The sequence below is a fragment of the Aythya marila genome (genome assembly GCF_965140915.1).
Source record: "Aythya marila genome assembly, chromosome: 15".
In the NCBI taxonomy this organism is placed as follows: domain Eukaryota; kingdom Metazoa; phylum Chordata; class Aves; order Anseriformes; family Anatidae; genus Aythya; species Aythya marila.
Window position 1 is genome coordinate 13,859,668 of NC_139056.1, and position 68,505 is coordinate 13,928,172.

The 68,505-nt window shown below is 51.1% G+C and overlaps 4 protein-coding genes across 11 annotated transcripts in view; 2 read left to right on the forward strand and 2 right to left on the reverse strand.

The window, feature by feature from the left end:
* Window positions 1–999: 999 nt before the first annotated feature.
* Window positions 1,000–12,539, reverse strand: MMD2 (monocyte to macrophage differentiation associated 2; the record flags this gene model as incomplete). Its single annotated transcript, XM_082772927.1, has 7 exons — window positions 12,303–12,539; window positions 3,408–3,489; window positions 2,812–2,972; window positions 2,401–2,475; window positions 2,077–2,178; window positions 1,534–1,603; window positions 1,000–1,203 (listed from the first exon to the last, which is right to left on the reverse strand). The coding sequence occupies exons 1-7, from the start codon at window positions 12,347–12,349 to the stop codon at window positions 1,000–1,002; spliced, it is 741 nt and encodes a 246-aa protein (XP_082629053.1). The 5' UTR covers window positions 12,350–12,539.
* Window positions 12,540–15,800: 3,261 nt separating this feature from the next.
* WIPI2 (WD repeat domain, phosphoinositide interacting 2) lies at window positions 15,801–43,572 on the forward strand. Of its 2 annotated transcripts, none has more exons than XM_082772411.1 (12): window positions 15,801–16,090; window positions 25,456–25,538; window positions 29,709–29,878; window positions 31,147–31,243; window positions 31,863–31,960; window positions 32,439–32,531; window positions 33,307–33,377; window positions 34,299–34,406; window positions 35,202–35,366; window positions 36,349–36,456; window positions 37,727–37,857; window positions 38,685–43,572. In XM_082772411.1, the coding sequence occupies exons 1-12, from the start codon at window positions 16,017–16,019 to the stop codon at window positions 38,795–38,797; spliced, it is 1,311 nt and encodes a 436-aa protein (XP_082628537.1). In that variant the 5' UTR covers window positions 15,801–16,016; the 3' UTR covers window positions 38,798–43,572. The 2 variants fall into 2 exon arrangements, with proteins under 2 accessions (XP_082628537.1, XP_082628538.1); XM_082772412.1 differs by having other exon boundaries at window positions 37,727–37,824.
* Window positions 43,573–53,432: 9,860 nt separating this feature from the next.
* Window positions 53,433–56,765, forward strand: SLC29A4 (solute carrier family 29 member 4; the record flags this gene model as incomplete). Of its 2 annotated transcripts, none has more annotated exons than XM_082772205.1 (10): window positions 53,433–53,613; window positions 54,082–54,213; window positions 54,305–54,418; window positions 54,500–54,628; window positions 54,738–54,812; window positions 55,195–55,466; window positions 55,551–55,686; window positions 55,902–56,089; window positions 56,290–56,530; window positions 56,623–56,765. In XM_082772205.1, 10 exons carry the CDS (start codon window positions 53,433–53,435, stop codon window positions 56,763–56,765), a joined length of 1,611 nt encoding a protein of 536 aa, XP_082628331.1. The 2 variants fall into 2 exon arrangements, with proteins under 2 accessions (XP_082628331.1, XP_082628332.1); XM_082772206.1 differs by having other exon boundaries at window positions 53,433–53,592.
* Window positions 56,766–60,290: 3,525 nt separating this feature from the next.
* TNRC18 (trinucleotide repeat containing 18) overlaps window positions 60,291–68,505 on the reverse strand; it is a 50,195-nt gene continuing 41,980 nt past the window's right edge. For 4 of the 6 annotated variants that reach the window (XM_082772521.1, XM_082772523.1, XM_082772518.1 and 1 more), the window contains 12 exons: window positions 67,871–68,313; window positions 67,363–67,521; window positions 66,441–66,582; window positions 65,882–65,999; window positions 65,537–65,612; window positions 65,098–65,206; window positions 64,063–64,179; window positions 63,620–63,784; window positions 61,974–63,268; window positions 61,606–61,842; window positions 61,067–61,141; window positions 60,291–60,589 (listed from right to left, as the gene is read on the reverse strand). In XM_082772521.1, coding sequence (XP_082628647.1) covers window positions 60,383–60,589; window positions 61,067–61,141; window positions 61,606–61,842; window positions 61,974–63,268; window positions 63,620–63,784; window positions 64,063–64,179; window positions 65,098–65,206; window positions 65,537–65,612; window positions 65,882–65,999; window positions 66,441–66,582; window positions 67,363–67,521; window positions 67,871–68,313 — 3,143 coding nt within the window. In that variant the 3' untranslated portion in view covers window positions 60,291–60,382. The remainder of the gene's footprint in view (window positions 60,590–61,066; window positions 61,142–61,605; window positions 61,843–61,973; window positions 63,269–63,619; window positions 63,785–64,062; window positions 64,180–65,097; window positions 65,207–65,536; window positions 65,613–65,881; window positions 66,000–66,440; window positions 66,583–67,362; window positions 67,522–67,870; window positions 68,314–68,505) is intronic. The other 2 variants (XM_082772522.1, XM_082772520.1) reach the window with 1 other exon arrangement.

Genomic DNA, 68,505 nt, shown 5'->3' on the forward strand with positions numbered 1-68,505 from the left:
CCCCATCACAGCTCACCTCTGAGCATCACCCAGGTGCCTCCCTTCCTTGTGGTGTTCCTGGGAATGCCAGAAACCCTCCCCAAAGTGGATTTAATTCTGATGACAAGCAAGAGGCTGGCACAAGCCTGGAAACCATAAAATAGGACCAGAGGCAGCAGGCAGCCAGGCCTGTGATCCTAATTCAAGGAGTTTCCCATCCCTCCTCAAGAAGAAAGAAAATACCCTGACAGAGATGGACTGAATGGACCTTGAGAACCTCCTCCCCGACAGGCAGAGGCCCACATGTGGCAGAGGCTGAGCGGGGCCATGCTTTGGGGTGCCACCAGCACTGAGACCAGTGGGGAAAACCGAGAGCCCCACGGAGAAAACGTCAGGGGGTGAGGGGCTCCGAGGGCCTGTCTAGGAGCAGTGCACTGGGTTGTGCGCTTAACACTGGCTCAGAGGAAGGGTTCTGCAGTGCCCTGGGAGGAAGAAATTCAAGTTTTAATCACTTGTAAGGCTTTGATGACTCTGGACCTTCCCATCGAGAAGGCCACAGGGACCTGGAGTACCTCTGGGTACTGCCAGCTCTGCCCCACCACTGTGGGTTATGGGTGGCCCACACCAAGGGCTCCAGTAGCCAAACCCAGGTTGTCACCAGCCAAGTGTGGGGTGTGGGGTCAGGGCCCCTGCTCCCATGGGATGCTCGGGGTCAGCAGGGTGGGCAAAGCCTCCCCTAACCCCCTGCAAGTGGTTGTTCCCCTGTCACCCCTCGGTTGGTCGCTGTGTTACAAAAACTTTGCCTAAAAACAAAAAATAAACCATTCGCATGGTTAAAAAAAAAAAAAATCTGTTTAAAATCAACCTTCAGGCTCTTCTGTCTGTGTGGGAAGGCTCTTCTGTCTGTACCCACAGGGACAGCGGGTGGCTTCGGGGTGAGCCCACAACCCGGGCTCCCTTCCCCGTCCCCCTTTCCATGTCCCCATGTCCACGCTGAGGCGAGCAGCGTCCTTAAGGCACCTATCGGGGCCTTTTGGCCTCCAGCGTGCTGGGCCGGTAGAGGTACCTCCAGATGGCGTAGTAATGGATGCCGGCCCCGATGGCCACGAAGAGGTGCCAGATGGCGTGGGCGAAGGGGATGCGACCGTCGCTTTTGAAGAAGACCATGCCCAGGCAGTAGGAGAGCCCGCCGGCCACCAGCTCCGGGAGGCCGTCCCTGTTGGGCTGTGAAAAAAAATAAAAGCACAGAAACAGCCTGGTCACAACCAGGAAACGGCTGTGAGGAGCCCTGCGCTGCCTTTCTCCTCGTCCTCCCATCCTGCAGGGAAGCCCTGGACTTTGCTGCGATTCTCCCAACACGATGGAGACCCCGTAGGATGTCTTCTGGAGGTGCCCACTGGTACATACTGGGGTGTGCTGGGCACCTAAATTGCATGTGAACCAAGCCACAGCACATCTGGAGATCCCCTCACCCACCTCCGGGCCACACCGCGCCAACCCCCTTGGGGACAACCCAGCCCCGCTGGACCCGTGAGCTTCCCGGTGGTGGCTTACCATGGAGAGGATGACCACGGCGGGGAAGAAGCCCATGATAACGTAGCACACCAGCTCCACCAGCTTGTACCTGCGACCGACAGAGGAGGCAGGGCTGAATTTTACGCTTATCAAGCCCAAATGCTGCTATAGGGAAAGGGGTGGCGGTGCCACCATGGTGGGACCCATGTCCCACCTGTGGGAGCCCACAGTGGGTTGCCCTGCACAGAACTGGCTCTGGAGCTTGAAGCTTGAAGGCAGGGCTCCAGGAGGGCTTTGGGAACTGTTTTCTTTCTATTTGGTGCCACCCCGTGGAAGAACCCGCTCATGGCACAACATCTTTGCTCCCAAATCCCTGCCACCAGGGCTGTGGCCTCCCAAAAATAAGATGTGGGTGGGAAAGGACGCGGTTCAAGGGAGCCCTCCTGCTGGCCTGGGGGCTGCCCAGGACCCCCACATCTGTCTGTCTGTCTGTCTGTGTCCATCCTTCCTGCTGTCCCATCAGGGCACTAAGGGGAAGGAGCAGCAGGGACGGGCTCTGCAGGGCCAGGCACGGGTACTGACCGCTCATGGAAGAAGAAGACGTAGACGGTGCCGACTGATGCCATGATCCAGATGATCCAGCGCATGTGGGAGGCCCAGGGCCCCAGCTCCCGCAGGTTCAGCCTGCAAGACCCAGGGCTGGGGTGAGCACAGCGGCACCCCAAGGATGGCGGCACGGGGAAATGTGGCCCTCACCCCACATGTGTCCCAGAACAGCCCTCCCAACCCATAACATCAACAGACAGGGGTTGGAATACGGAGAATAGGAAGGTTTTTGTGAAAAGTGGGAAGCTTTTATTGCTGGGGTGCTTTTCTCCCCTCTGGCCCTGCATGCTGGGCACTCACCAGGGAGCGTAGGAGGCAGCGATGAAGAAGTAGATCACCATCCTGTCGAACATGTGCAAGCAGTGCTCCACGGTCCTGCGGGACAGACAGACAGACAGACACGTCAGAGCCTGTGGCACCACAGATCCAAGGTGTGCTGTCAAACCAGAAACTTAAAAAAAAAATAAAAAATTATGCACTTGAAAATATCTGATATAAATCATAAAATAAATGATATAAAATAAAATAAATTATGTAAATAATAAAACAAATGATAAAAAATAAAATAAATGATATAAATAATAAAATAAAAGATGCATTGGAATGCTGTTTTCTATTGACATAGATCAGAAAAACCTCTGACCAAGGGGCTGCCAGGGCTCTCGGACTGTTGTCCCCCCCTCCTGAGCCACGAGCAGGCAGGGCTGGTACCTGAGGTGCCTCTTCTTCCAGGAGATGGTGTGGAAGATGGTGGAGACGATGAAGAGGCTGGACAAGCCAAAGCCATAGATCCAGGCCGAGATGGTCTCCCACTGGTCATCGGAGAGGATGTAGAGGATGGAGCTGCCGAGGATGCTGGGCAGGATCCAGAACTGGAAGGGAGAAGCAAGCCGGTTGCTCACAACCTACATTTCCACCGAGCAGCTACAGTGAGGTCCCTGCTTTTCCTTTCAGGTGTCTATTTTTTTTTTTTGCTTCTGGCCAAAGCAAAAGCCAGAACCTGTAAGGGGCAGGCTGGGTTTCTCCAAAAGAGCTTCTCCAGGTGGAAGAAGGCCCAAGGAGGATGTGTGCGTGTTCCACTAGGGGTCATCCCACAGCACCACACCAGCTCCCCGTGACAGCTAGAGGAGGAAGAGCATCCCTGGAGCACCAGGCCCACCTGCTCATCCCACCCCTGGGACCCTCAGGAGGTGCAGGGCTGAATGCTGGCATTTTTAGGTGGCCCTTGGGGTGTCCCAGGTGGCCTCACAGGGCTGAGTGCTGTCCTTCACATGGGGACGGGGACAGGGACAGGGACAGGGACTCACGGCGTGGGTGGCACAGTTGGCTGCGTGCTCGTACTCCGTCGGCTGGTACCTGCGGTTGGAGGGGACGCGGTGATTCATGAACCTGCAGCGAGGAGCGAAACGCAGTTAGGGGACAGCACACGGGGGAAGGGTTTTTGGAAGGCTCTGAGCAAAGTGACCCCATGGCAGCAGTGGGCAGGAGGCAGGGGAAAGCCACAAGGACGGATGGATGAGGTGTGGAGCATCCCCCAGGGCCGGGTGTGGGTGACAACCAGCTTCTGTAACACTGGCACCTCTCCCCGTCTCCATTTCACAGGTGGAAAAACAAGCAGCGTGCAGCAACCCGATCTGATTACCCTGCTGGAAACACCCCAGAGCTTCTGGGCAGAGCCCGGCACAGCCCCATAGAGGAGAATAGGGCGCATGGGGCTGGGGGGGGACCTGCTGTGGGGCTGTGACCACCCTGCGATGCCACCCCACGTCACAGCAGCCTGAGTGCCACCAGGGCATCCCCAGCGATGCTTTGGCTGCTGGGTCCCACCTGCGCCCCCCTGGGGCCCCCCTCATTTGGCCCAGCACTGATTGCTGCTGGGGGAAGCCCCGCTGTGCTCCCTAGGAAACTTTTATCTTTTTTTTTCTTTTTTTTTTTTTTTCCTATTGCTCTGAGGCTGCAGCATCAGATTGCTCTCGGCGCGTGGAGGAACGTATCGATTGCTGCCGTCGGATCAATGGGCACACGCAGAGCAATAAAAGCAGTGCCAGCGGGAGGCTCAGGACAGCAGGGTTTGGGGACTGCCCTGCAGGAGATGGTCTCATTACTTCCTGACTGCTTTTGCTCCCAGTTCCAGCACGATTTGGAGCACGTTTCTGCACCCAGCCAGCGGCTCGGGGGGGTGACAGGACCTTGCTGCGGGGTTGGGGTGACCCTGGGGTGCTGGGAAGGTGCTGGAAGCCCCCCAAAAACCCATCTCTGAGCCATCCATGGGCATCTCCTCTGAGCATTTCACTGGTGTCCATGCAAAGAAAGCCAGCTTATGTTAAAAAACTCAGATAGTGAGGCTTGAGCATGCACGAGGGTTTGGCTGCAGCATGCCCAGGTGTGCGAGGTGGTGCCCAGCAGGCGGCGGTGACAGCCCACGAGGGAACCCTGTCCCCAGCCCTGCACTCACAGCAGGACCCAGGCACAGTGCACGCCACGTCCCCTCCCAAATACCTCGAGTTAAGATGGACAAACAGGGGCTCAGCTCCCCATGCGCTGCAAATAGAGGGAACGGCACTCACAAGGCATGAACAGGATTAGGCCCTGGGTAAACCGAGGGTGGCTGTGGCTGGGAAGCAGCTGAGAGTCCCTGGGGCTGCCACCTCCACCCTGGGGCTGCCACCTCCGTCCCAGGGGACACCAGGGACCCGTCCCCATCCTGACACCCCCTGGCTGGAGTCCCTGTGCCCCAGCCATGTCCCCCCTGCCGGAGGCCACTGCTGTCCCCACGTTGCCAGGAGACTGTCCCCAGCTCCCCTTCGCTTTCTGCTTCTCTTTCTTTTCCCTTTTAACAAGAAGAAGAAGAAGGGGGGGGGGGGGGGGGGGTGGAGGACAAAGGCCCAGACGTCCCGCGTGACGTCGCAGTTGCTGGGGAAACACGCGCAAGGCCTTTTCCTTGAATGTATTTGTTTTAACAAAGCCCTGTGCCATCTGCCCCTCCATCCCCAACCCACAGTGGTTGCTGTTAGGGGCAGGAACGGGGAGCTGGGGGTGTGGGGTGGTTCCCACAAACCCCCCCCCCGGGACCTTTGGGCAGGGTAGGGGCTGAATTCCCTCCCTCACACACGCTGCACGGGGCACCCCGCTGTCCCCATGGGCAGCCTGTTTTTGTTGGGGGTGAAATGGCCTTAAAGAGCTTGGGGTTTTGGGGGTCTCTGAGGAGATTGCCCCTATTTTCCTGTCCTGCTTTCTAAGGAGCATCATCGGCCCCAAGGCTCCCAGCACTTTTTTCTCCCAGTGCTGGAGGGGGACGAGCACCGGTTGTTCATCGCTGCCCCCGGGTTTTTGCCTGCCCTCCTTGTGCCTGCTTCCCCCTGGCCCCTTGCCCGGGGAAAGAGACTGAAAAGGGCCAATGCACCCAGCTCCAGCCCGAGGAACAAAGAGCCCCTTGTCCCAGGCAGCCGGGGCAAAGTGCAGAGCCGGCTTCCCAGGCTTGTCCTTTTCTCCTTCTCTTTCTCCCACTCCGTTTTTCTGTGGGTTTGGGTTGGTTTTATGTTTTGTTTGTTGTTTTTTTTTTTAAAGACTTCTCTCCAAGAACAGAGTTCTGACCTCAAAAAATCACGCAGATCCGCCCGGCTCTTGCTTTGCCAGGCTTGGGGGAGAAGAAGGTAGAAATGGCATTAAATTGAATTATTTCTCGGGGCGGCTCATGTGGGAAGCACTGGAGAGCCTGAGCACTCCTGGGGGCACCTGGGGACCCCGACTGGGAGTCAGAGCTGTGGGACACCATACAGAAAAGATGACCCATGTGGGAGGCACAGAGATGCTTAATGTCCAGCAAGACGTGTGTCACATCCGTGCATCAAGGCCATGGCTGTGACAAGGGCCCCATGAAGCAGGTGATGCTGGCCAGGAGCTCACAGGTGATGGGAATCTCCCCAAGCACCTCATGGCCACAGGTTTCACCTGTGGATGGTGTAGAAAAGGGCCAGGTTGGCTCAGGCCTTGGTTTAATGTCCTCAGAGGAAGGAGCTGGTTTGCTGTGTGTCTGCGCCCCCCTGTCCAAGGAGCTGGAGTGTCTCTAGGCTGGGTGAACCAGAAGGTTTTCCCCTTCTTGTGACTGTCACAGCTGCTTTTCAAATAGCTGAGGGATTGTATCCTGATGGTGGCATCCTGCCAGGAAGGATGGAGGAAGCAACAGGCGATGCTGGTGGTGGGGTAAGTCCTGCTGTGGTCTGGTTGTCCCTTGGTGGAGTGAAGATGAAGCTCAGGATCATCTGTGTGTTGTGATGCCTGTGGTGACAGTGATGGAGCATACGTGGTCCTGTAGGGCACAGCAGCCCCTGAACCCTCTCAGTTCATGGTCTGGATTTGCCTTGATGAGCCTGGAGGCAGCATGCCTGGTGCAAAAGCCAGGGCTTGATCCTTGGGGTTGTGCCTGTGCGTGAGCTGCTGTGGCATCCCCATAAGCTGGGGCTTGGTGTGTGCTCTGCTGCTGCCCTGTAATCTGGTAATGCTCCAGCTGCGGTCCCTGTAAGAGGCTTCATCCCTTCAAGCTCCTCTGAGGCTTGTAATTAGCTCCTGAAGGTGCAGAGCAGGGCCCTGCAAGCTGCTGATGCTTTCCACGGGGAAACACAGAGGCTGCTGCTGCCTGGCCATCTGCGGAGCCACCCACACGGGTGCTGCGTGGTGCCCTGATACCAAGCTGAGCCCCTGTTCCTGAGCCCGTTTCTTGGTGCCTGCCTGCTCCCACATGAACATATGGTGCTCCTGGTTTGGGAAGCTGAGCTGCATGTGCTATGAGCTCTCAGGCTGGCTCCCAGGCTGGGGGAGAGGGGTCAGGCACTACGAGCCTCTCCACGGGCTTCTCCTTTTCCTTCTGCTTTGACCCCAACCTGTCCCATTGTGAGCAGGGGCAGGAGGGCTGATGCCACAAGCTGGCACAGCGTTTTCTTTATGTATAGCTTCCTGGCAGCATGCAGAGAGCTGACAATTTGCACAGGGAGCATCCGAGCATCCCAGCTAGAGCAGCTTTTGGGCAGACCACCAGCAGATGACCAGGTTCCTGCAGCACCCAGCCCCTGGTGCGAGCCCTGTTTCCCCAAAGCAAGGTGGATTAGGCTGCAGGTCAAACACTCCCTCACCACCTCTGATTGTCCCATCCCCATTTCATTCATTCCCAGAGCTCTGACACCTGGGAGTGTGCTGGGCTGGCACCAAACAGTCCTCATGCTGCAGGCTGAGAGATGCTGAGTATGTCCCTCTGCTGCCTTAGAGATACCCCCGATGGCCACAACCATCCACCTTCCCAACCTCTACATATAGCTATCTATTTTTCTCTCTGGCAGGCTTTCTGCTCTCTCTACAGACAGCCTCTAACTCTTCCAAGGCAATTCACAACCCTGCAACTCCAGCAGAGCTGCTTGTTTATTCGCGACAGATGGGATCGGGGAGTGTTTCCCAAATTACTTCCCAAGCTGGGACTTCTTGTTTCACTTGGTGCTCATGAGACCTCAGACAACAGCTGATTAGTCACAAAATGACGTCCCAGGTGCCTGGTGAATGTTAGCAGGGCTGCTTCCAGAGCTGAAACCTCTCTGTTATTCCCTATTTGCTTGTTTGGGAAGCTGTTGTGCATGATCCTCACCTGCATTACCCTGCGCACAGGGGACAGTGGGACAGGTCCTGAGCAGGCTCAGTTTGGCTGAGCCCTGCAGCAGCCAGGAGTGAGCACAGTGGCCCCATGGTGCAGAGGCATGGGGCAGGCTCCAGCCTTCATCTCTGGCTCTTTCCTTCTCCATCCTGGCCTCTACCATGCCGTGGGATTAGTGTGTGGGTTGCTGTTCCTCAGGTCTGTTCCTCAGGTGTCCCCGTAGCATCCCCAGGGAAACGTGGCCTTGGTCTCCCTGGGGACTCCAGGGTGCTACAGAGCAGATATCTGTAAATAATTCAGCAAATGCCTCTGGGGGATGGTGCATTTCAGCAGGCAGGGACTGTGGTTTCAGTCAGTATTATTTGCATCAAAGAGCAGGGCCCTGATGCACCTGTACCAGCTTGTGCTGCTGAGCACAGAGGGAGGCACTGCCCCATTACTGAGCTCCCTCTGCGTAAATATAAAATCCTCCCCTCACCAGCAGCAAGCCTGGACTCCAAACTTCAGCAGGAGCACAGCCTTGGACCCAAACTTCCCTGAAGCTCAACTAATTGGTGTCTGAAGCGAGCAGCAGGACTGTGATGCTCATGGTACTTGGCCTCACCATCAGAAGGTGCCGTGCATCACATCAAGTCCCCCTGACTGTGGATTGTGAGAGCTATATGGAAATAACGAGCACTATGGAAACAAATGCTGAGGTTTGGGGTTTGATTTCACCTGGAAAGCTTCAAGGGGAGGCCTGGCAGAGCCCTGCACCCTGCTGTGCCATATGAGGCAGCGGCTTGTGTTTTCCACGTGCCTCGCTGACTGCTATCTCCTGAAACGGGCCGGGGCGAGCCGTGCCAAGGAATCACACCAGGCTGACACCCAACACCCACTGAAGGATGGAAAAGCCTGTCCTTCCCAGGGGCACGAGGCTCAGCTCAGCCACTGCTGCCCATCTCTGCCTGGCCCTGACCCTCGCAGGGGAGAGGAGTGGGGGGCTTGGGGAGTGCCCCCACCTCCAGCCAGCCATGCAGGTGATGCTCTGAGCACTTGTTGCCTTCCAAACACCTGGACATAATAAGAGCTGCCCTCTGTGTGCTGAGAACTGCCAGCAATTAATCCCATTGGTGCTGTCTTATGTGGGTATCTGAGTCAAACTGCCTCCAAAGGGTGGCTGATAGCTGATTTCTGGTGAGATGGGCTGATCCTGTTTTCATTAGGTATTTCCAGGGGCCTTCCATCTCCTGGGGAAGCACCTCGGTAGCTGAGGAGGGTGTTGGGGGTCCTGCTGGGCACAGTGGGGACCCCGAGCAGCTCGGAGCTGCCACACGGATGCTGGAAGCATTTCCCCTCTCCCCGCTCCATCCCACGCAGGCTGCGGGGGAAGCAGAGCTCTTGGAAAGCATCTCTGTGAGCGTGGGAGCAGGCAAGGGCTGTTCATGCTTTCTTTGCAAAGGAGAATGGGGATCAAATCCTCCCTGTGCAGTAGCTCTGCCTGGGCTGTGAGTGTTTTCTTTGCATGTCTGGGGACTGAGCACCCCGATGTCCCCTCTCCCTCCTATTCCTGCTGGTTTTCCCCTCCCTCCCTTCTCCTGAGATGCTGAAGGATAAGGTCAGTGATCATCTCCTTGCTCATTACACAAGGAAGCTCTTCCCAGATGACTTTTTGGGCAAATACAGAGCTCAGCTCTCCATCCCCTCGTGCTGGTGAGGAGGTGGCAGTGTCCTCGCTGCGGGCACCAGGCAGGTGAGGACAAGCCTGGAGCCACCTGCAGGGGCTCCTGCTGCTCCTGGGCTCTGAATCCACGTGGATTTTCCTTGGCTTGCAAGGCAAGACAAGCAAATGCGGTAAGACCTGGAGCTTTTTACGTGGGCAAATCAAATCCTGAACTGCTATCAGTTAATTACAATGATTCAGTGCCCCGTGCAGCCTCCAGCTCCCCGCACAGCCCCTGCCCTGGCTGCTCCAGAGCTGCAGGAGCTGCCCAGATGCAGCAGCTCCCTCCGTAATCGTGTTTCCTTTCAATTATGGCTCTCGCTGGCCCAAGCCTGGGAAGCATTTCGAGTGTCTGTGGGCAGACTGGCTCAGCTCCGCTTGCTGCCTGCATGGCTGGCGGGCAGGCACCCGGCCACGACTGAATCCAGGGTGAAAAGCGAGCCAAGCGGTGATGTGCAGGGGGTATCGCTTACTGGCCCGGGCTGACCCGGCCGGGGAGCTTCAGGGATGATGTGACTGGCACCCATCTGTTGCTCTGTGGGGGAACCAGCACGATCAGCTGGGAGAAAGGAGGAGAAATATGGGGGAATAACCATCAGGTGGCTGATAAAACGGGAGGAATTATGGCTACGTGCATTCTGTAACTACGTGCTGGTGCCATGGCTGAAGTCACATCAGGCAGGGAATGATGGAGATCCGGGAACACCCTGGTGCCCTCCAGCCCTGAATTTTCTCCCCGTGGTTCTCCAATCATTCCTGCATTGATCCCGCTGCCTTTCATCTCCTCATTCAAAGCCCGGTGCCTTTGCTGCAGCTCTCACACCACCGCTCTTTCATCGTGACGCCGTATTTTATTTATCCCTGTTGGCAGGTGTATTGATGGCCAAGTTCCTAATTTCTTGGTTCTCTCTCAAAATTAGATAAAAGACATTAAAAATAAATCTGTTCCAGGCTTTTCCATCACAAGGAAAACTTTTGGTGTATTTCTTTTTTTCCAAAGGGCTGAGGAGACAAGAGTTTCTCATCCTTTGAAAAGATAAGCAAGATGCTTTGATGCCTTGAAGGGCACGTGCCTCCTTCATGTTTTGTGCTGCTGTGAGCTTGTGGCTCCTGCTCACACCAGTCCCCATGCCAGAGCCTGGTCCCCAGTATGTGTAGAGGAGCTGAGAGTGCATCTCTGGCACAAAGGGAGGGGGGAGATTTGGGGTATTTCTTGAGATATGGCACAGCAAAGCATCTGTGCAATGAGGAGGGTGGGTGCGAGGAGCCTGGAGGGACAGGGATTAGCCACTGGTTATTTTTAAGCACCAGGATAAGAGGATCTCTGTGGTGATGTAGGAATCTCCAGGCAAACATCACGTGCTGGTTACCACATCAGTGTGTCTTGGGGTGAAAGCCAAGGAATGCCCCATCCCTGTCCCCACCTGGCAGCCCTGGTTCTGTGCGTGGGCTCCTGCGATGCCCTAACACCTGATGCCTCTTTGATAAATTGTCTCCATAAAGGACCACGGTGAGGTTTGAGGATGCTGGTTTGGGAGAAAATCAAGGCTCTAGGCTGGCAGGTGGCTTGTGCTGGGGGCAGCTCCTGCTCTGCCCCCCAGCCTCCACGGAGCAAACGTGTGGTTTGCCTCCTGCTGTGGGGGCACCGATCTTGTCTCAGATCCATCCCCACCACCCCTGTCCTTTGCATGCCAGATGGGGGGAAAAAAGCTTGAATTCTGTTTTTTTCAAAAGGATTTTTGGGCTGGGTGCATCGTGCAGACCTGTTGGCTGCCTCTGCATCTCCCTCCCGTGAAGGTAACCGAGAGGCAGCCACAGCATCAGGCTGGTCCTTGAGCTCAGGCAGCTTTTGGAGGTGCAAGCAGTTTTTTTTCCCATGGGATGGCTGGAAAAAAAGAGGAGCTGGTGGCTTGGGGAGGACGGGAGGTCACCAGCACAGGGAAACGTGCCTCAGGGTGCTTCTGTGTGCAGCAACCACCACCGCTCCTCTCCAGATCTCTTATCTGCCTCTAACAGCACCGCTGGGAGGTTGGTAGGGGTGAAAGCAGAGCTGAGTGCCCCCAGGGATTTCTCTGAAGTGACAAAAATGTCCCCACCATGGTCACAGGGGTTGGGGACAAAGCCTGTCCTCGGTGCCAGACCCCTGGAAGCCCCCCCAGCACCCTGGCCAGGCATCGAGTGGCCTTTGGGTCCCCCCCACGTAGGTAACGCCAGGAGGTTTCCTAACAGCCCTGGGGAAGGATCTGTCATGGTGCAACCCCTGCCAGTCCCCTGGGAGCCTGAAATCCCTGGGTATGGGCTGGGGGGGTCAGCTGGGTGCAGTGGGACCCTGGGGTGATGCTGGGACCCCCCCCATGGAAGCTGGCACCCAGCAGTGGGGTCTGCCCCTGCTGAGAGCTGGGCTCCCGGTGCCCCAGCAGGGGGAGGACAGATGTGAAGTTTAAAAATCAATGTGGACCGAGGGGAAGTCCAGGACCGGTCCTTAAACCCAGCACCAACTCAGTCAGCATCCCTTTGTCTTGGCTGGTGGCTTTTGGGGTTAATTCAGCCAGACAGCACCCCAACGACCCGCAAACCCCATCCCTGCTCTGCCCCTCCAGGGAGCGAGGGATCCCGGGGATGCTCTGAATCCCTTAGGGAGGCATCCTCATCCCGAAATACACCGTGTGCCCGCAGGTGAAGGGAGCAGCCCGCACCTGCCCTGAGCTTTGAGGCACTCAGCATCTTTTGAAGGTCCCTTAGGGCTCGGTTTGGGATTCGGCTGGAGCCCTGCGGAGGGGCAGGGGCTGGGTGCCGTCCCGGGGAGCTACCAGCACAGAGCAGAAAGAGGAGGGAAGGAAAACACCATGCTGAGGGCTTTACCTGGCGTAACGCGTCTTCTGGAAGTCCAGGACTCGGGACACGAACATCTCGGCACTGCCATGGGCGTCCCGGGCCGGCGGAGGGATGCAGCCACGGGCGGCTCAACGCGGAGCGAGGCTCCCGGGGGTCCCCGAGCCCCCCGAGGGCAGCGATGCCCTGGGGACCCACGGCAACTTCATGGGCTCCCACTCCGGGCTAGGGTGCTCGTTGGTGGGGCTGAAATGCCGAGGAGGAGAAGCGGAGGCCAGCCTCGCCCCCCTGTTGCACAAGAGAAGAATACAAGGGGAAGGGAAAAAAAAAAAGAAAGAAAAAAAAAAAAAAAGAAAAAAACACACACAAAGGCGACCTAAGGGAGGCAGCCGGCGAGGGAGCCAGCCCTGCTTGCAGCCAGCAAATGGGCAAAGATGAGGAGGAGAAGAGAAGAAAGGGGGGGGGGGACACAAATCCCGTCCCGCTCCGCCTGGCCGCGGCAACCTGCGCGCTCTCCCTTATCCACCCAGACAGCTCTAAGCACGGCTAAAAATACCCCCTCCTGCCACCCCCGGCGGATCAAATAGCAGCAGTTTGGGATTGAAAACGTAATTAAAGCACGGCGGGGGGATGGAGGGAGCGGAGAGCGGCCAACTGTGGGTCCCAGGTCCGAGGCATCCCCGCCAGCCCCGGGGCAGGGCCAGCCCACCCCGGCATCCCTGGGGAGTTGCTGGGTTTGGTTTTGCTTTTATTTGTTAGATTTGAAGGATTTTGTTTGTTGTGTTCCAGGGCCTCCGGCAGGGCTGGGTGGTTTTGTCCCAGCCTGGGGAATTCACGCTTGCCTTCATCCCCTTTCTGTCCTCTCCACCATCCCGCAGCCCCCAGAGGACTGCATGGATGCACTGGGGGGCAGTGAGATGTTGTGACTTATTTCTGAGGTTGGGATGCTCAGAGTGGGGATGTAAAGGGTTTTAGGGATGTGTGTGTGAGCAGATGGCTGGCATCGTGCCCTCCTCTTGCCAGGGACTGTGGGTGCCTTCAGGACAGCAGGTAAGGGACAAGAAATGTGACATGAGGCCAGCAGCACCTGGGGAAGGAGCTCATCTCCCCAGCACAACCTGTCCTTGCTGAGGCTGTAATAATATTTGTGGGAGGAGGGTGGAAGAGGCACAGACATCTCCACCTGAAGGGTCAGGCTCATGTGGTCACTTCCAATCACACGCCTCTCCCCAAAGCTGAAACAATTAAAAATTTCCTAAAGCACACCACTTCCATCTTCCAAATCATGCTTTTAAGGTGTTTTTTTTTGTGTACAGATGAACTGTAAATCCCTAGAGAGAAAGGCGCACATGTGCCCCTTAACTCAAGGCACGAATGAATCCCCTGCAACCCCTTCCAAATCCAACCTTGTCCCCCTGTAGGATGCAGAGTGGGGATGCTCTGTGTGCCTCCATGTGGTGCAAAAGGATCCGGGATCTGGTGGATCCAACCTCTCTGCACAGTTCCCATCGTGGATCCAAGCCACCTGGGGGGGACCAGGCTGGGGACAGCGGGATCTGGGGCAGCTGAGCCCTGCTGAGGGTGCCAGGTCCAAGGCACGATATGGGGTGAGATCATTCCCAAACCTCTCCCACGCTCTGCCACTGAGCTGGGAAGGGATTTTTTTTTTCAAGTTCCTTCCTTCAAGATGACGAGGCTTTGGCAAAGGCTATTTAATGATGCCTGTTCCCTGCTTTACCTTTCTTTGGGCCTGGATGGGGGAGGAAGGGAAAGCAGAGAAAAGCCACATTGAACAAAATAACCCCAGCCCTTGAACCCCCGGCCAGGGGTGCTGGCAGAGGGCACCTGAAGCGAACCGTCAGTCCCGAAATAGATCCGTCTCAGAGGGCAAAAGGCAAATTGAATGAAAAATAAGTTACTATTTTTGAAGCCTGGCTCCAGTTGTTATGGCAACCAAAGCCTTGCGAATCCTGCTGGGGAAGGGCTCCGGCACCAGCGCTGCCTCCAGAGCGGGCGGCCGGGTCCTGGTGGGTACTGGGACCAGTACCAGACCTGTACTGGACCAGTACTAGCCTGGATGCGTCCCCTCCCCACCTGGAGGCTTCCTTGAGCATCATCTGACCACCATGCCTGCTTGTCCTTCCTCCCCCTTCCCTGGCTCTGTCCCCACTTCCTTGCAAAGATCTGGTAATTGCTAATGATGGTACTGCCAGTTTCTTAATTAGGAGGTGCTCTGAATGGTATTTTGGTAATGTCACCGAATGGGGGTTCTTGTGTAAATGGAGGAACGGGTCATGAACCTCCCCCAAAACATGTAAGGTCCCAAATTGTGCAGGCATCCCACAGCTGGAGACACCTCTGTGCTGGATCCTGGCCGTTAATGGTGTGAATAACCATGATTTTGGGCACCATGGTGGTGGCACTGGGCTGCCTCATTGCGACCGTGGCTTCCCACGAGGTTTTCCCCTGCATTCAGCCGATGGAGCCAGCAGGTAAGAGAAGAGCTGGAGATAAAATCTGTCATCCTATAACAGCAGAAACCTCCCCGTGAGCGAAGAGTCTCTGTAGGGCAGCAGGAGCTGAGGGCCAGGGGCAGCAGCTGGGGGTGAGGGTGGGTTATGGTGGGGATCCCAGGGGGTCCCTTATGCTTTAGGGGGGCACTGGCAGCCTGTGTGGGATGGCTCGTGTGTGGCACAGGTGTGACAGAGGGTGCTGGAGCCCCCCAGTTTCACCAGTCCAAGCACCACTGACACTGGTTCAGGAATCCCATTGGGGCTCGTGTCCCAGATTCATTCCCTCCAGGCATAAGCCTTATGATTTTGATGCAATTTTCCAGATTTTCCAAGTTCCCTCGTCCTTGGTGGCTGGTTTTATCCCCTGAGGAGCCTCTCCCCGCACCCTGGTGCCCCTGGCTGTCCCCTCCTGCCAGCCGGGGCCCCTCAGGGCAGGCCCATTTCGCTGCCAGCTGCCCCAAAAGCAGGGCATGCGGCCCGCTGTCCCCCTGCTGCCACATCCGCTGAGCCTGGAGGACCTCCGGTGGTACGAGGAGGAACTGCAGAGGCACCGGGGGGGCGGCTCCGTGCAGGGCTGGCCGCTCCCACGGCGACAACGAGCGGCCGCTGCCTGGGGACAGCGGGGGACAACGGGGACACCGAGACCCCTCACTGTCACCCATCCAGCCGGCGACCCCGCTGGACCCTGCTTAGCTTCACAAAAGCTCCTCTACCAGCAGGCAACGCTGTGCTCCTCACGTGTCACCCATCCACTTCCCGACCCTTGCGAACCCTGCTTAGCTTCACAAAACCTCCCCCCCACACACCCTCTCAGAGCGGACGCGGCTCCTCTGCGCGCCTTCACTCTCCAGCCACCCATCCACCCGCGGACCCCGCCATGCCCTGCTTAGCTTCACAACATCCCCCCCATAACACAAGTTCGGCGCCACCACCACCCCGCCTCCTGCGCGGCTCCTCCCCCGCCGGGGGCCGCGCGCATGCGCAGAGGCCGGACGGTGGCCGGCGGGGCGGGAGGGCGTAAACAAGGCGCTGGCGGCCATGGGGAGGCAGCGGGTGCTCAGCGGGGGCCGGGGCCGCCGGGGCTGAGGCGAGAAGAGGCCTGAGCCAGGTCCGGACCGGTCCTTGGTGCAAGGGAGGAGGGCTCCTCCCTGCCCGGCCCGGTCCCTAGTAGCCCACCGTCTTCCCTCACGCCCCCGCCGGCCGGGGGCGGTGAGGCCTGTGGCGTCCCGTCATGAACTTGGCCGGTCAGAGCGGCGAGGCCGGCAGCGGGCACCTGCTGTTCGCTAATTTCAACCAGGATAACACGTACGGGGCGGTGGGATGAGGGGTGGGGGGGTTTTAGGGGGAGTGGTGGGGGTGGGGGTGCTGAGGAGGGGGGCGCGGGGGAGTGGAGCAGGCCCTGAGGGGGGCTTTAGGGTGGGGGAGGTGCTGAGGAGGGGGAGGCCTTGAGGGGGTTCTTTAGCGGGTGAGGGGAGTCTGAGGGGGGAGGTCTTTAGGGGGTGGGGCAGGCTCTGGGAGCGGGTGTTTAGGGTGGGGATTATTGGGGTGGGGGAGGCCCTGAGGAGGGGGTCATTGGGGCGGGGGAGGCTCTGAGGGAGGAGGGAAGGTCCTGGAGGGGAAGGTGCTGATGGGGATTCTTTAGGGGGCGAGGAAGGTCTGATGGGGTAGGTCTTCAGGGTTTGGGGCAGGCCCTGGTAGGGGGGTCTTTAGGGTGGGGGAGGCCTGAGCAAGGGGTTCTTTAGGGTGCAGGATCTTTGGGGCAGGGAAGGCCCTGATGATGGGGTCTCTAGGACAGGAGAGGCCCTGAGGAGCTGGACATTTCTCACGCACCCCCTGCTGCTTCCACCCCATCCCACTGCAAACACTCCACAGCCTTTCCCCGAGCTGCCCTGCTGTGGGGCTGGGGTTTGCTTCCTCACTGCAGGAGGGGGTAGGACGGATGGCACGTGCCCCCACCTCTGTGTCCCCAGGGTTGTGTGTGGAGCTGCAGGGTGTGGGCTACGCTCGTGGGGACGTGCAGCTGAGAGTGAAGGCACTGCTCGAGCTGGGCTTGCTGCACGGTGCCTTCTCTCTCATCCTGGTTGTTGCCCAGGGGAGCTCAGCCTTGCTCTCCGGCACTCTCCTAGGAGCTACCAGGCATAGTCCCAAAGCTCACTGGTGCTGTCTTTTCATACAGCCCTTGTCTGTTCACCTGCTTTCTTCTGGTGAAGCAGCATGCCTTAGGTGTAAAGGTATTTTCATGAGCTCGTTCTTCTTTTGGGTTTTCATTTTGAAAGAGGCCTTTCTCATATGGTCCTTGAGCTTGCATTTAGCTTCCGTAATTGGTTTCAATCTACAAAGGATCGGATTGTTCATGCTACACATCCTGCTGTTATTTGACAGTCTCAGTACGTTTGGATCAGAGCATAATAATTCATCTGTGGGGTATTGAAGAGCGATGCTTTTCGTTTCAAGAACTGCTGGTGGTTGGAAGCAGAGCACTGGAGAAGGATTTGGCTGTTTTAAATATCAGTGAGATGAAACCAGTGGGAAGGAACCAAAAGAACTTGTGAAAGGAGGAGTTTTATTTTAGGAAGTGAGTAAGAGGAAATGATCTCAGGTTGGCATCACTGAATGTAATCCACATGTGCTGTGGTGACTTTTAAACAACTTGTTTGTTAGTCTTACAAGCAGTACCTTGCCCTTGTAAAAGCTTTGACTCTCTTCATCGTGGATTGTAGCAGGTGGGAATGTTGAAGGCCAGAAGACTGGAGCAGGGTCACACCAAGGAGGGAAATACCCTGCTTTTGTGGGTTATGTTGGAGATTCTGGGGTGGAGGTGAGCAACTGGAGCTGGATAGACCTGAGGCAGGAGACTTTAATGCATGCTAAGTGACAGGGTGGAGGGAGAGAGTCTTCTGTGCATTTGTAAGTAACTCATTACCAGTTCAGTGTGTTGATTCAAAGACTTCTCCAACTATTCTTCATGTTTTTCATCAAGTACCACGCACAGCTCGCTGTCATTCCACATATGAAGCGTGCCCATGCTGTGCTCAGATACCATCCATTTTTTACCCATTACCAGATAAAACCAAGTCATCACACCTGGCAAATCTGTCACCTGTTCCTGCTGTGATTTACAGAGGTCATTATAGAAGTTCTTGAGGTTCACTGTGCTGTCCCGCGTGGTGTTCTAAAAGCTTCACCACTTCTTCCTTAAAGCAACTGCCTGGTTTTGGTTGCACCTTACCTTTGGTGAGAGCTGTATGTATTTACGGATCACTGAGTTGTGACAAAAAATATACATTTCTTCTGAACAAAACAGTGCCAGGCTTGCCTTCAGACCAGACCTGAGACTAAAATAAAATAGAAGTAAATGTAATATAAATTTATCTAGGCCTTCCTTAACTTGTACACCTTGAAACATTTCTCTGTGTGACTTATTTTTAATTTTGAGTTAGGAAGATGGGGAAGGACAAGGGAGTAATAATTTCCTTCTTTTCTAAACCTCAACTGTGTAACTTTGTTATTTTTCCCATGTCCTTTCCATAAATACCTAAAAGTATTACTCAGTTTCTGTGCTATAGCCGATTTGGTTTTGGTATTCAGCATTCGAATGTTGATTGTGTGGGCAGAACAAGCTCTGCGTGTGTCTGTGTGTTTATGCGTGTGTATAGATAATATATGTAGAACACCCTGCGATGATCTGATGAGATTTGGTGGTGATTCAATTATCGTACATGATCCTAATCTGGTCTCTGTGATTGAAAATCTTGGAGTACTAAGTCTTGTCATCTTAGTATCTTTGGGGGTTTTCAGATATCCATTATAGAGACTATATAAATAGGAAAAGGCTCCTGTTCATATTGTTGTCTTGAAATCATGAGGGATAACTTAAAAGGCCACTTTGAAACAAAGGAGGCAGATGGATGATGTGGAACAGGTATCCTGTCTTTCTGATAGTGTCTCAGAAGAAATCTGGTCAAGAAAAAAGCACGTGTAAAACTGTAAGCCTTACGCATCTTAAACTAAAGTTTTTGATGATTTATCTATATTTTTCCCACCTATGGTATCTCTTAATTTCTCGTTTGAATAGCGAAACAAGCGGTCAGCTGTCTGGGTTTATTATCATGCTGTTATCAGTATCTAGAAGGTCACTCTTTACTGGGTGAGAAGAGCTGAAAAGAACTAACTGGGGATTAACTACTTTCCCGTGCTGGGTCTCAGAAAGCTGACTTAGTTTAAATTTATATTCCAAGTAAAAGAAGCCCTTTTTGAGCCTGGCAAGGTGAGCAACTGCACGCTGTTTCGGCCAGCACGTGCAAGGCAAGCTTTGTTTATATCTCATGAGCCAGCAGGGCTCACATCACGTTTTAAGGTGTGTTCCAGCAATTAGAAAACTTGCTGACAGACAGAACTGGACAAAAATAACAGGGGTACGTTGTTATTGCAGTAAAGCTTTTACCTCCAGCAAGGTGCCAGCTCCACGCCTGCTCAGATCCACCTGGCTTACCTAGACAGCAGAGCCAGTTGCTGTGCATCAGAAAAAAAGATCATAGTTCTTGCTGGTAAGGTGTCAGCCTAATCTTTTCTGGGCTTAATGGAGGATTTGATAATTAATTACTGCCTCCTGTAGGAAGGAGGTGAGCTTAGGGATGGGTTTTACTCCCGAAATTGGCTTGCTGGTACTTAAAAGAATATTGCCTACATGAAAATTGCCATAGCTTTTCAGTCGCCAGGAATTGCAACAACTGGGAAATGTTTTATCTTGCTTTTAGCTTTCTGTTTTTTCCTGCTTAAGTTCTTTTTCATGTTCATTCATAGGTGCTCTGTGTAGTGACATTGTCTCGTGGCGTAGTATCTGTTACTACAAGGGTTGTCGTGCCTCTTTACTCCGTGTTGCCTTCAGCTTTATTTACTTGAGGGTTTTGAGTTATTGGCTGGGACTGGAACTCTGCCTGAAAACACTCCACCTCTAAAGCAGAAGCGGCCGGTTTGTGGGTTCTCCTTGATGTAATACGTTTTCATTAAGTAAAAACACGGAGAAGGTCACTTCCAGCCGATATTAGTGTGCTCCTTTTGGGCCTTACGCTTCTCCCTGTGAATCAGTCATTGCACAACTTGGCACGACAGGCGCTCTGAGAGGCAGAAGCTCCAGCTCACAGATAAAAATGAAGCAACTGGTTGGGAGTCAGGAGTCCTAGCAGAACTGGGCAGTAGGAGGGTGTCAGTGACCTTGGTGCTAGGTATGTTTCAGCGGTTGCAAATCTTTAATGATAGATATTTGGTAAGAGTGCTGCTTCAGTTTGAGTGCTCTTCATGTTACTTCTGGGAGAACTATTATGTTACACATCTCCTTTATGCTCTTTAAAGCTTACATGTGTCTGTGAGGTGAGCTTAAGTTTTTGTAAATGTATCCGTGTCCAGCCTCATGAGAAGTGGTAAGCTTTTTAACCAAAATATAACATGAAGATTTCAAAGTTTACTGTCACTGTTAAAATCGGTGAAACTGTCTTTACGTTGTTACACACATTCCCAGAGAAAAGCTTTTGGGGAAAAAAAAAAAAAAATATTAACTTAAATGGTCTTCAGGTTCTATTTGCAAAAAAAAAAAAAGTGACATAATGCAAATCAACAGATTTCAGAGAAGCTTTAATCACCTTTTTAAAAGAAAGTAACCAAGAAACAGCACTCAGAAACAAAATAGTCACTATAGTTTTGAAAACAGACTACTCGCAAAAGGACAAAACAAATCCTTGTGCTTGGGTTCCTAATGAAAACATCGATAAGCCTCATTTCCAAGGTCAGCATTAATCTCTGCTTCCATTTATGTATGGAGTTACATGGGACAAGTATCGGTCCATATGTCTGTTCCTGCTGATTAAATGCTGCCCCCCCTTTTTTTTGCCTGACTAAATCTATTTAATTCTGTGTTCTAAGCAAACATTTCTAGTTCTAAAGTTGTGTAGTGTGCTTCTTGTTGCGGAATTTTTATTATAAGTGCCATGTGACGTTTGTATTAAAAGTGTCTTCGTTTTTATTTTTGAACCACTTGTGGTGAGAGGACTGAGGGTTGGGCACTCAGCATTCACTTCTGCAGAGAAGGGCGACGAAGCTGGTGAGGGGCCTGGAGAACAAGTCCTACGAGGAGCGGCTGAGGGAGCTGGGCTTGTTCAGCCTGGAGAAGAGGAGGCTCAGGGGCGACCTTATCGCTCTCTATAGGTACCTCAAGGGAGGCTGTAGCGAGGTGGGGGTTGGCCTGTTCTCCCACGTGCCTGGTGACAGGACGAGGGGGAATGGGCTTAAGTTGAGCCAGGGGAGTTTTAGGTTAGATGTTAGGAAGAACTTCTTCACTGAAAGGGTTGTGAGGCATTGGAAGAGGCTGCCCAGGGAAGTGGTGGAGTCACCATCCCTGGAAGTCTTCAAAAGACGCTTAGATGTAGAGCTTAGGGATATGGTTTAGTGGAGGGCTGTTAGTGTTAGGTTGGAGGTTGGACTCAATGACCTTGAGGTCTCTTCCAACCTAGAAAATTCTGTGATTCTGTGATTCTCTGCTTTTATTTCTCCTAGGTTCAGGTGTCATTCATTTGTGGTCCTTGAGGACAGCAGAGAGCTTTACTCTGAGGAGACTTTAAACAGAGAAGGAAGGAGAGAGAGAAAGATCACGTAGCCCTTGTGTTCAGGAAAGATAGCTGAGAGAAGCAATCGCTTGTCATGTTGCTTGCTGTTGTTGCAGTGGGAATATCAGCAGAGGTGGGCTTGCCTAATGGTTCTGGCTGAGAGAGGCTGTGGTGCAGTGTGAGTGTGGACAAACGTGTTCTGAAAGTAGTGATGTTTGCTTGGAGAATGAATTTTCTGTTATCCCAGCCTATTGCTCTGTGTTAAGTAATGGGCTAGTGAGGTTTCCTTTTGCTGTAGCAGCAAATTTGTGGGATTTTTTTTTAATAGTTTAAAAGCAATGGGAAAAGCTGTAGGTTTTCAGTGTTCCTTATAAATCTGTTGGAATGTGTGGGCTTCAGTGTTTACCTCCTATCCCAAATACTGATGTTCTTGACCTCTCTATTGGGACATACCTATAAGATGTTACAGCTTTGATTCCAGCAGCCATTTGAGAGGCAAAAGTTAAGTAAGCTCCTCCAGTAATTCTGTCCTTATGTCATTTCATTGTTTATTGTTTTATTATTCTTTTTCCCCCTCTCCATCGTAAGCCTTTGTTCACCAAAGGCTCCTTCCTTATAGAAATTTACATTGGATTTGAAATGAGTTGGAACATTAGTATAATGAGACAGCATCAGAATGAAAGTAGGTTTAATTAACCAGTTATTTAAAATAGCAATAACTTCTGGAGTCATGTTTGTACTGCAGCTGCAATTGATTTTAATCTTTGAGACTTGCCCTTAGTAGAATCATTCTGATTAACGTAGAATCTTTCTGATTAATAATTAAAGTCCTCTATGATATGGAAAGGGGAAAACTGGTTTTCTTTCTTCTGTATGTATATTAAAGAAGCGAAAGAGAACCTGTACCACTTTCTAACCCATCTGAAAAAACTTGTTTTAAAATAGCTGGAGAGATGGAACCAGCTGATTTCCCACTCTAGGTGAGTGCACTTAGAGAGAATGTCAGCTCCTTGAAATGAATGTGTGAAACATCTCAAAGCACTGGTTGCCTGATGAGGTTAGTTTTAATTATTTATGACAGCTGCTCTTGAAAATGCTTTCAAGATTTATGTAATCTTGGATCAGACAACAGTATTATCTTTGAAAAAAGCAAGTAAACACGGTTTCATAAATCACAGCTATATTGGTAATTTTGTACTGAGTAGAAAACCTTGATGACGAAATGGCTCAAAGTCTACAAATCAGGCTTGTAATAGAGGCTACACATAATAGGCTAAAAAATACCTGTGTGGCATAATGTTAGAAGAAAAAAGGCAATTTTTTTGGGGGGGATATTGATTTTATTTTCAATTTCAGTCTCTCCTCAGCTTCTGAAAATTGGTGATAATAAAGCAGAACACCCGCACTGTAAAAGGAGATTCTGATAAACTACAGTATCTTCTTGTTGGCCACTGTCCATTTGAGCACTAGCTGAATGGCTTATTGATCATTTTTCTTCCCATATGGCTGCACATTTTTAGGAGGTGAGGTAATTTTGCCTAGATACTTGTTTTGTGGGATTTGGTCATTTAGATAGCTATTGAGTGTCTTAAGGGCTTAAGTGTAATATTGGTGTGAGGGAAGATGGGGGATTTAAATCATTATGATTACACCAGTATAACATAGCTTAGTGGATTCTCTTACTACGTATAAAAGGCCCTTTTTTCCCCATAGTTTCATAAGAAGTAATTTGAGAGTGCCTTAAAGAAAGGAAGGGGGGGGAGGGGGATAAAAAGCCCTCCAAAACCAAGAATGCTGTTCTAGCAGGAAAATGGTTGGTCTTATAGTCATGCTTGTGTATTGAAACAGGTTTAATTATGCTGACACAAACTGAAACTTTGCTGTATAAACAGATGTTTTGTGACTTCACCATCACCTTGATCCAGAAAGAAATGATAAAAAGCAGTTGCCATGGATGGAAAGATCGGTTCTGTGCCTTCATTCTTTGGGCTTTTACTCAGTCTAATGATTTAAATGGAGTGTAGGTAGTCAGTAGGACGAGAAAAATGGGCTTCTTGGTTTCAGTGATACTGTCACTAACTCAGTGATGCAGCATTATTTGATGTTTAAAGCTATAAATACAGTGCAGGAATGAACTTGGTAGCTGTTTTAATATATTTTCGGGCAATCTGGAATTCTGCATGAGGAATCCATCCTATGCCTTTTGTAGATTGTTTATATTGCAAGGAGTCTTGTGACTCCATTTATTTTTAACTCAGATGAGTGCTTGTTTACCTCTGAAGTGACAGTTCTAATGTCATTCTGCGTTAAACTTTCTTTTGAGGGACACAATAGATGAGCTAAGAAAAGCAGATGCATAACTTTTTTTTTTTTTGAATTGCATTTTCATGTTTTTACAGTTTGGATTTTCATCAAGTTATACAAAAGTAGTTGAGAAAAACAATGCAGAGTCTTCAGCAACTAATCAGATACAGCCTGCAGAACGTACCAATTTTGCCTGAATAAATGTATTTTACTACATGTAATACTAAACGTATTACAAGGGTGACTTAGAGGAGCAGCAACAAAATTTGTTTTTATCATAGCTGTGCTGTCTCTAAGCCTAATATCTTTTTTCCCCTGTTGTGATTATTGCATCTGGAGAAGCTTATTTCTCTTGCCTAGATGGTGCATCTTTTAATTTGAGGGCTTAAATCTTCGTAAGTATAATTTCTTAACCAGACTGTTCCAGTTTATGTGGTTTTGTTTGTTTTGGTTTTTATTTTGCTAGCAGAGAACATTATACTATCATGCAGAAGTTGATTTTATAACTTGGGATCTTAATTTTGGAGGATAAGACGTCTTAGGAACAATTTTTAATCTTCTAGGGACCTTGAAGTCTAAAACGGGCTCACTTCAGAGCCGTAAGAAAAAATACAGGAAGAGCAAGAAATCTGTGGATCTGTGTTGTAAATGCAGGACTAATTATTAGTGCATCTGAAACGTGAAGCATCTTGACGGGCTGAGAAGGACAATTTGGCATAGTGATGGGCAGGACTGGGTCTGAGCGTTTTATTGAATCACTTGCCACAGTTTGGCATATTGAAATGCATCTTATAGGAAATTAATCAGTTTATTTTCATATGTCATGACAGTAAAAAAAATATGTGAACTGTAAACATAGTGACACACTTCTGTACAACTATATTTACAGCTAATTTTCTTCTATGTCATAAAATCATCCTTCACGTGGTGAGGGGAAAATAACGTGCCATTGACCACTGCTTTGGTGTTTAAAGAGCTGCAAGATGCGCCTGAAGTTTTTTTTTTTTTTTTTTTTTTTTAGCAAAAAATTTAAGACCTGTCTTTGACTGGAAAAGCAATTGGTCTATGAGCTAAGTGTGAAAATTGAGTAATGGTGGAAAGAAGAGCTCGTAGCCTTTTTTTTTTTTTTTTAACATTCTATTGTTAAAATCTGTTTAACATCAGCGACTAGCGTTTCTGAGAGAGCCTCTGATTAAAGATTCAGCATGAGTATTTGTACGACTGAGACGTAACAATGTTCTGCAGAGATGCTAGAATAGCATCAAGTAAAACCGGAGAAAATTAGAGCTGGCAGTATTTAATTCCTTTTTTTTTATATGAGAACTCTCTTGGGGTGGTTGATGAAGGTTACAGTATAAAGTGCAAAAAATCCCCAGACAGTCTCACTTGAAAAGGTCTTGCAGGTCACCTCTCATGGTGAGGCAATGATGTAATTGGTTTGCGTTACAATATTCATGTCCTCTTCCCTCCACACTAAAGCTTTCAGTTTGTGGGGAATTGTGTAGGGAAATCACTGGTAAGAGCTGGGCAGTAGGCTGTAAGCTGTGAGCTGTAATGTCATCACACGTGAAGTAGGATTCCACACCTGGGGTAATTCTGAAGCTATTTGGCCTCTTCAGAGTTCAGGAAATTATCTGTCTGGTGCTTTTTAATCGCTCTTCTTACTGAGCTAACCTAGCTGGAGGTGTAGAAGAGGGTAAGAATCTGTCCAAGGGTAATTCACAGCTGATGTAGTTTATGTTCCTGACGGACTTGTTTCTTTTACAGATCCCTTGCGGTTGGCAGTAAATCAGGCTACAAATTCTTCTCTCTCTCTTCTGTGGACAAATTAGAGCAGATCTATGAATGCAGTGAGTATCTTCTTTTTTTCTTTTTTACTCCCTTGGTTGACTTTAGGAAGAGATGACGTTTCGTTTTTTCATGGATTGTTGAAGTCACATGAGATGATCCTTAAGTGTATGATGAAATAACAAACACAAAACAATTGCTGCTAGCAGGGCAAAACATTGTCAGTGTTATATATTTAAATCTAGCTGGTGTCCTGTGAAAATTGGTAATAGCCAAGTTAAAAATTCTTAGCTTTTCTGATTTTTATGACCAGTAGTAAGGTTACATAGCATCTGTGTATAAAAAAAAAAATCTGCCTGTGCAGGTGGCTTTTGGGTCTTTATACTGGCTGTTGGGGCAGGCAACCACTAAGACACTCTTATCAAAAAAAAAAAAAAAAAAAGCTTTATTTTTTAAAAATCCTAATCTTTGAACATGATAGCTGCAACTTTACTCATCCAAAATGTTGAACTATCTAAATTCCAATAACTGATCACCATATGAGATGCCATGGAGGGAGGCCTTGAGAAGTGGTATCCCCTGTTTTGCCAACAGTTCATCCTCTTTTTTTTTTTTTTTTTTTTTTTTTTGAGCTGACAGTGAGAATAAACTCCATGTGAACAGTGCCTGTAGCTGTGATGTCAGTGTTTATGCTAGGATCCTACTGGATCATGCCACACAAGAGTGGTCTTCAGACTCCATTCCCTGTGACCTGACCCTGTGGCATCTTAAATTTGAAAATGGTGTGTGACTCAGATCACCTATTATCTCTGGTGACTGCCTGTTTCTGTGTACAGTTAATGGAGAGAAGTAATTGTGGAGTTCAAATTAGGTACCCGTGGTCAGGTTAAATTGCGTTGCAGCTCCATCTGCCTGCTTGAGTCACGGTCTGGTTGTACTGGTTAATGGGTGCCTTGAATTCCATTTGGGGCTGTTGAATTTAGGTACCTGACTTCTGTAGCATGGTAGGCACTTGGAGTATCTGGCCTGATATGACCCCCAGAGGCTCGGTGAAGATGATTCCTGTTACGTGAGACACTGAATAAACATACTGAGGGAGGCTGAACTGAACTTCACAGAGCTGCTGCTTCTTAATAGTAATTGAAAGAAAAAGTACAAATGGGATAAAGGTTGCTCATAGGGCATACATCGAAGTGTTTGACTTTTTTTTTTTATATGCAGCTAAATAATTTTCACTCTGGGGCTTGCCAGCTGTGCATGTTCAAGGCTGTAACCTTGGCACAGGGCTGGAGGGTGTACTGTGTTCTGGGTACCTCCGGTCAGCAAGGAAAGGTATTTTGAGGCCTCACCATCACGCATGGCCCCTCAGTTCACTTTGTAAGGGGTTCTGAAGACTTAACATCATTTTGGGTGAGCAGTTTTAAGGACCCTTCTCTTCCACGTGGTTGGTTTACAAGTTTTCAGGTAGGTGACTGAAGTAAGCTATAAAATATACTCTAGGTGTCCTGTGTTTGAAAGAGCAACTGAAAAGAATGGAAAGCCTCTTTGCTCCCATCACTGACTTTTACTGTGACTATAAATCATCAAACTCCCTGCTCAGTTGATCCATCTGTAGAAAAAAGTATTATATCAGAGGGTGCTTTAAGGCTTAATGAATGTTTATAATTTGCTTCATGTTCCCGGATTAAAAATGAAATAGAAGCACAGCTGATCGTAATCTAGCTGGTTCTAACCAGCTCTTGTCTGTGATGCTGCATGCTTGTGTTTATGAAACTGTAATCTTGTTACGTATTTGCTTGTTCTTCCCTCGCTGCTGCTGCTTAAATCAGTTTGCAGTTCTGCTCTTTGTTCTTGCTGTGTTTTCGGTCTGAGTTGCTGGTAATCCTCGCTTGCATGGCGTAAAGGAGAGAATACAAACGGGGTGAAAAAGAAAACCTGATGAGCAGCATTGCTGTAGAACTTAACTGGTGCTATTAAAAATATGATTAATTTAGGTCAGCTGGACGTAGGGTGTGCAGTACAGCCTGGTACTTCACTCGGATGGTTGCTCATTAGGAGGTGTACATGACTTGGCAGTTGTGAAGGGATTCTTTTTATCACCCCTTCCTGTTAGGGGAAGACAAAGGAACAGGGGTGCATCCTGTATTTTTAAAGTGAATTTAATTAAAAGATTATCACAAAGACTTTCTCTCAAAAGTGACCATATTATAGTGTAATAAGTCTCTTTATGATGCAACTCCAGGCATGTCTCCACTTTTTAGGTGTTTTCCTTGTTGAAAACTTGGGGGGTTTTTTGGTTCTGTTTTTTTTTGTCTTGCCTTTAGCAGCTTAATTCTTGACAGTGCTCCTGCATGCCTTCCTTGCTGGCTAATCTGCATCGGTGCAGTGTGGGACAGCATTTCTATTTGATCTCTGCTATTGTTCCTACTCTGAAATACCAGTTCTCCTGCCTTCCTGGGAGTGCAACAAGTCCCAGCAGCTGTCTCTTAACGTGGTTGCCCCTGAATGGGAAAAGAAGCTGAGTATTCCACCTAGCCCCCAAGGAGCAGGGAGCAATCAGGCTCAGTTTTTGGGTCTTCGTGTGCCAGTCTTCTCTGTCTCTTGTAAAACGATGCCATTAGTACGAAGGACTCCCAGCTTAGATGGAAAACTGATAACCTGTGCTGTAAAATGTTTGAGAGCCTTTTATGTTACTTGCCTGGTTCAAGGAGCACGGAGTTTTGCATTTAAAAGTCTGTGCATGTGGTTATTGAAGTGGATTTTTATATTATTCTTTTTCATGTGTTGTGTGTGACATCAGGAAAGTGGAGAATAATTCCTTGAAAACAAAGTCGTTTCTAAAATGCATTATCCCTCTTGCGAAAGTGAGGAAATTGAATTTTCAAAGCCTCTGTGAACAGTTTTGTCTTCTTTGGAAAAATACCATATTGTTTATTAGATTTGGATAAAAGTCAATTATGTCGCATGGAAGACTGAAAATGCGTAGTATAAACCTGCTCCTTTGCCACAAGAAGGCTCTTGCTGCTTTGTGCTCAATCACTCTTGCTCTCATGTACAGAATTTAAATATTTTCAGCTCTTTTTTTTGGAAATAACTGCTTTCTTTGGGCGCTTTTAAAACAGATGTATCACATTGTGGTGGCATTGTAACACTCTGAGAATGTAAGAACTTTTTTCAGGGATTTCTTGTCATAGGTGATGAGAACAGTGCCAACTGAAGCCTTCAGAAATAAGGTTACTTACTTATGTATTTATTTTCTGGCAATTTTACTGTTTGAGACGCATTAAGCATTGACTTAATCCAGACACTGAGTTCTGAGAAGTTCGGTTGTTTCCACGGATCAATGCCAAAGGCTCCAGTTGCTTGTCTTGCTTCAGCCCTGTAAGGGGAGCCCTGCAAGGGCAGATGTAGCCAGCAGCTGCGGGCGAGCTGCAGAGGCTGGGAAAGCTCCCCTGCTTTCTCATGACATGCAATAGCTTTTTGCACATTCTGCTTTAGTCTCAAAAGCATACGTACAGCTAGCTCTGTGTCTGACTGCCATTTATCCAGCAAGGGAGTAGGCTCTCAGTTTTCTTTGACTTTTCAAGTGCTCGGAGTGCCACCATAATGGTTTGAAGTGTGTTTGTTGATTGCCTAGAGTGCTGTGAAGACTGTCTGGGGGGCTTTTGGAGGAAAATTTCACGAGAGGAGAAACACAGGTGCTGGGGTAGCTGGTGGAGGGACTTCAGAACAAATGAGATTTCCAGCTTCTTTGAGTAATCTTTTTTTTCCTTCATGGAGACATGCAGAAACTTTTTTGTCATCAGAAATATTTCCGTGTGTAGCATTGCCTTAGGGGAAAAAAAAAAAGGGAACACCTATGCTTACCTAGATTTCTTCAGAGATTAGAGAAGATTATAAGATTCTGGAACTTGACAACTTGATTTTTGGTCTCCTTGATGTTTTTTTTTCCAGTTGCATCTTGGCACACCAGGGAGTAGACACTTCTCAAGCACAAACTTCTATGACTCCTGGGAAAAAAAATGGCCTTTGTGAATTGGCATTCACCGGGTAGATTTTCTGCTTTAGAAACTTGTCCTGCATCCTGCCTTATCTCTGAGCTGTTGTGCCAGAATGTTTGTTCTTAAACTGTATTTTCTTAAATGGTATTTCCTATTAATACATACACATCGTTGTCCTTCCCTGAAATCTCACCTGCATTTTGTTTGCCTTCCCTTCCTGTGATTCCCCAGCTGACACAGAAGACGTGTGCATAGTGGAGAGGCTGTTCTCCAGTAGTCTGGTGGCCATAGTCAGCCTTAAGGCTCCACGCAAGCTGAAAGTTTGTCACTTTAAGAAGGGGACAGAGATTTGCAACTACAGTTATTCCAACACCATCTTGGCTGTCAAACTCAATAGGCAGGTGAGTGATAATTTAAGTGAAAACAAGGGGAGGGGCTGTGGATCTTGTGCTGGCACTTTCTGGTGGTTTTTCCTTGGGTGACAGAATTGCTGTTTGGAATTAATTTTTACTTTTCCACCTGTAGCTTCCGTAAAATTTTGTGGCATCTGAGTAGCGGTATTTGATTAAGAATTTTTGGTTCTGTGTTTATCTGTTCCGTTAGAAAGAATGTCGTGAGTAACCTGGTCTGACCTCATGGCTGATCCTGTTTTGAGCAGGAGGTTGTCTAAAGACCTGCCACAGTCCCCTTCAGCCAGAATTGTCCTGTGATCCTAATTGTAAAAGTAGCTGAAGCCAACAGCTTCTGCTCGGGACAAAACTTCAAATTCTGTTAGCTTTTTTGTAACATTTTTAAATATAATTTGAATTTTTTAGAAAATGGTATCACTGAATTGGTGAAGTCTTTTGAGTTGGGTGGTGCTAAGTAGTACTAAGTCATCGGTAGGCTCTTCTGCAAATAATTTTCTGTCTTTAACCATGTCACTCAAAGTAGAGAAAATGGCATCTGAAGGATGAAATTATCTTAATGTCCATTCCCGCTCTCAAAATTGGGGTGTGAGAATGGGACTCCTGTTTAAAATCATAAGGGACAGGGTGGCTGAGTTGACTTCTGGCATCGTGAGGTAGTGTTAAAGGAACAATGTCTTGTGAGACAGTCGTCCAGATCTAGTCACCAAAGGGTAAATGAGATGCTGAAGAACTTAATTTAAAACAACAAAAAAGTCCTCACAACTGACTGTGAGTAATTACAAATGAGTGTGAGTGAGTAATAGGGTCTATAAATGGGTTTAAAAAGCCTTGTATATTTTTGTTTAGCCAAAGCAGGAAATTGGGCCCACATGTGAATTGGCCTCTTGGGGGCGGGGAAATACATATGGGCAGGTAAAGAATAAGAATGAAATAGGTGTAGATGAAGGTTTCTGGCTTGCTGACTTGATCTAGTAATACAAATAACTTTTGTTTAAATCAATTTGCACTAGCATGGTTGAGAAAAGTCGAGTGCACTGGTCAGTTCAAGTGACCAAGTGTAGTATTGAGCTGTTGAAGCCTTGCCAAGAGATGTATCTTGTGCATCTTCTGTCAAACTCTTATTCCTTCCCATCAGGTGGGTACAACCTTCTCTGTATTGGAAGGTGCCTACTGCATTTTGGATACAAATTTTTTTATAGGGTTGATAACTCCATATAAACTCTCTTTTCATGTCACCATTTCATCTTCCCCACATCTAGAGGCTGATAGTATGTCTGGAAGAGTCTCTATATATACACAACATACGAGACATGAAGGTGTTGCATACAATCCGGGAGACACCTCCCAATCCTGCAGGTAAGGCAATCCTGTTTTCAGAGGCTAGTGTTACTCTGAAAAGCGTGTTCTGTCTGCACATGACATTTCCAACATGGTACTGTAGCACTCTTTAATTCTATTTTCAAATTGAAGTTATAAATAAATATGTGAGCATTGGCTTAAAGCCTACCCATTCGATCCAACGAGGCTTCCAAGAACAAACAGCAGACTGCCTTAATCTGCTTTCTCCCAGTTTTCTAGTCTCCTAGTGCTTATGGTTACAATCTTAGATCATAAGGAAGCAATACAGATACTTACAAGCTACACATTGCCAGTGCTTGGTACAGATAAAAACTATGTCAGGTTAATGCTTTAGGAGTCAGGGCAAACTTGGGAATTTCTTCTACTTCATTGGTTACTGTAGTTCTGACAGTATTATACTTTCTATTAGGCTTTGTTAATAATTGTGTTGAACAGATGCGTTGCAGGTTGATGAGATTTTTTTTCTTCCCTGTTCTGTGTCTGTTGGTACAATGAAGAATGATTTGAGTTGATCTTTGCAATATTTGAACATAGAAAGCTTGTTGTATAAGTTTTAGAATTTGCCTCATTCTAACCATTGTTGGTTTTGTTTTTTTATGTTCTAAATTCCCTCTAGGGTTGTGTGCTTTATCAATAAATAATGACAACTGCTACCTGGCCTATCCAGGGAGTGCAACTATTGGAGAAGTACAGGTCTTTGACACCATCAATCTGGTAAGGGTCTTTGTGCATGCTGTTTCCATTTCTAAAGTTGCAGTTTTTGGAAATAGTTTCAGTTGCTCAGAGGAGAATTACTAGGCACTTGTAATTGGTCCATCCATGACAATCTGCAGTATCCGTTTTACCTAGGTATCCATTATACCTAGGCATCACAGAATGTCAACAAAGGAAAGTAAGACTACTAGCTTTGATGAGAAGAGTTGAGCAAATGGGTGGAGCAGATAAATGGACAGTCACTTTTATTTGAATTGTCTTTAAGTAGCCTGCTACTCCTTGAACTCTCTACACATATGCTTCAGTAATAATTTTGTGTACTTTTGCTTAGCAGTTACTGAAACAGATTGAAGCAGTTGTCCGTAAATAAGGCTCATACTTGCCCTGACAGCTCTTACATATGCAGGCTTAAGCTGTGAACATGGAGCTTTTAACCTGTGCTTTACTAAGGTTCTATTTTATCGTTTTGCTCCTGCAGAGAGCTGCTAATATGATCCCAGCTCATGATAGTCCCTTGGCTGCTTTGGCTTTTGATGCAAGTGGTACTAAACTTGCCACTGCATCAGAAAAGGTAAGACGTCTTTTTATTGACTTGCCGGCAATGATAAACTTACTTAAAATGGTCTAAACGAGTTTCATTTTTAAGCATGCACAGTACCATGTGCAAATACCAAAAAATAAGTCTTAAAGTTATAACAACAAATCTAAGTTAAACTGTTAATGATGTTTGACATAACTTCCATGCTGTGAAATGCTGGATAATAAGGTTATTTAAATTTTAATCTGGCTGTAATCAGGGCAGTCCTCCAAGTGTTTTTCCCATTAGTGTGGGATGCATACTAGGAATCAGTTGCATTCCTTTGATGCTATCTTCCTAATGAAAACAAGACAGTTAAAGTCAAAAGAGAGAATTGTTTTGCCTGACTTTGGCACATGATGACAAATGGTCTATGTGAACTGTATAAATTACAAAGTGTGAAGCCTCTGCTTCTTGGATAATAAGCTTAAACTATACAGATGTAACATGATTTCACCTGATAAAGGCCCAAAGACATCCAGGTAACTATACTTGTGGTTAACATGATCATTTTCATGATAAAGATTAATAAGAGGAGCTGTTCTTGATGCAAAGCTTGTACTGTACATTAGTAGCTCCCACCTTATAGTTTCTTGGTTCTTCAAACATCCTTCAAACAAGCTCCGAAAATATTTAATGCTAATATGTGGGGTGCATGAACTATGGTAAATTAACAGCAGAATGGTATGTACTCTGCTCACCAGAGCTAATGCACAATGCACAAACTTGAAATGATAATGAAAGATCTTATTTTTTCTTCCCCTTCCAGGGGACAGTGATAAGAGTGTTTTCCATTCCAGAGGGACAGAAACTCTTTGAATTCCGGAGAGGAGTGAAGAGGTAAAGTTCAGCCAGGGTAGTTATCAGAAGCTTGTCCTTTACAGTAGATCTCCGGTATGCTGTGCAGTTGAGCTATCATCCTAATTCTTGCCTGTTGTCATCTTCTTCCATCCCTGCCTGTATGCTTATAACACTTACAGTTTTAATGCCTGCAACTTTAGACTTGCTTATTCTGCAAATCAGTCCTGCCAGAATTGTACTTCCTCTTGCATTTTAGAAATTCACTGGTAAAGAACTTGTTCAAAGTGGGCCACCTTTTGTAAGATACTGTATTCTTATGGCAAGTGGAATCAATGTGTTTAATTTTCCTGCTCTTCTAAATCCTGCTAGCACCGGGGCCGTTGCAAGTCATTGTGACACGGTACTGTAGTTTGTGGTAGCAGTAACTCTGTAGCTCTAAAATACTTTATGCAGAGGTAAGAGTGAGTTCAAATTTTTACTAGATGACCCCCAATGTCTAGTATATGTCAATTAAATGTCATTAAGGGGAATCTTGCTCCTGAAGTGCATTAAGAAGCCATCAGAGAATGCTTACTATAGAGTTACTTCTTTTATTTACAAAGCAGTGGTGACTGAAGAATCTGCTTAATTATTAAGCCATATGCTTTGGCTTAATTGCAAGTCACATGCTCCTCTTCTTCTGAGAGAAATTGCAGGTGATTTTACTATGCAGCTACAGTCCCTCCCAGCTCTTGCAGAACAACTGGTGTGAACGCTATGGAGCTCCTTAGTGGTGAATGTGCAGAAGGGCTCCTACCTACCAAAATAGAGGAATAATATTCTCATTTAAATCAGTTGCCATGAGTCATTTAACAGGAGCTTTTGCTTTCACCAGTTAGTGCAGCATTAGAATGTCAAAAATAATGTCAAATATATGTCAAAAATAATGCTTCAGTATTTTTTGGTTTCTTTTCCACCTAGGTGTGTGAGCATCTGTTCATTGGCTTTCAGCATGGACGGCATGTTTCTGTCTGCATCCAGTAACACGGAGACAGTGCATATCTTCAAACTTGAGACTGTGAAAGAAAAGTAGGTTTCAGAGGTGCCGTAGATTTTTTTTATTTTTTGTCTCCAAGGAAAAGGCTTACAAATTGGAGAAAACTCTTCCTGTTGAGTATAGTCAGAGTGTGGACAGATTTCCTTTGAACACGTTTATAATGTAAAGGGCATAACGAGTCGGTTATGAATCAGTAGCTGCTCCTGATGTGCATGCTGTTCTCCTAATGAATAGGAAGAGTATTTCTGACAAAGGGGAATTGGGCATCCTTGGCAGAAGAATGTGGGGGCAGTTGAATGTCTTCAATGACCACTGTTTTGTGTTTTGTTTTTTTTTTTATTACCTCTTCTCCCATCTGTATGGGAAGACTTATCTCAACAATATCTTCCAGCTGCCTATAGGGCTTTAAAAGGCACCATGTTGTAAAACATTCCTATTTATGATTTGAGAAGAGTTTTACTTATATTTTTGTGTAAGTGGTTGGTTACTGATTAAACAGTTGAATAAAACCTTGAAGTTTAGCACCTTGTAATAGATCTCACTCTTGTATAATAACCGTTATGAAATACAGTTGTATAAACAGAAGTATCAATTTCCAATAGAACGTGTTTTAGCAACAGGCTGAGGATATTACAGGACACACCATGCCCTGTAGCGTAAATGGAGTGTATTGAGTTCTCAAAGGTGTTCTTTATCTCTGAAGAAAAACAAATAACCATTTAATATCTTTGAAAATGAAAAGATGTTTCAAAATGTTTGCACAACTTTCTCTCCAATGTGAAGTCAAAGTTGGACGTGATTTTCTGTTTTTTTCTTCTAACCTGTAGACCTCAGGAAGAGCCTACAACCTGGACAGGTTACTTTGGAAAAGTGCTGATGGCCTCCACAAGCTATCTGCCTTCACAAGTAACAGAAATGTTCAACCAGGGTAGAGCCTTTGCTACAGTCCGCCTGCCGTTCTGTGGGCACAAAAACATCTGTGCACTTGCCACGTGAGTAAAGAAACAGAGCTTGCACTCACCACCCACTCACTGGGTCGCCACGCTGAGCTGTGCAGAGGCTGACACTGGGGGACACGCCTTATCTCTGTCAAAATTGGTAGTACGCAGAGCAGTGGGTCACCTGTAGTGCATTCAAAGCCTCCGCTGGTTTAAAAGCTGTATGTTGGAGCTAACATCTCACAGTCCTTTGAGGAGGAGAGGGAAAGACATAATATTTGGATCAGCAATAGACTGTTTCTAAGTGTTGTTTAAAGATGTCATTTCTTTTTGAAAGAAGGCTGTTGAGAACAGATGCATAGGCTTAAGGCATTTGCTTCTATTAGTGCTAGGGGAAATAATGCTGTATTTTGTGTCAGTTGCAAAATAAGGCAGTCCAGAGTAACGGTTAAAGAAATCTTTGAAGGCATGTTCCTGTTATTCTTGTCTCTAAAACTGTATAGCATTCATTACGTTTAGTTCTCAACTTTAATCTTTATTCTGCCTTCACCAAAGGGCAGGGCCTATTTGGCACAGCTACCAAAGCAATAACCTGAGCAGTAGTGAACTTTTTTGTGTGTTTCTGTAGATTCTATGCTAAATGGATTTCATGTTTTTGTTCTCTCCTCTGATCTCAAAGCATGCTTTAAGCAATGATTAAACCTTGTAACAGTTCTGAAATAAGTAAATACTTCATGTTAGAATATTTGTCTCTAGAGTTGCACAAAGCTAGTAAAAGGATGGTAACGTCTCAGTTTGCTTTCCTGGGTTATGTATAAGTTGCTTGATTCCCATGGCATCCTATTAGCTCCACATTGTGATTATGCCTTGCTTTTATATATGCAGTTCTTTCTTAGGTGCTCAGTCTATGCCACTGTTAACAATATTCCCCATCTAGAAGCAACTGTGGAAAATAATGGCTTAAAATCTCAGGAGGGGAGTGGAGCGTGCTGATACAAAACACAAACTTTTACTAATCTCCCGTAAATCTTTCTAGAATCCAGAAGATCCCTCGGTTATTGGTGGGAGCTGCTGATGGGTATCTCTACATGTACAACCTAGACCCCCAAGAAGGAGGAGAGTGCACACTAATGAAGCAGCACAAGTAAGTCCGCACTAGCTGAGGACTGATGCTTTTTATTTCTTCACAAAATCCGCTTTGTTCTTAAACTTAGCTTCATGCTGCAGAAGTCTAACTTAGAGCTCATTTCTTTAACCTATTTTTTGAAACCTCTGACATGAATGAGTAACTTCAGAATCCCCCCGGGCCTTTCTTCTTAATATCTTCTACACTAAGCGCCGCTTTTCCAGCAGAAACTTAGCGCTCTCCAATTGCAGTGAAAAATCAATTGCTGTTAGCTGTCCGATCCTATTTCCTCTTACTAGGCAGTTTGAGTTGAGTTACTTTGACAAGAACTTGAAAGGTCTGACACCATCCTCTTCATCAATAAGTGAAGTGGCTACAGAGATATGAGAATGTGTAACTCTGGCTTCACACAGGGGAATCTGCCCTATGAAATTTTATCTGTATTCTTTCTACAGGTGTCCTTACTGAACTTCTTTGCCTATAGGCCACTGAAGTAATGTTTTGTAGCGGTACTGTAGAAGACTTAAGGGAAAATATGCAAGGTCTTGTTGTTTTCTGAGGTTTGAAGGGAACAGATAGGGAAATACAGTTGGTTTACTTACATGATCAATCATAGACTTAAAGTCAAAAACTTATGATGACAATTCAGGTTTGCAACTTCGGTCAAGTCTACGGTACTGGTTACAAATAATATCTTTATCTGAAAGTTTTAAGACACGATCTCCAGTTTCATTTGTAAACAAAGTGAACTTTGGTAAAGAGAAGCTTTTATCAGGTTTGTAATAGCTGAAATGCTCTAATACCTTCACTAGAGTGTTTTCCAGGATATGTATGTGAGGCAACAGCTTCTGCTGTGGACAGAGCTCAAGAAATAATCTGTAACCTTGCTGATAGGAATGACTGATTATTTTTTTTTTTTTCTTTAAAATATGCACTGTTCTTTGAGTCTTTTTCTTCCTAGCATCAGTTAGCAGGGTTTAGGTCCTCATGTCATCTCAGAGGCAAACTTGTTGCTGATGTGTATTCAGTGTTAAATATGAAGTTAAATATGAATATATATATTCAGAGATGCCTTCTTGACAGTCCTCTGGAATATCCCTTGCATTATGACACAGCACAGGCAATTGGAAAAGATAACTGCCATCCCTGAAGGGATCATATCTCTCCTGTTGCATGTGTATATGTATTCTTGCACTCCTAATGAGATATCCTTGCGTAGCTGTCAAGGAAAGCTGTGTTATACGTCTAGGCAGATCACCTCTCCAGCTAACCTTTCTCTGCTTGGTAGGCTCGATGGCAGCATGGAGCCAGCCAACGAGATCCTGGAGTCTGCATCCCATGACCGGCCGTTGGTAGCACAGACGTACAGTGCTGCTGTGACTAAAGGTACATATGTGCCTTCCTCACCCACAAGGCATGGTAAGGAGAAGGCTGGAAATGGGGCAGGGAGCACCTCTGCATATTGCATCATTCTAGATGGCTGCATGAGCTCATCTGCTTCAACACTGAGCTTTTGATAGCTATGAGCGTGATGTGAAGCACTGGTGAGTGGCTGGAAAAGAGCACTTGTGATGTTCAGTAGCCTCCTATAGATAAACTGCTCATCTTCACTATTTTCTGGGTAGAGCTTTGTCTCAAATTGTGGTCAATTACTTCAGTAATAGTTGCAGTATTTGCTGAATGGTTCTTCAGATGCTGTAATGCAATTATTTCATGCAGGAGGTCTGGGTGCAGAACAAAGCATCTGAATTATAGTCACAGGGGTTCTTTTAGGTTGTTTTTTTGTTTAAGTGTTCCTATAGTTCCATTATGGGAACTGTGACCTTTTAACTTGCCTTGCTGTTCTATGAAATTGAAAGGTTCGGTGTTTGTCTAATGCTGGAGTTCCACGTGAGTAGAGCCTGTGCATACAGCTCTTACCATCCTTGTACAGCACTCAGGTTGGTGCTTCAACTGCACATAGAGCTGTTCGATACAGCAGTTGCAGCTGTAATGAAAGGGTGAAGGGTATAAAAACATCAGTCTGCCTAAAGCAACAACGTGCACTGCACGCAGGCTGCGTAGTTGCAAAGTTTGATCACAAACTGCTCTTTGCTTGGAGAAACATGGTCATGATGAAGGCAAACATAGGGTGGCAGTGAAACTGTTGCAAATAACGTCTGGTACTTCAGCTGGAATCCCTGACTCTGTTGGATCCAAGCCTTGGTTTGTGGTGCTGGTTGTTGAACTAATCCCTTTCCCTGCAGCCTATACGGAAGACCTGGGTGCTGTGGGTGGAGCTTGCCTGGAAGATGAAACCAACTCGCTCAGATTGGATGAAGACAGTGAGCATCCCCCCATGATCCTTCGGACAGACTGAACTTTGACCTGTGAACTCACTCCTGAAGCAGAGAACACTGGCTTGATGTTTCTTGAGGAATCTCGTGTTATGCTGCTATGAACTTTGACATGAGTTGGGAGAGAGGATGACAGACTCTTACCGTTTTAAGTCGTAGCTGTAGTTCTAATTCTATACCATTGGAAAAATATATGGTTTTCAATTCAGTGGCTTTTAATCTTGCTTATCTATTTTAGCTGTGTTTTTTGTTGTTTTTCTTTTTTGTTGCCAAAACCTGCTGTTTGTGCAGCCCTCGGAGCCTACTAGCTTTGCATGCGTTCATGTGCCAAGCAAGCATAGGAGGGGGAGAGAGAGAGAGAAGCCACTTTATAACAAACTCAAGTTTGTATTTTTTTTATATATGTATATAATATTTAGCTTATATAAGGAAGGAGTAGAGAAGTGGTTCTGGAAGCTGAGATTAGTTCTGCACTGACAAAGGTCCAAAAGGTTTCCTGTGCATGGGCTTGCAGGCATACCTAGTGACTGACATGCAATCTTTCAAATGCATTGGCCTGTTTTTGGGTTCTCCCTCCCCTTTCCTGGACCATTTTGTTAATTAAAATTCCTTCTGAATGTTGTGTATTTGTGGGAGTGTTCTGTTTGTTGGGATGGAAAACTGGAAATGTTTCCCTGCATGAGGATGTAGAATACAGAAAGTGCCTTTACAGGGAAAAAAAAAAGTTGCGGTAGGAAGAAAGCTAGAATGAAGAAGGAATTGCTAGAGACTTGTTTCACACCTATAGTGCTCGGGTGTCTGTAGCCTATGGTAGCTGTTGTTTGGTTTTGTGTTTTTTTTTTCTTTTAGACAGACTTCAAATGCACTTTCTCTCCTGTCAGTTGTTCTGTTTCCTTGGCAGAGTAGCAATAACCTTTTTTTATACTTCTTTTAATTATCCAAAGCAATGATTCTGTCAGGCTGGATAGAAGTCACTGCACAGAGTATGACAGCCCCATTACTTAAAACAGCCTTAAGGTTTTCAGCTGGAGGGTGTAATTCTTAATTCTTGCTTCTCTTCAGTCTGGGGCTGAGCATACTGCTCCAATGGTGAAGGTTCAGGACTTTTTTTCCAGATACTGATGTAAATATAAATGATTTTGAAAGAATTATCTTCTAGGTTCTGTTTTGTTGGATAATCATGTTCCTGTTTTATTTTCTCCTTTTATTGGAGTACCTCTGGTGATGCTCTCCAAGGACTGGTTTTCTTTGGCAGCTTTGGAATAAATCCTTAACTGCCCTGACTGTGGCTAGGGCTGTCCAAGGCTGAGCAGTGCTGCAGTCTATTTTTAGGGTAGTAATGTGCCTTCTCTGAAGTCTTGGATAACAGGTAGTGAGTAAATGATTAGCAAAGTACTTGGTGAGTGTTACTTTACTTTGCCAAAGTGAGCCTGCTTTGCCTTTTGTGTAGTAATGTGGGATGCTTCCTTTGCTCTACTGACTACTTACAAAGAAATACGAATAGAAGTAGACAAGGAAATTGCAGATCTGGAAAGCAGGATGGGGCCTGGACTGAACTGAATACTCCATCTGTTGAACTCCTTACCAAACTAGATGGTAGGGTGCTCTTAGGATTTGGTACTGTTAACAAGGCTGTCAAGCAGTAGCAGGCAGTTGTCCCCCGAGCCCTGTGTGGGTAAGGTGGGCTTTCCCCTTCATCTAAAAGAGCAGAAGATGCTGATAGCCCCTGCCAAAGAGCTGCCTGTATCGGTGAGGCTGCTGTTAGTGTGCACAGATGTTCTTAGACAAACGTGGGAGAGAAGGGATCAGGCTTGTTTACTCCCTGAAAACCCTTGACCGTCCTAAATAGCTGGCTGGATTGGCTTGTGGCATCCTCTCCAAAATTCAGCACGTTCAGAGGAAACTGCTGAGCCATGCTGAAATCTCATCGAGTCTCTTGAATTTAAGCTCTGGCTGACAACTAAATTCCATAGTCTGGAATTATTTTTGTTGTTGTTTTTCTTACTACAAGTGCTATCAGCTTTGCTGTGGAGCTCATAACTGCAGAGGAAAATACAAGCCTTGAAGTAAATATAAGCTCAGCAAGCTCTGCTGGCAAACTGAACCACGCAGGAGCTGTCAGATGTCTGCTTATTCCAGACTAAAGCTGGGAATGTTCCTGGTAACATACTTGGAGGCTTGGCAGAGACTCAACGAGTCGAGTTAGCAGCAAACACGCGTAACCAACACAGGTCTGCTAAGCACAAGTTCTACAACTCGAGTTGTAACAAAGGCCATATTGCGTAGCAAGGGACTGCTATCATGTTTAATCTGTCTACTAATTTTATTGCTAAAAACAGAACACTAAGAAAGGGTTAAAACCAGTATCCTGACTTCTACACCTGCTTGTTTTCCGTAGGTGAGTTGGAAATCCCATATTTGCTGTTGTTGTCTTCCATGTGCTGTAGTACACCCCTCCTGTGCCACTGACTGCTCAATAGCTACACCCTGCTTGGTCCACTCCTAAAAGCTGGAAGTTTTTTTTCCTGTTTTAACTGGGAAAGTCTTTTTAGAGAGCAAGATTAGAAATATTCGGGGGTTAGTGACCAACGTGGAGCTGCTGGGATGGAGCAGGAGGTTTCTGGTCCCAACTGACAGTGTATTTAGGGTGGTGACAGTCGATTGTGTTGTCTAAGTTCATTGCATGAGGATGTGAAGCTTTCTCCTCAGATAAAATATGATTAATCTCATTTCCCTCTGATGGCTTTAGGCCCTCTAATCGCCCTGCTGTGGTACGCTACCAAAGTTAGAAGCCTTTCAGGATGGGGTTTTGCCCTGTGACACAAAGATATATATGCTTTTTTTTTTTTTTTTTTCTTAAACACACCAGAACTGCTGTTTGCAGCCGTTTCTTCACCTGAGTGTGGAGCATGCAACTGAATTCTTATGCTCCATGGTTCAGGTGGTGCTCAGCATTTCTGTCCTGGTGGTCCAACAGCCCTGGATTCCCCAGCGTGAGCCAAGGAGGCTGCAGCCTTGTGCTGTGGCTGTGGGCTTGCAGTCACGCGATACGGGAACACCTCTACAACCCCTCTTGTTTCAGTGGCCTTCCTCGGAAGGACAACGTTTGCTTTGTCTCTGTGTGTGTCTCTCTCTGGCTGCACCTCTCAAAACCTTTTTGGCTCAGTAGAGCGTTGGGTACAGAAATGGACAAACAAACAACCAAAGCTGGGGAAGTTGGGGGGGACATTAATCTTGGAATTGGAAACTCAGGTCTTAAACTGCAGTGGGATCTGTTCCCAGCGAGCACCGCAGGGAAAGAGCTGTTTCTCTTGATGTGCAAATACGTAGCAAGTGTGTGTACTCTGCTGCTGTCTCAACATCTGTGTTTACCCTATGTCTTTCAAGTTCAGAGGTGGAAAGCTTTTATCTGCTCTGGGCTCTTCTTATGTCACAGTTTCCAAAATATGAGTGATAGATATAAATCTAGCAGTTAAAAGGCCGGGCCTGGGAGAGGAGGAGGAAGTTGAAAGCATACAGAGCTTAGTAAAAAAAACTGTTCCTTCTGAGGCCCTGTTCAGCAGGACGGTTTGTGTGAGCACTCCCTCTGCCACCAGGTGTGTGCACGCACCTCGCTGCTTCAGGTCCTGTCTGAGTGAGTTTCTTCTGCCTATTTCTACAGCAGTTGTTGGGGGGAGGTGATTTTTTCAAGTCTGCCTGGATGCAAATAAATTTCTGGGAAAGCTGTAAACGCGGTGACAGGTGTCTCCACAAAGGAAACGTGCGTCTGACCTACGTGTAATAGTAAAAAGGGAGGAGTGAACTGAATGAACCTACTCTGTGAGTAGGTTAGCACGGAGCCCCGAGAAGCCGATCAGCAGAACGCTTTGTTACATCCCATGCTGTGCTTTCTCAGCTCTAATAATGGCATTAGCACCAAAGCAACATGCAGGAAGACTGTAGAATTTCCTTCCTCGTAGGTTGCTGAGCTGCTCAATATACCACTCGTACGTGCAGATGCTCTGCTGTTGTTCGCAGAGCAACGGGAGTCTTTGTCCAAAGCGTTGGTAGGGATTAATCTCTGCGGAGATCTGGGAAGCTTTATTCTGTGCTCCAGGTGTCCTGGCTAACAGTCGCCTTGATTTAACCTGTTAACAACTGAGTGCAAGGCACGGTGTCATCTCCACATGTGCAGAGCAGGCATTTGTCTTTCTGGAATCTGCTGCACCAGGAGAGGCTTGCAAAGAAGAAAGCATGGCTCAGACTGTAAATAAACCCTTCCAGATTCCAGCTGCACAACCAAAGGAATTCAGTAAATCCCCGGTTTTCGGACTGTGACATGCCTTTGTTTTAACCTACTTCAGATTGGCAAATCCCATCTTGCGCTGCCTTGAAAATAACGGGCAAGAAGTTTTAATCCTGGCTTGCAGGTAGCTACAGCTGTGCTCATCGCGGGTGTCTTGGTGCTGTGGCTTTGGCCATGTGGCTGCAGCGATCTGTGCGCTGACTTCCCCTGCTGCCTTTGCATGTGTCCGGCTCGTTTCTCAGGAGCGGTGAGTTGTTCCCAAACCTGTAGCTCTGGGTTTCTTTGGGGCATTAGCTCAACCCTTTCTCTACTTGGATCTGTTTGCTCTCGCATTTGCTTCTGCACATGGAGGAAAAAAAAAAAAAAACTGCATCCTGCAGTCTGACTCTGTTCAATATCTGTTGATAAGTGGAAAAATCTGTCTAACATTCCACCTCACCAAGTGTCTGGTTCTCACTGCTAGCCCATCGCTCTTTGTAATTTTATAACTGCATAAGAAATTAAATGTGTTGTGATAAGTATTCCGTGTCTTCTTCCTTCTGTTTGCTGCTTGAGAATGGGGCTGGATAACAGCTGGGGGTGCTGGATGTGTGCTGTGGCCCCAGCCCGACTGCTAGCAGTAGTAAGCCTGCTGTCCGTGCTGTGCTGTGCAGCAGACCCCAGAAGATGTTGTTAGCTTGAGTTTTGCCAAGAAAAAGGACCAGCTGAGCTCCTTTTTAGCATATTTTGCTTGAAACCATAATTTTTTCCCTTTGTTTCACCTTAAAGCCCTTCTTGAGGAACTTACGCTTGGGTGTTTTTCTCCTGTTCCTCAGGTGAGTTTAAATAACTTCCTTTGTGCTTTATTTTATGGATTGCATCCGTAGCAGTGCTTTCAAGCATCGTACCCTGCTTGCTGTGCTGTCGCTCCCAGCTTGCTGCTTCTCACCTTCAGGCCCAGGAGAGAGTGAGCCCATGCGGATGGGTGAGGAGGCTCCTCCTGTGACAAACCCTCTGATCAGGTGGATGAGAGAGGAGAAAACTGCTCTGGCTAGCAGTGGAGGAGCACACACTGAGAGCTCCTGCTCTCCTCTGTGACTGTTTCACAGCAACCTGGGCTGTGAAGGTGCAAGCGTCTCCTCTCCTGCTCCTGCTCTGGAGGGCGAAGCTTTCCTGCTGGTGCCGTTCGTGCCATCCCTTGCTGCAGGCAGAAGCAGCTGTGTTAGCTCGGATGAGTGATCCTGAACTGTTCATTCAGCTGCTGCTGCTGGTTCCCTTCTGCCTGGAGCAAGCTGAGGATCAGAGCTGAGCTGTTTGCGGGTGGATTCAGTAAGGGGCAGAGCTTCCAGCCCAGGTGGTGCAGGCGGCAGCTCCATCCCTGTGCCCAGGATGGATGTGGCTGCTCCTGCTGTAAGCCTGCCCAGCACGTGAATCCCTGCAAACATATCAGAAAAGCTGAATCACTTGGCCAGAACAGTATCTAGTAAGCACAGGGAAAATCCTAAATAATGGGTTAAAACCAGCCCTGAAACCAGCAGCTGCAGCTGTGTTCAGTGGTAGTCGTGCATCTGTCTGGTACTGAGCCTGCCCCATGAAGCTGGAATTCCCAGGGAAGGGACGGGGAAATCTCACCTCCTGTTATGATAAATCTCACCTCCCATTATTTATCCCCTTACGAGGGTAGCACCGCCTTGTGCCTCTTTCCTTCCCGGAGCTCTCTGTTGGTAGCGAGTAGGGTTTAGTCCTGTTGTGGCATCCCCCCAACTGGCCAGGCACTGACACCTTTGCTGCCTTTACTTACTCGTGACCTGGGACTCAAATCCCAGAGGAAATCAGAGCAAGAGCAGGGTTCTGCTGTATGCAGCTCAACCTCCTGGGCTCGGGGCCAAGCACGCTGCCAGGAGCGCAGCTACCGGGCAGAGCAGCTCCTGGGCTCGCCGTTCAGCCGTGCTGTTTTCCTTGGATGCAGAATTGTGGCTTTTTAGAGCAAGCAGGAGGAAACCAGACGCTGGGAGGTGCTGGGGGAGCAGCAGGCAGAGGCGAGCACCAGCCCTGCTCTGCTCCTGCCTGTGTTTGGGAGCACCTGGGTACCTTTCGGGTACCTTTTGGGTACCTTTCACCTTCTGCATCTGCCCTGGCCCTGCACAGGTTTTGAACAAACCCCTGCCAGGCGCTTGGTGGGCACTTCATCAGCTAATTACCGGTGTGATGTGAGCTAATGAGAGCTTTCTGCCCAGCCTGCTGCAGCTGAGGAAATCCAGCGCCTGCTCTTCCAGCACCTTGTCACTTTTTTTCCTTGGCAGTGAGTTTCTGCTGAGCTGCACGGTGAGGTTACAATAAAGGGTTCAGAGGCTGAGGAGTCCAGACGGACTCATGAAATAAACTGGAGGATTTTGGTGATGTTCTAACACTCTGAATCCTCTTCTTCAGGGGCAAAAAGAAGCCCTGGGAGCGACTGACTGACGGATGTTGGCACTGGCCACTGCTCACAGCCCTCCTGCCCTTCACCAGCGGGCTCCCTGGCAGCTCAGCAGCAGGGCTGAGAACTCTTTTTATCGTTTTTATCTGTCGCTGCCAGGCACAGAAACGTCCCAGCGGCAGCAGCACGAGCCTTTGGGTGCTGGGGGGCCGGGGGGGCCGCGCTCTGCCGCCGCGCAGCCGCTAGGTGGTGGTGCGCATCCCTGCCCGAGCATCCCTGCTCCTTCCCCCTTCCCTCCCCGAGCATCCCCGCTCCTTTTTCCTCCTCCCTCCCCGAGCATCCCTGCTCCATTCCCTCTTTCCTCCTGCAGCATCCCTGCTCCTCTTCTCCCTTCCCTCCCCGAGCATCCCTGCACCTTCCCCGGGAGCATCCCTGCCCCTGGGGCCTCTGCAGCGCCTTGGGGACCACGCTCAGGACCCCTGAGCTCCTCTCTCTTCACCCAAAAGTGATTTGGGAAATGAAAGCAGGGAGGCAGGGACAGGAGGGGCAGGGGCAGCAGCCCTTATCCGCCTCCTTTTTACCCTCTCGGCTGTGGAGCAGCCTTTCCTGTCTCCCAGGGCACCCGGCCATTTGCATTTCAAGGGGCCGGGACGCATTTTCACCATCTGAAATTAGTTATTGGGAGCCTCTTTGGAAACCAAACAGCGTGTGCATGGAAAGATGGCCTCTGCAGCCTCCGATTAACTGCTGCTGCCAGCCCTGAAGGCTGCCCTTAAGGACACCGAGCAGAGGCAGCACGGGCTCTGCTGGAGCTGCAGAGGGTGCAAAGCCCCGAGCCCGGCTCCATCCCCCAAGAACTTGGGGATCTTGGCCCCCGGGGCCACCACGCACCAGGCTTGGCGGAGAAAAACTCACTAAATTCAATAACCAGCATCCTGAGCCCCCTGCCATCAAATATTCCCCAAACCAAGCCTCTGGCAGCCCCGGCACTGCCCAGGGCTGGGTTTTGCTGGGTGCTGGCGCTGTTTTCTCAGCTGCTGGCGAGGCCACGGCCCCGTGCTTGCCGCCGCTGCTGCTTATTTATCTTGGAGCTGCATTAGCAGATGCACTCTGGGATATTCAATTACCTCTAAAGTGCTGCAGCCCTGCCAGATCCTGCTGGAAGGACCAAGGGGGCTGGGTGGGTTGGTTTGGGGCAGGTTAGGAGGGGGTGGTTTGGGTTTCTTTGCCTCTTTTTAACTTGCTTTTAAAAGAGAGCCGGGGCTGGGCAAAGCGCTCGGTAAAAACAGAGAAGGGAAGGGAAAAAAAAAAAAAAAAAAAAAGAGTGAAGAGAGGGATAAATAAATAAATAATCCTGTTTATGAAATGAAACGGGCGGGTAGAAAAACGATCTCCGGGAAGAAAGTGGCTCCCGGGGCTATTTTTAGCTCCTCTTTTTCTTTCTCCCCCTCCCTCACTCGATCCCAGGAGCAGGCTGGGGGCTTGCTGTGTGCCTCCCCGCTGCCAGGTGATGACATTTTTTTATTTTAATTTTTTTTTTTTCCCTTTCCCTGCATCTTATTTATAGCAAGTATAGAGTTTATAGCCCACGGCCCCCTGATGGGAAAAACGTGGGGCCAAGGGGGGGGCACTGGGGCTGCCCCCCCCCAGCGTCCCCCCCACCGGGCTGCCAGCTCCCCATGCGCTCCCTCCTTGTGCCTTGATGGAATAAATACATAATTCCTTTATTATTCAATTAGGAATTTAACACGCAATCAGGTGATCGCTTTAAGAGGATTTCCTATAAGGCAGGATTTGAATAACCAGCCTCCGAATTCTATATTCCCTTAACTGGTTTATTCCTTTATCAGATTTTTTTTTTTTTTTCTAAGCACTTTAATGCATTTCCTTGCCCATTGTCAACACTTTTCCCCCCCGCTCTTCCTCCCTCCCCGAGCTTATGCAAATCCCCGTAAGGGGTTTAATGCTCCGTGTGTGTCAACGGTGCCCAAATCTCCGCCGTGGCGCTGGGCTCCGTGCGTGTCCCTGCTAATTAATAGGGGTGCATCGCTGCTGGGAAAAGCTGATTTTCCCCCAAATTTTGCTGCCGGTGGCTGTGCCCTTTGCCGTGGCACTGGGCCATGCTTCCCGGTATTTTGGAGGTGTCAGGGTCATGCCCGCAGCCCCCTGGCTCTCGTTTTGGGGGGCTTTGGGGCCAAATGCACCCGCTGGTGGCTGGGCAGCCTGGATCGGGGTGGGGGAGATTGCCCTGCTCAAATTGGTGGGGCGTTCACTCTGAAACCTACTGACGACCGCTTGGGCAGCAGAAAAGGAAGAGGAGGAGGACTGGGAGGATGTCAGAGCTCGGTGGCACTCCGGGAAGAGCCGAAGGAGCTGCGCTGCCCAGAAAACCGTGCTCATTTACTGCGGTTTCCCCATCACCAGAGGTGCTGAGGCTGCTGGCGAGGTCCTTTGGGAGCCCAGCATGGAAGAGCAAAACCATCCAAGGGTGGACTTGTCCCTTTTCTTCTTTCAGAGAAAAACCTCGTCTCTCTCTCTCCACCTGGTCTTTAAATAGCCCAGATGAGTGGGAGAGTGCTGGAACAGCCCTTCCCGGCCCTCACCTCCCCTGCGCCCGCTGCTGATTGTCTCCGTTTTTATCCCGTCCTGCCGCTGCGAGTGCGTGCAGCAATTATGCAAAGTTGCAATCAAGGAGCTGAATTAGCAGCTCATCTCGGATTAATTAGGGATGGATGCGAATCCGTTCCAGCAAGGAGAAGGGAGGGGAGGAAAAAAAGGAAAGTCTCCGGGCATCCTCTCTGGGTTTTTCCAGCTCTTGTAGTCCGGTGTAACTGCTGCAGGTGGGGGGATGCAGAGGAGCAGGGAAAAGCCCCCGGCTTGGGGTGTCTGCAGGAGTGGGGTTGGTCCTCGGGATGTGCTGGTGCTGTGGCTCAGCTCCAGTTCATCCCCTGCGTCTCCCAGGAGTGCTTAAATCCGGTGCTTTGGCCTCAAATCAACTCTTCTCCTCTCGTCCGTGTCCTGCTGCAAAGCCTGGGGAAAACCCTGTTAATCCCCGCAGCCTCCGGTGCCCAGCTCCTGCCAGCGCTGGGGACGAGCCCCGCGAGCTGCAGCTAACGAATCCCCCGGCCACACCGCCTTCCTCATGGCCCCGATAATCCCCCCGGCACCACGCCGGCCTCATTTCATCCCTGATGTCTCCGTACGAAGCCGGTGCTGCTGAGGATGCTGCCGAGGATGCTCCCGGGGCTGGCGCAGCACTTGGTTGGCTTTTGGAGCTGCCCAGCAGAGCAGGGAAGGATGCGAAGCTCGTCCTCAGGGAGGGATGCGAAGGCCCTCGATGTTATTTAAAGAAGGGTTTCCAAGAGGGGATTTTGTGCTCGGGAGGAGCCATGCAGCATCCCGGTCCCATAAGATGGAGGAGATGGAAGAGCAGCGCTGCCGGGGGCACTGAGCTCGGGAACGCAGCGCGGTGGGGTGGAGAGGGGGGCTCCCAGCCCAGAAACCTCAACGCCACATCGCCCACCCCATAGGTGCACAAGGGACGGGGATATAAGGCACGAGCATCCCGGCTGGGTGAGCACGGCTTGGTTAAGGAGCGGGGTTTTGCTGCTGGGTTCCCGGGAAATGGGTGCTGGGGGGGACGGGGACAGCAAGGACAGCGGTGCCCGAGGGAGGGCAGGCACACGGCAGCAGCAGCACCCCAAAGGGAGCCACATAAAGGATCGGTGAGGGGTCCAAGAGGTGGCATTGGGGTTTTGGGCAGGGTGGCGGGATCCGCCTGAACGGTCTCTCCTCTCTCTCACCTCTGCAGCAGCAATAATTAATAAAACCCAACTCTGCTTCAGGAGCGAGATAAAACGCAATACGGGGGATTTCTGGAGGCCATCCTAATCCAACATCTCCGAGCCAAATGAATCAGCGGGGCCTTATTCCACCCGGCAGGATCAATCCACGGCCCCCATGGCGAGGAGGCTGCCGGGGCGGAGGCTGCCTCCAGAGCTAAAACCACCTCCTCACCCCACAAACGGTGCCGCTGCAGGAGGGATGGAAGCGGAGAAAAAAAAAAACCAAAATGCTGCGATTTGGCCAGGGATGCTCTGCGGTGTGACGTTGGGTGTGGAGGTGCCAGGGGCTGGGTGTGGGACATCCCCTTGTGCCACGGGGACCGAGGGGTCGGGGCCAGCTTCGTGGTGCCTGGCAGGCTTCCCCGGTGTTGAAGTGGGTCAGGCGGAAACTCCGGGAGCAGCCGAGCTCACAGACCTCGAGCCAGCTACAGCAAAGCTGAATTATTCAGGGCCGGCTGAAAAATTGAAGAGCGAGGCAAAGCCCAGGGGGAGCGCACGGCGCGGGGGCCCCAAACATCCCCGAAGGGAGGAGGAGGCTCAGCACCAGCACCGAGCAGTGCTTGGACACCTCGGGAGGATGGGGAACAGGATCTGGGTCCAACTCTGCCCTTTGGGAGGGGAAGGATGAGAGGAAGCACTTGGAAGGAATCCATCCTGGTGTGGCCCTAAAAGCCGTAGAGGTTTCCTTATATCTGGTGCCAGCTCTGTGGGGGTCAGGAGCAAACCTCTGGCCCCGAGCCTGGCTCGAGCCCAGCCTCTGGTGAGCGCGGAGCACTGCAGGTGATGATATTTTGGCAGCCCCACATGCATGTCCATGGGGCCCTTTGGAGTTGTGGGGCCTCTGGCAGCCGTGAACCAAAGTGAGGTGGCAAACCCCAAAATGGGGAACATGAGGTCGTGCGATTTCAGCCAGGATGGCACAAGTCAGGGGTTGGGTTTTGCCTCCAGGTGTTTTTTTTTCAGCATCTCCAAGAGCTCCAAATGCACTCGAAGGGAGCCGGGATGCTGGTGGGACCTCAGGGCTTTTATAGGGACCTCGGTGGCTTTTATAGGGACCTCGGGGGCTTTTATAGGATCCCCCCGGCTCTGCAGCCGGGGTGCCGAGGCGGGAGGGCTGGCTCTGACGGGAGAATCGCTGCTGAGCTGGGTGAGTAACGCTGCCTGGGAGCTGGGAAAAGGCGAGCGCACATATGCTCCAGCTCGTCCTGCGCTTTTCGTGGAGCTCGCACACCGCCTGGATGCCAGGCAGGGGGTTCTCTGCTGTCTCGTAGGGCTGTGCTGCTCCATCCCTGCCCCGCTGGCAGGGATGGGCTTTATAACCATGTTGAGGTCCCTTCTCCGAGGTGGATGCAGGGTGAGGGGGCACCCAGACCAAAATCACCCCTTTTGCACCGATTTCCAAGGAAGGGAGTTGGTGTAGGGCAAAAGGTCAGAGCCGAGCACGGTGCTCGTTTTTTGGTGTTTGTCACCCCACTGCCACCCAGGGATGGGGAACACCAGAGAGGGGGTCTTGCCCGGCTTGGATGGGGGGCACCCGCAGTGTCCCCACCTGGAGCACTCACCCTGGACGGGTGTCCCCCCACCCCACGCTGCTTCCAACGCCTGTTACGTGGGGGAGCAGAGCCCCACACACACACAGAGCCCCCAAAAACGAAGGGATTTCTGCGTGCTGCTAGCCAGAGCTACAATCTGTCTGGCCATGCATCTGTTGTCCTGTCTGTCCGTCTGTCCATCCAACCATCCACCTGCCTATCCATCCATCCATCCATCCATCCATCCATCCATCCATCCATCCATCCATCCATCCATCCATCCATCCATCCCTCTGTCCGTCCCCCCCAGGGCAGCCCCCACGCTGACCCCATATACCAAAAGCGTTCGGGGCGTGCATGGCAAAAAGCTCCCTATCCCTGCCATGGGACCAAACCTGGTGTCCTAAACGAAATGAACGCAATCCCCTGATTTTTCCTCACCCTAATTAATATCTCCTTGCAATCAGCGCCACCCCACTGACCCCCCCCCTTTCCCCAAAACGCATACAGGCAGTCCCTATAGCTGCCGCCTATAGGATGGACACGCAGCCAGGGGGACGGACGGGCTCTGTTGGGTGGAAAAAACATTTTTGAGCCCCCCCCCCGGTCCTCCCCCCTTTTCTTGGAGCCGGGGAGGGGCGGCCGGAGGGGTGGGGAAGGGGAGGGTGCGGGGGGTGGCGACGGAGCCGCCCCCGCTCCTCGCTCGCAGCCGCCGCGCTCGCTGCTCCCGGTGCCCCCACCCCAAGGACCGGGCTCCGGTATGGGGGGGCCGGGGGGGTCCCGGGGCTGAAAGGGAGCGAGAGAGGAGCCGGTGCCGCAGAGCTGCCGCCGGGGGGGGGGAGGTAAGAGGAGCCGCCGACCTGTTGGGTGAGGATGGGACCGGCTTTGTCTGGGGATGGGGGGGTTGTAGGGGGATGGAGAGGGATGGGAAGGGGGTGGGGGTGGTGAGGGACCCCCCCTGCCTGGTTCTGGCCGACCCCCGAGCATCCCCCCCCCTCCCCGAGCACGCATCTCCCCCGGTGGGGTTGGGTTGAATGTCCGTGTTTACAGCACTTTGCTGCCTGGGGCTGGGGATGCAAATCCTCGTCATCTTCATCATCATCTTCATCATCATCATCTTCATCACCACCGTCTCACCCCCCTGGGGTTATCCCCTCTGTGTCCCCCGTGCCCCCCTCCAGCCCCAGCAGTGACGGAGCACCCACCCCGCTGAGCTGCCGGGGCCTGGCCCTGCTCCCGCGTGTAAACCCAACGGGGAGGGGAAACCGGATTGATTTCGGCGCGAGGATCCTCGGGGCAGTTTGAGGGGGGGGGGGCTGGATGTGCGGCGCATCCCACTCCCGTGTCGTGGAGAAGTTTGGGTCACTGCGGGCGGGGGGTGCCGCTCCCCAGGTGGGGGTCATTTTGGTGAGAAAACCCCTGCAACAGGCACCCCGGCCGATGCCTCCCATTGGGGTTTTGCCACCTGGGGTGGTAAATCTGGGGTTTTATCAGCGGATGGGGTCACAGCAGCTCCCCACGGGCGGCGACACGGAGCGGGGTCCCCATCCGAAACCCTGCCCGCGGTGCTCCGGGGTGGGTGCTGAGGTCCCCCCCTGGCCACATCCAGGCCCCCACCGGCTCCGTGGCCTCAGGGCCGTGTCAGGGCTGCTCTGTGCCACAACCAAACGCTGCTGAGGATTTGGGATCGTGCTCGCAGTGTCGGTGGGCACCCCCCGTTTGCCACCCACCCCATCCGAGGCGTCCTGGCAGCGGGGAGAGGCTGGAAAACCTCCGCGCTCCTGCGAGCGCCGCGTCTTGCAGGGAGACCAGACAAATCACTTTAATTGATTTTTCCTCCCTTGCCTGCCTCAGCCTGGTGCCTCGGAGGAGGGTTTTTTGGTTTTTGCTTTTTTTTTTTTTTATTTCCTCGGGGCGGCTGGGTGGCCCGTGGGCAGTGGGTATAGGGGCAGGCTGGCATCTAGCGACTGGCGCTGGTAATACAGAGCGGGGTTAGGGTGGGCACAGAGGGACAGCAGGGTTTTGGGGGGCTCTGGGGGGGGTCTCAAGAGGATGCCTGGTGGTGTGGGAGCTCGTTCAGGGATGTATTTGGCGTGGTCACTCATGGCTGTGCTCCTGGGGGGCTGTGCACCCATACCCGGAGGCTCTCTGAGCATCTCCCTGCAGTGCCGTGGCCCCCTCGGCCCAAAATGTTGCCAAAAAAACAAAACGCTGCCAAAAAACAGCTGGGTCGCATCCTGTCCTCACCCCAAAAGAGCAGCAGGAGCAGTGCGCCCAGCCACAGCCAGCAGAGATGCCGAAAAAGGGTATAAACCGGAGTTTATGGGCTATATAAAAACATAAAGAGCCCGCAGAGAGCAAGGGCTTCCCGAGGCAGCTGGGATCCCCCCCCGGGCGAGTGGTTTCCACCCATTAATTTCTCTAATTGCTTTTGGAGATCACAGCATTGGTAGCGTCCCAGCGAGGTGCTGAGCATCGCGGCCATCCCTTGCAGACCCCATAGCATCACCCGGGGTGGGAATAGGACCCCAGGGGGACACAGGGGCTGTCACCCACCCGGGGAGGGGGTCACCGCTCTCCGTCCCCAGGTCGGCCGCGATGGGCTCGGTGGGAACGGAGCGCTTCAAGGAGCTGAGCCCGGCGGGGACGCCCGAGGGGAACGTGGTGATGAGCTTCAGCTTCGACAGCTACCAGCTGGAGGAGGACGAGCTGCAGCGGGGCAGCCAGGCCAAGGGCGTCCTCACCTTCATGGAGCCGGGTGAGGAGGGGAATGGATGGGGTGAGGGGGGAGGACACCCACCCCGAGGCTTTTCCCACTCCTTTAGAGGAGCTTCCTGGGATGGGTTAAGAGCCACAAATGGCTATTCTGCCACGAAGTCATGCGGCGCTGTGAAATGGCCTGATGGCTCTTTCGGAGAGCTCTTTGTACCCGTTTTAGCTGCCGCAGCATCCTGCAGGGGTGGGCTCTGCGGTTAGCGGGGGGGTTCTCAGCCGCTCTCTCCTGCCCAGCTCTCCCCCCGCTAGAAAAAAAAAAACATCAACCCTCAAATCCCCGGTATTTTCCTGCCCTCCAGCCTTTATTTCTGGAAGGAGTTTCTCCAGGCTGAGGGCATTTGTAGCGCTGCAGGGCTGGGGCTGGCTCGCCCCGAGCGAGACGCGTTGAGCCTCGACGCCCCCCGTGCCACAAGGGACATGAAGCTCCGGTGTCACTGCCACATCTCCTCTCTTTCCTCCCCTTTCGGGGCAGTTTCTGAAGACCCCGAGCCACAGGACCGATACCACGGGATCTACTTCGCCATGCTGCTGGCCGGGGTTGGGTTTCTCCTGCCGTACAACAGCTTCATCACCGACGTGGACTACCTGCACCACAAATACCCAGGTAGGTCTCCAGCAGCCGAATCTCTTCCTGCCCACCCCGACAAAGCTGAGCCGAGCCCCCCATGACCTCCCCACCGCCTGCCTCTCCGCAGGGACCTCCATCGTCTTCGACATGAGCCTCACCTACATCCTGGTGGCCTTGGTGGCCGTCATCCTCAACAACGCGCTGGTGGAGCTGCTGAGCCTGCACACGCGCATCTCTGTGGGTGAGTTGGGGTCCCCGTGTCCCCGGGCACTGCCAGCCCCCCTACCAGCCCCACCACCTGCCCCTATCCCCTCTCCTACAGGTTACCTCTTCGCCCTGGGCCCCCTGCTCTTTGTCAGCATCTGCGACGTCTGGCTGGAGCTCTTCACCCGCCGGCAAGCCTACGCCATCAACCTGGTGGCCGTCGGGGTGGTGGCTTTTGGCTGCACAGGTATGTTGTGGTCTCCCGGGCCCCCTCGCCGGTCCCAACCTCCCAGCCGGGCGTTTTTGGCTGCGGCAATAATCCCTTCCCTTCTCCCCTCTGCGCATCTCTCCTGAAGTGCAGCAATCCAGCTTCTACGGCTACACGGGGCTGCTGCCCAAGCGCTACACGCAGGGCGTGATGACGGGCGAGAGTGAGTATCAGCAGCCACCACGATGTCCCCGGTTGGGGACAGAGTCCCAGAACAGTTGAGGTGGCCCCCAGAGGCATCTTCTCCATCCCCCTGCTTAGAACAAACTGCCCAGGACCACGTCCTGGTGGCTTTTGGGTTGCCAGCAGCTATGGGACATCCCCAGGGGCTCCCTGGCTAAGTGGGGTGTTCAAATCCTGTGCGGTATCAGCTGTGCTGCCATGGGGTCTGCCACGAGCTGGCTCCATCACCCCAAAAATGCCTCTTCTGGCTCCTCCATGCCTGGAGCATCCGACCCCGTGCAATGTAGGACTGCTGGGGGGGGGGGTCCCCAAGCTGTAGGGCTCCGTGGGACCCAGCCCCGAGCGCCCTGCTGTGCCACCAGGCACCGCCGGGGTCATCATCTCGCTCAGCCGCATCTTCACCAAGCTGCTGCTGTCGGACGAGAAGGAGAACACGGTCATCTTCTTCTTCATCTCCATCGGCATGGAGCTGACCTGCTTCATCCTCCACCTCCTGGTGAAGCGCACCCGCTTCGTCCGCTACTACACCTCCTGCCCCCGCAAGGGCCACCCCGCATCCCGGGGGGACCACGGGACGGGGACAGGGACAGGGTACCGCGTCCACCACGATGTCACCGCCGAGGACGTCCGATTTGTAAGCCGGGGCAGGGCTCCCCGCTGCTCCCCAGGGTCCCTTTGTCCGCAGGGTTCAGCGTTGGTGTCCCCTCTCCCCGTGTAGGAGGACCGGCCACGGGGACAGCCTGGTTCCCCCCGGGACAGCCTTGGCCCCGAAGGCGAGCTGGCGGGCAGCGGCACCTACATGCGCTTCGACGTGCCCCGGCCCAAAATCAAGAGGAGCTGGCCCAGCTTCAGAGGTGGGTGGTGGGCTCGGGGGACGAGCCGCCGGCGAGTGGTCATAACAGGGTGGTTTTGTGGGGTAGGAGGCACAATCTGCAGCCCGGGCTTTTAGGGGGAAGGCTCATCCATTGGTGACTGCGCCCAAAAATACGAGGCCATCTCACCGTGCTGCTGCTGGTGAGCCTTTTGGGGCCGTGGTGGCCGGCTGAGCCGTGCTGCCCGCCTCTCCCAGACATGCTGCTGCACCGCTACGTCGTGTCGCGGCTCATCTGGGCCTACATGCTGTCCATCGCCATGACCTACTTCATCACCCTGTGCCTCTTCCCCGGGCTGGAGTCGGAGATCCACAACTGCACGCTGGGCGAGTGGCTCCCCATCCTCATCATGGCCATCTTCAACCTCTCCGATTTCGTCGGCAAGGTAGGAGTGGGCAGCACAGCCACCCCGGCCCCCTCCCCTTTTATTTTTGTGTTCTCTTTCTAAGCCACCTGGGGGGCTTCTCCACCCCGTGGGCACCCCCCCGGCGTGAGGGTGGCCGAGGTTGGGCTCCTGCGGCTTCCCAGCCCTTTGCCTCCTCCTGGCCCTCCCCAAAACTCCTCGCTCCCACCCCCCGGCCGCAGATCCTGGCCGCCCTGCCCTACGACTGGAGGGGCCCCCACCTCCTGATCTACTCCTGCCTCCGCGTGGTCTTCATCCCCCTCTTCATCATGTGCATCTACCCCAACGGGAAGCCGGCCTTCGGCCACCCGGCCTGGCCCTGCGTCTTCTCCCTCCTCATGGGCATCACCAACGGCTACTTCGGCAGCGTGCCCATGATCCTGGCGGCCGGCAAAGTGAGCCCCGAGCAGCGGGAGCTGGCAGGTAAGGTGGGGGGGGTGACACCGTCCCCGGGGACCCCACAAAGGGGGGTGGCCCGGAGCTGGCAGCCTGACCCGCCGCGTCCCTTCCCGCAGGGAACACCATGACCGTGTCCTACATGACGGGCTTGACGCTGGGCTCGGCCGTGGCGTATTTTGCCTACAGCCTCACCAGCACGTCCCACAGTAGCTGTTTCTACACCGAAACGTCCAACGGCTCCTTCCTGGGGGGGTACTGAGCCCCGGGGATGGGTGGTGTGGGGGCAGGATGGGAGCGGGTCCTGTTGGCGTGGGGCTGTGGCCTCCCCAAAAAGCCCTCGGTGCCCATCCAGGCGTCCCCTGGGTGCTGTGCGGGGTCACCTCTCGGGGTGGTGGCCCCCCCAGGTTTATTGAGGGGTGAAGTGCAGGACTCTGGGGGTATGGGAGGGGGCGAAGTTTTCTGTTTGAGTTCTTGCCAAGGAAATACTGCCCCATCCCAAAAGGAACGGGGGCAGCGCTGAGAGGGAGGGCTGGTGAGGAAGAGGAGCGAGGGAGGAAGGTGCTGTGGGACGGCGAGGATTTTATTGACAGCACTTGAAACTGTGCCCCCCCCTTCCCCAAAATGACCGTGTAACAGACCCGAATCACTTCTGCTGGATGGAAAAAAAAGAAAAAAGAAAGAAAAAACACACTCGGTTTTGTCTTTTTTGTCCTAAAACCGTGAGAGAAGCGGGGTGTTACCCCAGGGGGCTGCCCCCAGGGGGGGGCTCTGCTGCCTTGGAGGGGGGGTCTCAAGGCCAAGGCACCGCGGGTGCTGCCCAGGGCTGCTGCTGAGCCTCCAATTCTGGGACAAGGGCCATAAATCAGAGCTGACACGGGATTAAATGGCTCAATTTGCAGCAAGCCCTGCGCTCCGCCGTGCCCGCCTTTTGTGGGAACACAGAGCAAGGGGACAGCAAGGGGACAGCGAGGGGATGGAGGGGACGGTGCTGTCCTTGTGGGACAGGGCAGGGTCCCACAACAGGAGCAGCCACCCCGTGCCCTGCCGTGCTGACAGCAGCAGGGAGAGGAGGGCTGCTAGAGGGGAAATGAGGTGCTGGGATGAGAGGATGGAACGGGTTCGGTGCGAGGCTGGCACCAGAGATGCTCTGAGGCCAGACAGGGAAAAGGAAATCCTCCAAAAAAAACCCCAAGAGGAGCGATGAGGGGCAGGGTGCCTGCACCTTGGGGTGCTGCTGCAGCACCCGTGAGCACCCACAGGGCAGCACAGTTGTCCCGGTCCCAAACACACTGCTGGGTTTTGGGGTTTCCTCATGAATAAATGCTTTTTGGCTTTGAGGTTTTTATTATTTTCTAAAAGGTAGCATCCTGCGTGTTCTGGTTCTTCCTGGGGGGGACAGAAAGGGACCGGGCTCTTTGGGGTCACTGCTGACCCTATTTTGCTGGCTGACCCTGGGTTCATCACACCACATCCCTCGGGTTTATCAGGGGACACCACAGCCCCTTGGTGCGGTCCCCCAGTGTTTCTCCCCATCTCCAATGTCCCCTCTGTCCCCTGGGGCAGCCACAGGGACCGGGGCACAGCCTGAGACCCCATTGAGCCCCCCCGCACAGCCAAAAAGCGACTGCTGGCACCAAAGGGAGAAAAAAAAAACCACACCAACAATCAGGCAGGGAAAGCGAGACAAAGAACGATGCGTCGTTGGGTTGCTTTTTTTTTTTTTTTTTTTTTCAATTAATTTTTTTTTTTTTTTATGAAAAAAGATCACACGGAGTTCTCCAACAAACAGAATGCCAAAAAAATCGCTTTAAACAAAACATAAACAAAACGACGACAAAAAAAAAAAAAAAAAAAAAAAAAAAGGACAAAAAACCTGGCTCTCCTTTCCTCTCGATTGTCTGAAATATCCTTGTGTTCCATAGAAGGCAGTGGGTTTTAAGTGCTTTCTATTTAACATTAGCATAAAATCTCTCTCGCGCGCTCTCTCTCGCTCTTTAAAATATGATCACACACTTTGCTTCTAGAATTACAGTACACTTTGAGCGTGGGGGGTGTGCCTGTTCCCAGATCATTTACAATCACAATCCAACAGGAAATAAAAAATAATATTCTAAACGTCAGACTGTGTTCATTTCTGCCGTCTTTTTTTTTTTTCTTTTTTTTTTTTTCTTTTTTAGAATTTCATAATTTTTTTTTTTTCACAGTTTTAAAAAGTTTATATTTATATATATATATTTATATTTATATTTATAATTAAAAAGCTGAATCCATTTAAAGACTTATAATACAGGAGGGCTAAAGAGTCTTTTGGTACATTAAAACTGTACAGGCTAGGAACCGTCACTATCCGAGGCGCCGGCGGCCTGGGGCAGAGGTGGTACCAGCTCAGCACCGTGCGTGTGGTTCTTCTGAAGTACGAGGGGGGGACTGCAGGGCCCCCAGCAGTGTCGGGGGGGATCCTTTGTGATCTGTCCTCGTCCCAGCATCTCCTCCCCGGAGGAGCCAGGGCGGCTCTGCGTCCTAGCGAGCTGTAGTGCGAGTCGGTCGTTGCAAAGGTCAGTGCGTCTCTTGGAGTTTGTTTTTTTTTTTGTGTGTGTGTGTTTTGTTTTTTTATTTATTTAAGTGCAAGGATGGTGCAGCGTTGGGGTCTCCTCCTCCAGCGTCTCTCTCCTGGCTGGGTGCTGCCTTCCCGGGTGGGATCTCGGTTTGGTGGCGGCGATGCCCCCGTGGATTGAGCTGCAGGGGGAGGCAGGAGGTGATGGTGGTGGCTCGCCGTGAGCCGTGGCAAGGCTGGCCAGGCGGATGGAGCAGGCTGAAGGGCCCCTTCCCCTGCTCGAGGTGACAGCAGGGCTCTGGAAACGCAGCAGAGGGCACGGCGGGGCTTCGCGCTCTGTCCCTGTTCCCTGCAGCTGAGGGCTTCCAGGCAGCTCCACGTCTCTGCTCAAGCTGGGTGAGGGCTGCATGGATGAAATCCATTCTGCCAAGGGAGACGGCCCCCAGGGCCTGCAGGCTCCTCTGCTCCAAGCCCCGAGCAGCAGCTTCCCCCAGCCATTCCCTTCACGCTCTTTGTTCACCACGCATCACCGCCTCACCCCGCACTTGCTCCCCCAAGGCCTTTTTGGGGCAGGAGGGAGTGGGAAGGTGGCTTCAGACAATTTGTTCGGGGTACTGGGAAGGCAGCACCCCAGCCTGGAGGGCAGCTCACCTTCCACCCGGCTACCCCCCGGCATGGGGGAGCTCTCCTGCCCACCTCCACCCCAGGACCAGCTCTGCCTTTTCGTGCTGCACACGTGGCCAGGCAAGGGAACTGCAAAAAAGGTTGCTGAGAGGATCGAGACGAGGCGCTGAGACTCATCTCCTTTTTTTTTCTTCCACCCTGTCCTTCCTAAAGGGTCATGCGAAAACAAGCAGGGAAGGGGAAATAAGGACGGAGAGGAGCGTACGTCGAAGGCCAGCGGTGTCCTTCCACGTACAGGCGGCTTCTGAGTGACCGATGGGGGGCAAATGACACGAAAGGGATCCCTCCTGCTGGGGGGTCCCGCTGGTGAAATGATCATGAGACCCATGTGCTTTCCAGGACCAAAAGGAGGAAGGGAGAAGTCGGTCGAGCGTCACCTTAACTCAAGCCACTTCGGGAGGAGCTCTGGGGTTCACGCACCACCACCGCCACCCCCGGCATCTTCCGCAAGTCCTGTAACTGCTTCCCCAACCCCTTTCTTCAGCCCTCTCCTTCCTCCTCGTGTCTCTCGCGCTCTCCTGTCTGTAGTGTGACACAGAAGTCATGAGCATTGAAAGAAACAATCATGTCGTCTTAACAGGCACGTCCTCATGTTTGTCCCGTCCCTTCCCAGGGGGTGGCACGCGTCCCCTGGGCGGTCAGCAGATGACAGGGACCCCGTCGGTGTTGAAGATCATGCCCGTAGTGGGCTCGTAGGTCCCTGCAAGGTAGTAGAGGTCCTCACTGTCTTGGTATTTCTTCGTCTTCAGCATCTGCTCGTACTGATCCAGACCAACAACAAGACACTTGTGTGAGATGGTCTGGACATCGTTTTCATCCACGTGGGAGGACTGGTAGAGGGCTCGCTGCGTTACCGGAAGGGAAGGAGGGAGACAGAAAGAAAAGCAGCAATTAGATCTCACGGCATTTAACGCGTCATCTTCAATTTGCAAGAAAAAACATCCACCAGGACTGGCCAGGGCTTGTGCTCACACTCAGGCAGAACTCAACCAGTCCTAGGAGGGGCACTGGGGGCATGGCTGCTCCCATGGGAGTCCAGACACAATGGGTCCAGCACAATAAACCCGAGCCCTTGCTCACAGCCAGCTTCCACGGAGGGGAACTCAGCTGCAGAGTGCCCCAGCAGGGGAATACAGAGGCCAGGAGTTTTGCATCCTTTTTTTAAGGATGCAAATGCAAAGGTAAAGGATGCAAATGCAAAGGTATTTGACTTTTACCTCAGCAGCTGAGGTAAAAGTCAAATAATCGAGGGGCTTTTCCCCAGCAGCACTGGCGATGCAGTCCCCAGCGTGCCACCCCAGCCCGCCCCCAACCTCACTGACCTCCATGAAGTCCTTCCTCTGGTTGGATGCCTGCAGAGCTGTGGACAGGCTCCTGCCTGATTTCTGATCCCAGCGCTGTGCCCAAGAGGAAAAGAAGAAAAGAGAAGAGAAATGAAGAGTGAATTAGTATTTTTTTTCCATGCTACCACCTGCCCACCATTTGTGCCTTTATAACCTCAGCCACAGGTAACACACGCTGAGGGCCTACTGCAAACCACCCTGTGCACGTGTGCAGAATTCAGTGGTTCTGAGCAGCAAGGCATCAGTTTTTACACCACACAAACACTCTGACTCTTGACAGACTCTTTCTGGACCGACACAAACATCTTTATTTCCCAGTAGGATAAAAGACACCCTTTCCCTTGCTGAAGGGGTCAATACCAGGCCTGCCCATACCACGGGCATCCCCAACAGCAGGACATGATGGGTCCACCCCACGAGGCTACCAGTAACAAACCGGGCTGTGATTCTCCTGGTCCTTGGGAAACAAACAGGGACAAGCAGCTTTGCAGCCCTCTCAGCGAGGGAGACCAGCCTACCTTGCCTTCATTCAGCTTCTTCCCAGGGTTGGTTTCTTCTGGGTGATAAAACCACTTGACTCGGACCACCATGTTGTTGCCCCACGACTCCCACATGCTCTGGATGCGGCCGATGTAGGGCAGGTTGGGGCGGCCAGCTGAGAGGAAGACGGCGCAGTCCCCAATGCGAATTATCTCCTTGCCCCGCACGATGGCCTTGTAGAAGAGCTTCCTGGCCTTCCCCTTCATTCCTCGTCTCTGCCAAGAGAGGATGGACACGGGTGAGCAGCCCTGGTTTGCCCCCAGCCAGCACAACCTTTGTGCCAGCCTCCTTTGTGCAGCCCCCAGGGGCAAAGAGGCACCACGCGAACAGGAGGGGCTGCGTTTACCTGCGTGGGCTTCCCGAACCACTTCCACAGCTGCCGGGCGGGGAGGAAAGCGGCGATTTTGGGTCTGTTCTCCACCGAGGGCAGCCGCTGGCGCTTGGCCAGCTCCTTGGTGGTGGGCAGGTGGATGCCCTCGCGTTTCTTGGGCCTGCTCTTGTTGCCGCTCTGCTGCGGCGCCGGCTGTTGCGCCGGCTGCTGCGCCGGCTGCTTCTGGCTCTGGGGGTGGGAGGACGCGCGGGATTTCCCTGCCTGCTTGGTTTGCTTGGGAGGGAGGGCTTGCTGCACCGAGGAACTTGGCTGGGCCTCAGCTACCTCGTCATCAGAGCTACAGGAGGAGTCTTCGTCCGTCGTGGAGGAGGAAGAGGAGCTGGAGCTCGATGAAGAAGAGGTCGATGAGGCGGAGGATGAGGAGGAAGAGGAGGATGAAGAGGAGCTGCTGCTAGAAGAGGAAGAAGAGGAGGAGTTGGAGGAAGAGAGAGGGGTGGATGCTCTGGAGCTGGCTGAGCTGCTGTCCTGGGCTTCCCCTCTGTTCTTCTCAGCCTCCTCTTCTCCCTCTGACTCTGAGCTGCTGTCGCTGCTGTTGCTCTCAGACTCCTCCACGGCTGCCGGAGCTGCTGCCTTGTCCTCCTGGTCCTTGGAGGCAGCAAGGCTTTCTGCTGAGCCATCAAACTTTCCCCCAAAGCTGGCAGGAGAAGGGTCTCCGTCAGCTGCTTTGGTTCGGGAAGATTTCTGCTTGCCCTCCGTACCCACTGCAGAGGAATAGCCCAGCCCCAAGAGACTCTTGCCATCTCTGCGACTGGCCAGGTTCGAGTCCTCCAGCATCCTCATCGCCTCCTTCATCTTCTTCGTCTTTGGAGACATCACGCCCTCGTGGTCCAGCTTGATGAGGATTTCGCTGTCGTGCTTCCTCTGAGCCTTGGCCATGGTGCCGAATTCCTGCGTCTCTTCTGTGGGCCGCCCTTTCTTGGCCTTGCCTTTCGATGCCGAGGCTTCGCCGGAGCTGAAGGCCGCCAGCGTCCCCGGGAGGTCGCCGTAGGGCTCTGTGCCGAGGATGCTGCCGAACACAGCAGGCTGGTAAGTGGGCTGGGGGGGGCTATGCAGCTTCGTAGAGATCTTCATTTTACTGGCTTTTGACCGCTTCTCCTCTGTGGGGGCCGGGGAGCCTCCAGCAGGCAGCGGCTGGGACTTTCGTGACCCCTTCACACTTTGCTTGCCCAGGCAGGCCGGCTTCTCTGGGACTGAAGAGGCACCAGGTGAAGGCTCCACCTGATCCTTCTCTTCTGGCAAGACAGCTTCTTCTGCAGAGATTAAGAAACACAAAAGCATGAAGGTATCCACCCAGATGGGCTCCATGAGCTCAGACACAGCCAGACACCAGTTGTTGACTGGTCTCTGGCCACGGGTGGCTTGTTCCTGACTACTTAGGGCTCCCTGAAGAGGCACAAAGGTGCTCACTGCTCCTTCTGAGCCAGCCTCCTGCGAACTACGGTCACAGCAGAGAGGGCTGATGCACAGATGCTCTGCGCTCAAGCAGTACATCCATCCCTCTGGTCCAAACCTTGCCCCAGGCAACTGCCCTAACTTGGGGAGAGTGGTGGGGATCTGTGCAAGGCCTCTCAGCTCCAGGGCTGGCAGAGATGACAACCTACCAGCTTTCGCCTTGACGGTCGGCTTCCTCCCTCGCCCTTTGCCCTTTGACACGGGTTCCTCTGACCCCAGCGTAGCCCCCTCTTTTCCTTCTCCAGCATCTTTGCTGGATTTACGGCTGCGGCGCTTGGTGCTGGGTACCAAAAGGGCCGGGGAAGGCTCAGCACCTGGAACGGGTCAAAGAGATGTTCAAAAGCAGTGAAACAACACGTACAACAGAGATGAGATACAGGGAACTTGTCTCTAACAATTCTCCAACAGGGATTGGGCCTTTTTCCCCAAGGGGTTGTGCCCCACCCCAGGTTTGTAGGTCCATAATTGATGGCGCAACCTTTGTGGTTGGAAGTCTGTGAATTAACCCCAAAATCTAAGAGGACGGTGGCTCCAAACTCCCTACCCCTGGGAGAGGGAAGTATCGTGCAAGAAACTGAGCAGTCAGACTCACACTGGATCTTGTAGTCAGGTGGGAGAAGCCGAATGTGAGACAGTGGGATGCGCCCGGTGTCCCCATCATCAAACTCCACTGTGATGAGATCACCATCTTCCTCCAGATCCAGGGTTCCTGCAGGTTAGGGAGCAGAAGAAGGTGTTACTGACAAACTTAAGAGTACAAACCACTTGTCAGGGAAGCAGGAACACAGGGGAATAGAGGGATCCTGCATCAACTCCAAAACATCCCACCCCCACCTTTCCTACATGGCTATGCAGGAGAGCACAGAAGGTTCAGTCAACAAGGAAAGATTCCTGATAATACTAAACCAGCCCAACCAGTGCAGAATTCCTCAATTTCTCCATCAACAGCTCTGCTATGGCATGTAACAACCATTCCAGTTGACTTCCCACCTTGTGTCACTATTTCCCTGTATTCCTGCACATTCGCCTTTCTTTTTTCACTGCAGTACATTTTTTTGACCTGCATTTTTTAACTACTCTCAGCAATCACGAGCTCCTGTTTTTCACCTTCCTTCTCCCTACATCAGCATCACCACTCTATATATTTTAAGCAATTCTTTCTTTATATATAGTGTGACCGAGAGCCCAAAGCAAGGCCGGTCATGGCACAATTGTCCAGGGCTCTTCACTGGCTTTTTCATGAGGCCAGATGGGGGAGACATTGGGAGGCAATGTGTCAGAGGCAGAGCTGTGAGTGGGCAGATGATACAGAAACCTCCACAACCTCAGAAATCACTAGTGCCTGGGCTGCAGTGAATTCTTGCTTTTTGGAATGTGTCAAATTTCCCTGGTATTTTAAGCTCCTCAATCACTCAGACCTCCTCCTACCAGAGCATGGCTCCTGGACCACAGGTTGTTACTAAACCAGCACCCTCGCTGAGCTGGGCATGACCTGGAGGAATGGGTGAGCCTCTGACCTCCAAACACTCACAGCAGCCCTCAGGGCCATCCCAGACAAGCCTGACGTCCCTAAGGGCATGCAGGACCACAACGTTCCTGGCTCACAGTGCAGCCAGGACGGCCTTACCTCGGACAACTGTCCCTGGGTAGAGGCAGCGGTACTGCTGGCTCCAGTAGGCTGCAATCCTCGTGCCCTCGGGCAGGAATCGCACTGAGGGTGGTTTCACATCAATGATCTGCTCGGGGCAAAAGGGAGGCGATTACTGAGGCTCCTGGCACCAGCACAGACCATCCTAGCACACTGGGTATGTAGCAAAGCAGCTCTGGAGAAGACAAGGGATGGTTTCCCTGCTGGGAAATGGCCTCGTGTCTGCTCACAAGACAGCATGAAGGACTACCCCTGCTAGCAGGGAGCTCCACACCAAGGGGAGCTCTGCCCAGACTGTCCATGGGGACAGGAACAGGGCACCCCTGCAGCCCCAGACAGAGAAGGACTCTCAGTTAGCCTAATCCATTCCAAAACAGGGCCCCGGCCCCAAGGACAGGCACCCGCTGGCCTCACGTACCGCTTCCTGCAAGAGCTGCTCCAGGCAGTAGATGTGGGGTCGGTTTCCCCTCTCACCTTCCACTACCACACGGTATCTGAAACACAAAGGCCCAGTCAGACACTGCACATGGAACAGATCACCTGGAAGGGGTAACACCTCCCTTTGAGCCCTACCACCAGTTTAGCTTAGTGCATTCAACAAGGGGTCATTAGATTTTCCTCAGCACTGATAAAACAGAATCCCTGCCAGACTCTGTCAGTCTCTCTCCAGACAGCCCTACAAAGCCCCCAAATCCATTCCTGCACCAGCCACAACCCCATTTTCTAGCAGAGCCTGGGCAGATTCAGCAGCCCCACAACTCACATGTCAGGTGAATGCACTGTCTTGACATGGCCGGCATAGAGCAGCTTGTCATCCATGGGGATGAGGACACGCAGGCCATCTTTCAGCTCATCCTTGTCAATTATGCAGGAGCGGGGAGCTGCGAGGCATTGAAGCAAGGTAGGGATTAGAGAGCACCATACATGAAAAACAGACTGCAAGGGCAGAGAGAAATCTCATAGTCCCAGAATGACCTTCCCTAGGAAAGGGCCAGCAAGTAGTCTGCAGAAAGGGCTCTCTCTCTCTCTGGCCAAATACTTGGAGAGAAAAAGGCACCCTTCCCGCTAATAATATGTCAGTAAATGAAAACAGGGCTGCTCAGTGACTGGGCTTTGTCTGGATGTCAAACAGAGTTGGCCACTCTGATCAGGCTGGTGTTTGGCAAGCCAAATTGACTGGAGAAGTGATATCTCCACCACAAGGACTCATGGCTTTGGACAAGGACCGTGTGAAAGCAGAAGAGCTCTCCAAAGCAGCCTTGGGAATCTTATCCAGGTCCTCTACACGCACAATTAGCCCTCCCAGCCCCTCCTGCCCTCACCTGGTGTGGGTGGCCTCTCAACCAGCATGCTCAATGGGATGTTCTCATCCTCGGAGAAGCTGCTGTCTTGGTTGGGTTCAAAATCCTCCTCTGCTGCCATGCTCTCCATGAGCTTGCTGACAGCTCCTCCTTTCCCTCGGTTCTGTAGGAGAGCAAGCAGCATGTCAGCTGGATGCCAAGAGGGAACAGTCTGATCCCAGCTCACCTTCCTCCAGCAACAAACAACCTGAGGATATCGGGACAAACTCGTCTCCATCCTCAGCAGTGCTAATCACAGAGTTAAGTGGGTGTAACCAAAATTGCTTTTTGGCTGAAAAAAAAAGATCCTTGTTTTACCAGCCTCACTGCTGAGCATCACCGACAGCTGAGCAGAAGCTGTTTTGCACATCCTAGCCACATCTCACTCCTGGAGGCTAGGAGAGATGCTAAGAGCAAACAGCTCTAGCACTGCTCTGCACAGCGCTCCTGAGAGCCTGTCTTCACTGAACAGGCAGCAGACACTGCTCCTTTTTCTTCTCAAAGCCCCACGATCTGTTTCTTGCTGTTACACGCAGACCAGAAGCATTACACTCAGAAATCAGGTGAAAAGACATAGAAATGTGTATTATGAGAGAAGACAGGCTACATTGAGCAGAAAACAGTGGTGACCTGGCTAGGCTCTCCCTCCACCACCAACTCCATGCCTTGGAGAGAAATCCTGCCTGCTCATTAATTTGAGGCATGAATTCAAATGAACAGCAGATGGTAGCAGCACGTACTACCTGCTAGCCTTCCTGGGAATTCAGGCTTCTCAGATTTTGCCTGTGACACACCAAACAGACATGTAGCTGCTTTCTGTGTTTTCCCTCCCTCACACTCCAGAAAAAGAGCAGGGCTCTGCCAATCGCTCTCCAGCTCATACAGTCTAGGACCAGCCTCTCACCTCTTTTTTGACCTCCTTGGCTTTCACCTTGGCTTTGCTCTTCTTGGTGGAGCCCAAGGCATTTGCCAGGCTGACCCGAACATCAGATGGAGAGCTAGGGATGCCAGGAGGAGACATGGACGAGGAGCAGCAGGGTGCTTCTTTACCTTTCTTCCGCTGCTAAAAAAAATAAAATAATAATAATAATAAAAAAAAAAGTAAACACTCCCATTGATAAAGATCCAGGCCCATAGAAGAAAGGTAGAGCAAAGCAGGTTATGCTCAGGTAGGGTGGCAGCCAAGCTTTCAGCTCAGAGGAGGAGTCAGCAAACAGGAGATGACTGCCACTGCCAGCCAGGGACAGCCCTCAGAAGGCATCAGGAAGGTGGCACAGGGGACAAGGGGCAGTCAGACAGCATTTGAGCAACCCCTGAGATGGGACTGAACCCCCCCTGCTCTCTCCTAGCAGAGTTAATCATTCTCCTTTTGCCCTCAGCTCCCACACCGATGCTGTCAGCACGTTCCTCACCTTGTTCAGCTCCTTCCTGTCCTTCCCCTTGCTGCCCTCCTTTTTAGGGCTCATGGGGGCCCCCTTCCCACAGCGCCCGGGCTTGGAGACCGGAGTGGAGCTGACAGGAGCCGTGGGGGTCAGCAAGGCCGAGGACGTGGTGGCATCGTGGAGGAAGATCCTCTCGCTCCGGCGCCGGTTCCACAGGTCATCGTCGCTGGCCTCCAGCCCAAACTCAAAGCTCAGGTCCTTGGGGGACTTGAATTTCTTCAGCTTGCGGCCTTTCTCAGCCCCAAGCTTGGACTTGTCAGAGCTTCCAGATCCGGGGTCGAGGCTGCTCGGAGTCTGGCTTGGTGGGATGCTGTTTGCCTCCAGCGGCCCCTTCTTCCCCCGCAGCAGCCCCGAGGGCGACTTCTTCCTGATCTTGATCTCACTCTCCGAGTCGGTGTATTCGAACTCCGTCCCTAGGTGCAAAGGATTCGACCATCAGTCAAAGCCCTGGCTCAGCCCAGAGGGGCCACGTCCTGCTGGAAGCTTTTGGGCTCCACGGGAGATGTCATGCCTGTTCCACACAGCCCTGGTGTCCCCTTTTCAAACCCCACCATCCCTAAGGCAAAGATCCCCTAGCCCTCCACAAGAAGCAGTTGCTTGGCTGA

Bases quoted from the DNA above. Each gene is read 5' to 3' on its own strand.
- WIPI2 (XM_082772411.1), top strand. From the start codon at position 16,017: ATGAACTTGGCCGGTCAGAGCGGCGAGGCCGGCAGCGGGCACCTGCTG. The intron at 34,407-35,201 runs GTAGGTTTCAGA...TCTAACCTGTAG, and splicing joins CTTGAGACTGTGAAAGAAAA to ACCTCAGGAAGAGCCTACAA. The intron at 37,858-38,684 runs GTAAGGAGAAGG...CTTTCCCTGCAG, and splicing joins TTCCTCACCCACAAGGCATG to CCTATACGGAAGACCTGGGT.